The sequence below is a fragment of the Lactuca serriola genome, chromosome 9 (genome assembly GCF_051521515.1).
Source record: "Lactuca serriola cultivar US96UC23 chromosome 9, Lser_US96UC23_V15, whole genome shotgun sequence".
Lineage (NCBI taxonomy): Eukaryota > Viridiplantae > Streptophyta > Magnoliopsida > Asterales > Asteraceae > Lactuca > Lactuca serriola.
The window spans coordinates 13,313,252-13,385,340 of NC_136416.1; the positions used below are offsets into that span (position 1 = coordinate 13,313,252).

A 72,089-nucleotide genomic window follows, 5' to 3' on the forward strand; every position below is an offset into this window, starting at 1 on the left:
TAGTGATAGTTTCACCAGTATCGACACACGACGTGAAGCATACAAAGATGATCAACTCATATATGCGTCACAAGCCAAACAAGTGTTCTACATCAGAGAGCCAAACAATAACCATCGGTGTGTTGTCGAGCATGTTAATCATCGAAGTATTTGGGATCTACCATCGAACGATGACCTTGTTCAAAATGTTGACAATGTCTCACACGAAAATGTAGACGATGCCGATGTACTTCAAAATATCTCTTCATCCGATGCTCCACTTTTTATCGATTTCAGCATGTACTTTCAAAACATTCCTAGAGTCATTGTTGATGTAGAAAGTGCATCTGAAGTTCCTCCGCCAACTGGTAGAGTCAATGATATTTCTAATTGCGAGACTGATTACGATGACATCGATTCTGACTATGATACCGAAGAAGATTCTGATTAGAATAGTTCTTATGTAATGTGTATTTGTAATATGTGTTTTTAATATGAACTTTATTTGGATTTCTAGTTTAAATAGAAATGTTTATTCCTATCTAAATGTTTATTTCTATGTAATATGTATCTATTATAAAAATTGTATTTGTATATCTTATAATTTTCAAGAAATGATGAGAGTGTGGTTGTTGTTTATGTTTACCATGGCTGTTGTCATGGGTCGTGGACATGGGGGAGACGGAGCTGAGGACCCACCTTTCCCAGGTGGTAGAGGTCCTGGCCAGCACGAGCATGACGGTAAGTCTTATCATGAATTTTTATTTACTATTTTTGTTCAATTATCATAAATTAAATGTCGTTTCTAATAATTTTTAATTATATTCGTAGTTGAGGGACGTGCCCGAAGGAAAGTCTGAGGAAAAGCAAAAAATATAAAGCTTGAAAAAGCAATCTTGCAGAACCAGGGGAAACCAATAGCATGCAATATGATAGGGATATCACATTTAATCCCGTAGGAGAGGCGGGAGACATGTTTTCCCGAGAAGTTGGGAAAACAATGTGGCAGATGGTCCCTTTCGACAAATGGAGTTGGAAAAGAGTTTCCCCTGATATAAAGGACACTGTATTACAACATTTAGCGGTAATTATTTATTTAAATATATTTTATAGGTTTAACTATAATTGTTTTTTACTTGGTTAACTTTTTTTTTATTGTAGACAAAGTTTGATCTCAATCAAATGTACCAGGATGCACAAGCTACTCTATTGACAGACAGTTTTCAAGCAGCCTTGTTAAAAGGTTTTCGAGAGCGTAAAGCCGACGCAAAAGAATATTTCAAGATGGTCGGAGGGTATGAAGATATCCCGAGAGCATTGGCAAATCCTCCGGATGGTATGCTTGTTGATAACTGGGAGAAGACAGTTGAGTATTTTCAAACTGACGAACACAAAATTGCTTTAGAAAGGAACAAAAATATCCGTGAAAAGCAAAAAACTGTGAATCGTGGGGGTTCGAGCTCGTATAGCAGTACTTGCTATAAGAAGGTACCGTACGATACATGTAATTATTTATTTAAAATATAATCTAATTTTTAAACTTAAACGGAATCTTAAGAGAGTGGAAACATTTCGCAAAGCTCATACCGATAAGAATGGTGTATTTGTTACTGCTGAATCGGAACAACAATATGTAAGTATTTAATTATAATTTTATCATATATTTAAATGTTTATTTATACTTAATTGTTAGTCACTTTTGGGAGTTACAGAATCGGTTAGTTGAAGAGCTGCTAAAACAAACTCAAGGTGAAAGTGAGTTAACGCCAACTCAAGAAAGAGCTACGTTCGAGAAAGTATTAGGAGAGCGACGTGGCCACATTAGAGGCATTGGCCGCAAACCTTCTGGTCTCCCGACGATTCCACAACCTTCGCAACCATCACAACCATCACAGGTAAAATAGCAATTTACTTTGGCATCGTAAAATGCATGTTGATTTGGTAGTTTTGGTTTTGTGGTGGTTATTTGCTAAAAAGTTTGGTAATTTGGTTTTTGTTTATGTTTGACGATCTAACTTATAAGTTTATATATATTGTTATTAATTATGTAGTTGGAAAATCTTCGTGCAATGCTCGCCGACCCGGCATGTAGGGATGAGCTTTATTCGTTTTTTCAATCCCAAAATAATCAAGGAAACGATGGGAACGGCGATGAGGGTATGTAAGAATGGGTTTTATTTGCATATGTTGTCTCGTTTTGCTACTTGGTAGATTGTAAAAATTTTGTTGTTTTGCTACTCGGATATTATGACTTTTGATATTTAATTGTATTTTGGATGTTTGTTTGTAATTTGCATTGACACTATTATGTTTGATATTTAATATGATGTTTGTTTTGTAATTAGCGTCGACACTATTGGTTTTGATATTTAATCGAATATTGTTATTACCGGTGACACTTTTACCTGCGATATTATCACCGGCAACGAAAATCATTATTTAAAAAAAAATGAAAAAAAATTATCGGCGACGCTTTTACCGGCGACATATGTCATTACCGGCGACGGGCTTATTAGCGGCGACAATGATCATTAGCGGCGACATATCAATAGCGGTGACTATTATCATTAGCGGCGACAAACTGATCAATAGCGACGAGGCAATAGCGGCGAGTCAGTACCGGCGACGCGTCGCCGCTATTAGTATTACCGACGACTTTTGTCCCGGTAATGACTTTTTTCCTTGTAGTGATAAAAAGTTTTACTCTATGGTTGTATGAAAGAAGGCAAAAGAAAAGAGCATCATTTTAAAAAATAATATAAAATAATAAACAAACCTATATGCTAAATAAATTTAAAAGTATACCCATCTGTTAAATAAGTTTTTAAAAGACACTTAGGCCATCCACAATGGGAATTATATGAGGGTTTAATAGATTAAATGTGAATATAATATAGAAGAGAGAGAGTGTAGAGTTTAATGGTCATTGAATGGTGTAATAGAATTGTAATGAAAAGTAATGATTTTTTTAATAATTAAATTGAATGTGTATGTTCTCTTTCCTATTAGGCAATCCATACAACTCTTCATGAGTTTAATGGATTGGAGATGGCCTTAGTTGGTCAAAAACTCCTTGCTTGCTTATAAATAAGGCAACCCTTCTCCAGCAGCAAACAACTTACAACAACAGTAGTACTAAATCTGAAAACATGGTTTCCATTAATTCCAAGCATGCACATGCACTTCTACTCCTTATCTGCATTAATCTTGCATTCTTTTTCTTTACAGTACGCTCACAATCCAACCCCAACGACATATCCATCGGAATCAACAACGAAGGGCTGTTTGTCTACGTCTTCTCAGTTGCTGTCGTCCGAGTCGATATTCCCGCCTCCAACGTCCAAACTACATCACTTCAAAACCTAGCCGGCACTGATCACCGTGATTCTGCTGCTTCCAGTACCTCCAGTTGCTCCGGCGTAATCCCTGACATACGAGCATGCCAGAGCCAAGGTGTGAAGGTGTTTCTTTCTTTAGACGGTAGCTACTCTGTCTCTCAAGGTGCACAACAATTTTCCGAGTACATATGGAACACCTTTCTCGGTGGCCAGTCCAATTCCCGGCCGTTTGGTGACGTTGTTTTTGACGGAATCAATTTTGACATGGAGGCCGGATCAGGAGGCCAGTTTTGGGCTGACGTAGCTACCTCTTTAAAGGTGCACAGCTCATCATCCCAGCTGCAGAAAAAGCTCTACTTATCTGCTGCAGTCCCGTGCCTATTCCCAGCTGATGACGCTCATCTTGGTGGTGCTGGGCTGTTCGACTACGTGTGGGTGCGTTTTTATAACAACCGGCAGTGCGAGTATGGAGCGAATGCTGTTGCTTTATTAGCTGCATGGAACCGCTGGACTACTCAGCTGGTCAACTCCACTCATATTTTCTTGGGTCTGCCCGCAGCTCCCGGAGCTGCCCGCAGTGGCTACATTCCACCGGATGTTCTTACTTCTACTGTTCTTCCATTCATCAAGACTTCTCCCAAGTATGCCGGGGTAATGCTGTGGGACACCTTCTATGATCAACAAACTGGATACAGTGCAGCTATCAAAAACAGTGTTTGATGCATGATATCCCATGCATGCATATATATTCATATATTGATTTATGTGTTCGGGACGTCAAATTATAATATATGATGAATAAGTTCATATATATATATATATCTTCTGGGATATATATATATATATATATATATATATATATATATATATATATATATATATATGGACGATCACATGGTATATGCTTGTAATTGATGCATAAGTACAATATCGAATGTCGTGATTAATTTTCTTTTATGTTGATGACTAAAACATGTAAAATAAAGGAAACTATCTATAAAAAAAACATGAAATAACACAGAAAACGTCAAAAATCAGATCATGAGACTTACCTATATATTTTTACTTTACATATTTAATAGGTTATTATTATATGTTACGTAAAAATAGGCAACCCTTATGATTTTGGACGTTGCATGCCCTTTGAACAATTAAAACAATAAATGGTATATTTTAACAAAAAACTTCATATGTTTGTTGAGGATGGTATATATATCGTGTTCCTATAAAAAACCTGATCAATATGCAGATGTAATAACTATCCACTACAAATACACAAATGCTTTCTGGTTTAAAAAGCCAAATTCCTCCACATGCATTGTGATAATTGATAGTGTCAAACGAATCCAACAATTAAGGGAAGAGTTAGAGGTGGCAAAACAAATCGTTTTTTTTAGATTTGGATCCGGAACCAAGTAGTTAGGTGTTGATTGTGTTGGTTTAACCATATCTCTCAAAACATTTTCTAATTAATCTTGCAAATTGGTAATTTATATTGTTTAGTTCTCATCTCAAATCCGTTTCAAATAAGATGTATGAGAACAAGCTAAATGATGATGGAATGGATGATAAAATTTGTGATTCGAATAAGTTTGCCTAATAATATTGTTTCTATTTGTATTCATTGGTATCAAAAAAAAAAAAAAGTCTATTTATATTCAAATATAATATAAATACGTATTTGATTGGAGTTGAATATAATTGCTGCAAAACCTTTTCTTGTATTTTATAAAACTACGTTCAAAAAAGTTGATAGAAATGGATTTTTTAGTATTAATCTTGTTACCAAATATTCTTTTGCCCTTGTGGAAAGAATGAAGACTCCAACATATATAGCCGCTTATAAGACTGTGTTAAGCCTGTGTGCACCGATGTGAGATACACTAACATCACTAACATAAGTGATGGTGGTCTAAGTGATTTTTCAATCGTGTGAGTCAATTGACGGATTCAGCTTTTGGGATGTTAATAAGATTAGAGTTCTTCAGTACGTAAAAAGGATTCAAATTGCTGTTCTTTATTATTTGGATGGGCAATTAAGGAAGTTCAATATGCCATTTAAAGTTTCGGTCGTTACCAACACATCAAAATTTTTGGAAAACAACCTTGTGTTTTTCAAGGGGTTAATTGTTCAAAAAAGTATATCTTCCAATTTGTGACATTGAAGGTTTTGGAAAATGTCAGCTTAGAGTGACTATTCAGGATAGACGGGTTGGATTCAGTAGGTAATGCGTCATGGATATAAATTAATAAAAAAAGAGATGGGTCAAAGGATTGAGTATTATATAATACTATATGTGAATGCGATATGATAATAGGATAGGTAATGCGTCATGCATATAAATTAATAAAGAAAAAAGATGGACGAAAGGATTGAGTATTATATATATATATATATATATATATATATATATATATATATATATATATATATATATATATATATATATATATAGGGCCGGCCTAAGGGAATGAAAGGTGTGACGTCGCACAGGCCCCCGAAAAAAATAGGGCCTGGTTTGTAGCCAAATTATTAGTTAAGGAATTTATAAATAATTCTTTGTTCAATAGAAAAAACAAAAACTATTTGGTGTAGTTGGCTGAAGCGCTTCACCATTTTTGAAGTAACCGCGAGTTCGATTCCCACTCACAATCAAGCTTTTTAAACACAAACGCCCTTTATAAAAATAAGGTTGTATTAATATAGAACTCTACTCCAACTTACATTTTTCTCCCCTCATTCATTATTCATATTTTACAATCTACCCTTTATAATAAAATGACGTTGAATTAATATAGAACTATGCTTTAACTTACACTTTTCTCCCCTCGTTTATTATTCATGTTTTACAATCTACCCCCAATCTTTCAATTTCATTTATCAAGTCAATTTTTTGAAATTATATTTTAGCCCTTCAACTTTTATAAATTTACATAATATTTAATGTTTGATTAAATGGATTATACTCCAAATCAAACTTTCACCCCTTCATTTATGCATCATGCTTTACCATCTATACTCACTTGTAATTTTGTTTATAGAATCATTTTTTAGAAGTTATATATTCAACATCAACTTTTGTAAATTTGTATTTATCTCTTTTTTATTGATTAAATTACTTTGTAGTTTTCCATCGTGAAAATTTACCCTTTAATTTTACTTTGGTTATATATATATATATATATATATATATATATATATATATGCGGTTTTATATTTATAAAGTAAAAAAACTAGATATCTCAAAGTATTTTATATATATATATATATATATATATATATATATATATATATATATATATTCTAATAAAAGAATAGTTTTAATCTCCTTTTGATATGTGTCATCCTATTAGATCTCCTAATTAATGTATATTTTATTCTTCTTTTGCTATGTGTCACTCTATTAGGATTTCTAATTAATGCATGTCATTTATCAACCTATTACTTCTCAATTTTAAATTTTAAATTTTAAATTTCTCACTCTAATTACATTAAATTAATAACATTAAATAAAAATTAAAATAAAATTAATACAAATTATAATGTGATATAATTTTGCATATTTCTTTAAATTAACGATTATAATTTTATATAACTTAAAAATTTTCTCTTAATTAATAATTTATTTAAAATAATTGATTAATAATTTTGAGTTCTCATTATAAAAGTTTAATTAATTTTGTAAACATGGTTCCCACGGATTATAAACTAGTATATATATATGGGGCCCATTTTTACTCGTCGCACAGGGCCTTCAAAATCATCGGACCGGCCCTATATATATATATATATATATATATATATATATATATATATATATATATATATATATATATATATATATATATATATATATATGAATGTGATCAAACTCAAAAATAGCTGAAACCTTAAGGAGTATTGGCACTTTGTAGAGGATGGGCCTCGCTTCACGCAATGGTGGTCTAAGATCACGTTTTTGCATTAATGGTAGCAATGTGTTTAAATGGTGGAATGTTTAAGATATCCGTTTGCATATGTATTGAACTTTTATTATCAGTCGTAAATTAAAATGCAGAATTAAAAGTATGATTAAAGGCATTTCCAGTTTAAAAAAAAAAGTTAAAATTGGATTAACCGGTTGGGAACTTGGGATAATGGTCAGACTCTCCTTCCGTATCAAAGTTTTGATTCTTATTAACTAGGTGTGAGACCCATGTATGATATGGGTTTATTTAAAAGAAATTAATATAAAATTCAAAATATTTGAGAAATTTGAATTTATAAGAAAAGTGAGAATTGAATTATAAAAATTAAAGTGTTTTTTTTTTGTTTTTTAAATTTAAACAAATAATTTAGATAAATAAATAAAGGAAATTAATGAAACTTTAATTTAGTAATTTTGAAATTAGAAGGAAAGTCCATTAATGAAATTGATATGCATTTATTATTAGATTTAAATAATATTTGACATTTAATAAAATAGAAAAACCATAAAATGACAAGTAGAATAAAAATTAGTTTAAAATTACCATAAAATTACATGTGGCAAATTGAATGAAAATACGACAAGTGGCAAAAAAAAACCTTCGTTTATTAGTTTATTAGAATAGATTTCTCGGTTATTTTGAAATATATATGGTTGTAAAGGAGTTTAAACAAATGAAAGACTATTTCTTTGATTCTGTTATGAATTTCTCTTATCTTTGGATTTTAAATAGATGTCATAAGTATTAGTGTATGTATATTAGCATTTTTTTTTATGTATTGTTAGTTAGCCCATCTCATTTGTATAGCCCATCTAGCCCTTACATTTTTAATATGTATTTGTATATATGGTAAAGTCAATGCGATATGTATCTCAGTATATTTCACTGTCCATCTCATTTCTATAGGCCATGTAGCCAATACGTTGCAATTTGTAGTATATACTAGGATTTTGGCGTAACGTTTTAAAAATATAATACAAAATTTTCATTATTTAATTAAATAAAATAGTATTCCAAAAATATTATCCATACAACTCAAATAAAAATAAGTATCTCAACATCATAATTATCAGAGTGATATCTCAAAAGCGTAATCCATGTGGTGTGTGCAATTCAGTCAACCCGAGCTCTTCCCCTTCGAACCGGAAATACCCAAAACATAAACTGAAAACCGTAAACACAAAGCTTACACTACTAGAAAAAAGGTTTTTCTTGACAGACGAATTACAACGTACAACACTTTTATGAGAGGCATAAAAGTGTGTCATAAAATTTATGCCTTATATCGTAAAATATCAATGATTTACGACAAACAAAAATATATGTCGTATTTTAAAGAGTAAATTAAAATGATTTTTATCCGTTGATACTTAATACTATAAGGAAAAGTTAGTAATAGCAAACAATAATACAATGATGCTATGTGGACAAGTCCGTGAGCACTATATAGTATGAAAAAAAAAACTTGAAGCAAGTTTAAAAGTTGTGAGTTAAATATTAAAACTAATAAACCACTAGGTTAGTGCAAAAAAAATCTAATGACAAAACAATGGAAAAACCCCGAAAACCAATTTGAAAAGGCTCCACTTTGGTGTGAGGAAAAAAAACAAAAAGATAGAGTGTTTAGAAAGAAAAAATTAAAATCATATTTTTGTGAATATTTAAAAAAATAATAATAATAAAAAATAAAAAATAAAAAAACTGAAGAATGATACCTAAGCTTATATATAGAACCCTCCAAATAATGTAGTTTTGATCCATTTATATCCAAACTAATCATGATATCTTTTTTAATGTTATTCCTTAATTAGGTGACTTACTAAATCGATCAAATTTATGTTCTTTTTCTTTACTGTGTCTAAGAACTTAAAGCATTAAAAGTCGTGACCATTTAATCAACCCTATTAAATTCTAAATGAAAACTAATAGAATAAAAGATAAAAGAAGAAAATGTCATAACTCAATCAATCTTTTCACAAAATCATTGGGTGTAGTTTTTCAATTGAAAGAGAAAACGTTTGAGTTATATTCGTTAAAAAATATTGGTTTTTTATTTTCTCTATAATCTTCAGTAATTATTTACAATAAAAATATATATAATTGATCTTTTTCATTCCATAATTGAACTTAATTCAATGATATTCTATTAAAACAAAACTAAGAGAAAATGAAATTGGATTTGTTTCGTTTAAAACTACGTCGTTTAAAAGGTTTTATACCTAAGTTTATGTGTGTGTGTGTGTGTGTGTGTGTGTGTGTGTATATATATATATATATATATATATATATATATATATAAGAAGGAAAATTATGCATGATAATAGCTAGAAAAACACCAACCCAAAACCGATGAGTTCGGTTTCTTGGGTTTTCAGTTTTATCGGATCAGTTTCGGGTTTAAACCCAACCCCCCAAACCAACCTTTGACATTTGAGAAATTGGGGTTTGCTTTATATAAGAGATTGAGTCTGGTCGACTTTCATATGAATAGCGATGTGGGATAAGTTCCAACTTTAAAGAAAGAATTTCTATTGATATGGGTTAAGCCTGCCAAAAGAATATTAAAAATAAATGTTGAAAGCAAGATTCGAACTTGGGTGGTAGGGAGACCGAGTAATATGAGTAAAGCGACCTAACCAACTAGACAGTTCTTATAACGTCTGGTTTGTGGTATGCATTTAATCATAATTTATTCACTTTTGAAGAGCTACTCGACGAGTTGGGAGCCCCAAACTCGTCGAGTAGAAACCAGAATGGCCGCGGGATTTTAAGTCGCCTACTCGACGAGTTGAGAGCCTTGACTCGACGAGTAGGGTTGCCAGAATGAAACCCTAATTTTGGGGTTTTGCACCATATTTAAGCATCCTAATCCCCACTTACTAGCCTCATTTCAAGCCTCCAACTCCCAAACCCTAATCCACGAAACCCTAATACCTTGTAAGAGCTTGTGAGTTGTTTTTGGGTGAAGATTGTGTGTTTTGAAGCTTATAGTAGATGGAGGAGCTTGGAGATTCAGAAGGAAGCTAGTAGATCCAGAAACAACATCTCATCCTCTTCATTTTCTGGTATTCAAGTCTCAAACTTGATTAATAGCTTGTTAGATCTCCTTGTTATCATTTTATGAGGTTTTTGGTTCAAGAAACATGATCTTTGGGACATGGACGTCCTAAGTGGATATACTTTCACCTTGAGGGGCTCACATGGCATAAAGGTGCAAACTTTATGGCCATGGAAACCCCATGCAAGCTATAAGTTGTCATTTAAGGCTTTTAAAGCTCCAAAAGGTCACGCATGGGAGGAAAGTCAGGAACTTTACGTGTTCATGGAGTGCTTAGAGTTTAAATCTCAGTGAATATGCCTTAGTTTAGAGTATGGATGGTTTGTGGGCCTAGATCTAGGTCCTAAAGGGTTATGGTTTGAGCTAAACCCAAGAAATAGAAGTATTAACGGGTTAAGTTGGAAACTTTACCCTTAAAAGGACGTTTTCAGTGTGTATGAGAAACAAGAAGCTTAGATCTGAAGTGTATGGGCTTAATCCGTTAAGATGGCCCAAACAGACAGAGGAACTCATCGAGTTCATAGAGGAACTCGACGAGTTGAGGCGAGTTGTCCCGATGCTGAATATGATAGAACTCGACAAGTCTGGGATGAATCGACGAATAGACTCGCTTAATCGCGACTGTGAGTAGCCAGGGAACTCGGCGAGTCAGGGGGTAACTCGACGAGTTGGATCGTGATTTCAGGGTTTTGATTTATAGAACTCGGCGAGTTGATGGAGCAACCCGGCGAGTTGAGTCAACCCAGAACGTTGACTTTGATCAGAACGTTGACTTTGACAAGGGGTAAATGTAACACCCATAAAAAAATCAAGTCAATTTAAAACTTTTTCAAACATCCAAAAGCCATTAGTTATTACAAAATGTTTTCAAAATAGTTTCATATCAGAATATCCCAGAAAGCATAAGTCCAAAACGCAAGGATGTGTACGGTTACGCCTTTTCCTTGCCGAGACATTTGAAGCACATGAAACAATAAACCGAAACCATAAGCACAAATCTTACTGAGTTCCCCCAAAATACACATACACACAGCAATACACATATAGTCACAAACAGCATACTATGGGTCCGATCAACCATCGGGTTGGAATACCCCAGGCCCTCAACCATCAGGTTGGAATGCTAACATACTATAGGTCCAATCAACCATCGAGTTGGAATGCCCACATACTACGAGTCCAATCATCCTCGGGATGGAATACTCATGGCCCATAACCATTGGGTTGGAATGCCCAGGTCTGTTGGCTCTCGCACAAAGCAAATAAGCCTCAACCACCAATCAAACATGTGCAGATCTAATAGATAATAACACAATAGTCTATAGAAAGACAAACCGATCTGACAGATCATAACAGCATAATAACATCCTATCTACCAGGATACCGATCTAATAAATCATAATAGCATAATATCATCCTATATACCAGGATACTGATCTAACAGATCATACGATACTCGAGCATATAACATATCAAGTTAACAATCCAAAAAGGTCCAACCTTGGTGCCTTAGACCCTTGAGTATAGTGAGGAAAACTGACCTCGAACGGCAGATAAATCCCACAATTGCTACAGCTGCTACGAACTAGCTTCCATAAACTAAACCAAACAACCAAACCATTCTTTAATAATTACCCATGGCAAAACCACCAAGCACTAATCCCATAAATGGTCCAACTAACCAAGCCTGCAATTGGCCCAAACCCGTTGGGCCTAGACAAGGCCTAACTACATTGGGCTCACTAAGGCCCAATTCACCATCCAAGGCCCATTAGGTCAAGCCTAGCAAGGCAAGCCCAACCAGAAGTCCATTACTTTAAAAATCCTTAGTCCATTATGAGCTCAATCCAAAGGATAAGTCCAAGATCAAACTAGCCAACATTCAAAGAGCCCAAAACTTGCACAGGTGATGCTCACGTCGTGAGCACCTTAGGCTCACGTCGTGAGGTCGTGACTTGACCCATAAAACTTCCTAGAATACGTGCTCACGTCATGAGGCTTCATTCCTCACGTCATGAGTTCGGATCTGACAAAAAATGAGTATTAAGCTCCTAATCCATTAAGCCTTAACATGGGACAGTCTAGAGGGTCTTCCTTGACCCCAAGGACCATAAAAATCAAAGCTTTTTAGTCACATATGTCCAATACATGACTTAAACACTAGTTAGGTCAAAATATGGGTATAACATCAAGATTCAAACCTGGAACCCATGAATTAAACACAGAAATATTTTAAATTAACAAAATTTGTAGCAGCACACAACAGGCAACAATTATGAAATCCACCTCCAAAACCAACTACATAAAACAGGACCATAGGCAACATCTCCAAGGGGAAATCGATCACCAAGTTGTAACTTTGACTGTATTTGAATCCAAAAACCATAACTTTGACTTTATTTGAATCCAAAAACCACATCAGATCAAAACTGAAATATAACCTAACAAGTAACAACCACTTTGATGAATAGGGGCTAAAACATAAGGGGTAGGATCAACAAAATCAAGACAAAAAAAATTGATGGAGAGAGGGGCACCAATCGAGGCTAAAATTAATCTGTAACGATCCACAAAAATGCTTACTTTGACCATCGTACTTGAATGCTTGTTTGGGATTGGGATTGTAACGCCCCATTTAATAAATAAACAAATTAATAAATTTATGAATGTGTAGTGATCCAAAAATGAATAAATAATAATAATGTAAGGTGATGGTATCGAGGGTTAATTGTCACGATTTTAGAAGTTGCGGGTTAAAAGTGTAAGTTCCGAATTAGTTTTGTAAGTATTTATGAAGGCAGGGACTAAATGGTAATTTATAGGACTTTATTTGAAGAGATTTTAGAGGCTAAAGGACTGTTTGGTAAATTAGGGATCGAATTTGAAAGGAATTATGGAAGTAGGGTTCAAATGGTAAATATCGGACTAAATTTGAACATAAAAGTGTGATGAGGGGCTGAAGTTGGATATTTTGGATCGAAATGTGGTGGAGCACGGGATATACCCGGTAACCCCCCTTATTCCACTGTTACATTGACAAACCATCACTCATCCCTAACCCTACTATGAAGCATCAGCGGCCTCCACCTTATTTCCCCACCCCAGCGTCGCCATTCCCTTCGTTGACTCGCCACCATCACTACTCTTCTTCCGACGACGACCAACGCTGCTAGGGAGGTCTCCGAGGCTGGAGCACCTATCGTATCCATTCCATCACGTTTTGTTGAAGGCGTCGCAGCCATGCGACCTCGCTGTGACGCAAGTGCTCTCCGACAGCCGCTTGTCATCTTGAGGTTGCTGTGTGGGCTGCGGTTTAAGTCGCCACCAATGATCGATGGTTTGTTCGTGGCTCGCGAGGTGGTTTCACCTAGGTGGAAGGTCCAGTCGAGATGGGGTTGTGAAGAACCACCATGGTGGCCAGCCATGGTGGCTGTCGTCGTCAACGCCACCGCAGACGCCGCTGTTGTCGCTAGCACTGCCGTTTCCGGCGCCGTCTCGTGGTTGGTTTGTAACGACCCGGCTCCGGTATGATAATTCCTTGGTATTTATTTTGAAGTTTTGCAAGAGGGACTCGGCGAGTTCATAGCCTGACTCGCCGAGTAGGGTCGGGATTTCGAGCACGTGATTAGCTGGCGACTCGGCGAGTCCATATTCTGGACTCGGCGAGTCCATCCGTCTGGGAGAAACCCTAAATCCCCGGGTTGCCCACTATTTAAGCCACCTTATAGCCCCCAATCTCGCCTCCTTCACCCTCTAAAGCTGTGAGAAAACCCTAATTCGATCTTGAGTGTTTTTTTTTAGTGATCTTGTGTGCATTTGTGAAGGCTTGAAGAAGGAGAAGAAGAAAGGAGCAAGGAGAAGGATTTCAGAGCAGATATTCAAGGGAAAGCAAGAGCTCTTTGAGGTATTCTTCAGTTTTCCCTCTCTTTATGCCTTAAAACCCTTTCTAGATCTTGTTAATGCCTTTCTCAAAGCTTTATGTTGATATGGAAGCTCTCTTATGCCGAGATAACCTTAGATCTGTTCCTTTAGGAGTTTTAGAGCCCAGATCTATTGCCTTTATGGAGCTATTTTGCATATTAACCCTAGATCTACCCCTTTTAAGCATCTTTTAGCCTTTATTCCCTTGTTCATGCGTTTGTACACGTAAAGTTGGAAACTTTACGTGGTAAATCATCTTATTGGACTCAGATCTACCATTTGTATGTATTGGATTCGAACAGAATCGAGTGTAGAATAGTTGCATGGCGGTGACTCGGCGAGTCTAGTCGAGAGTCCCCGATTTCTTCCTTTTGAGCGGTGTCGAGTGGGACCAGTGAGTAGTGGAGTGGACTCAGCGAGTTTGAGGGTAGACTCAGTAATGGAGGGACTCGGCGAGTTGTTCATACAACTCGGCGAGTCCAAGGCAATCTCCTTAAACTCAAGAACAACTCGTCGAGTTGTTCATAGGAATCGGCGAGTCGGATGAAGATTTTCTGAGTTCTTGGATCGGGAGAGTACTCGTCGAGTCGATGCCATACTCGACGAGTTGCAGCGAGCAGGGTCAAGGAGTGAGATTAGGGACTCGGCGAGTTGGCGGCCCAACTCGGCGAGTCAGGTCAACTATGGGTTGACTTTGGCTGAGAGTTGACCTTGACCAATAGTTGACTTTGACCAAGGGTAAAAGAGTCATTTTACCCAGTGCAGTGTTTAGCATTTGATTGAGTGTACTTATGGACTTGCAGCCAGGGAGATACCGGAGCAGCAACAGTTAGCCCTCAGAGCTATTCACTCGGCAGCCAGTTCACGAGGTGAGTTCCCTTCAGTAGGAACGGGTCTACGGCCACAATGCCGGCCCGTTTAATTATCAGTAGTCCCGGACTTTGGTCTGATGCAGTAGCTAGAGTGCTTGATGTCTTTGTGATTCAAGCATGTTTGTGTTATGTGTTCCGGACTCTGTTCCGATGCAGTATGCAGTTTATGTGTTTATAATAGTTGTTATGTTTTATGCTATGCCATGATCAGTCAGTTCCGGACTTCGGTCCGATGCAGTTAGTTCCGGACTTCGGTCCGATGCAGTTAGTTCCGGACTTCGGTCCGATGCAGTCAGTTCCGGACTCTGGTCCGATGCAGGGGACAAGGTCCCAGTCAGTTCCGGACTTCGGTCCGATGCAGCTAGTTCCAGACTTTGGTCTGATGCAGTGGGCAAGGCCCAGTATGTGCTTATGTGTATTGTATGGTATGTGGTAGTTTGGGGGAGCTCACTAAGCTTCATGCTTACAGTTTTAGTTTTGGTTTCAGGTACTTCCGCTAGCAGAGGGAAGAGCTCGGGATGATGGCATCACACACACCACAGCTTCAGCTTTTATCCTGGGAGTTGATTTAGTTTTTGATTTTTTATATGACATGGATATGATACAGTTTCCGCACAGTGTTGTTTTTATTATGTTGGGATACATCTCGTATGTTTTTTTTATATATGACACACAGATTATGGTTTTTGGTTATATTGAAAAATAAAATTTTTGGGTCGTTTCAAGTTGGTATCAGAGCCCTGGTTTGAGGGATTCAGATACACCTCCGGGTGCATCTGAACTCAAACTAAGGGAAATATAGAAAGATTTTTTTTAAAAGGAAAATGTTTTCTAAAGAATTTTGAAAGCACTTAGAAAGAAAGAAATTTTATTTTAAACGAGATAAGGGTGTGGTGCATGCGATCAGCCGAGCTCAAGTAAGTACTGCCAAATTACCAATACAAGTTTTATTATTATGATTAATTGTTCCAGCTTCAGTAGAACAGCATGCTAGTATAGGACTAAGGATCTAGGAGGATGCCTTATGTGCCTGCTTTATGTGTTACAGTTTTATGAGAATTGCATGCTAGTATTAAGTAAACAGCAGTAGGATAGCCTGTTTAGGTTATGCCTGGTAGCGCGAGCTTAGCATTGTATGCTAGAGTAGCTTCTCGTTATAAGAATAGTTTTGCCTGAGTATGTTTCCCTTATCCGAATGCTGCTTGCTTTGTGCTTTGTGGGACTCTGAGTGGTGGGAGTTAGCCATTAGGTGAATACGCCACATCACATGTGATCAGGGTTGAATAATCTCAGAGTGTTAGATTTGGCCCTATTGCGCAGCTCTTGTTTGAGTCCAACCGTTATAGGGACGAGTCTTTTACTTGAAGGATTATCTGAGCCTCGTCACATGTGATGATGTTCAGGTGGTGGCTAATTAGCATTATAAGGAGACCTTCAGCAGCTGAGGACTAGTTGAGTTGAGTCTGAGGTTTCCCTAGGGCAAGCCTAGGATGAGAGTAGCAGAGATCAGTAGTAGTAAAAGTGACTTGGTAGAGTCAAGGCAGTTCTTGAAGAAAGTACGGATAAATGTGGAAGGTAGTATGGGCCCGTACTGCTGAAAGCAGAGGATCCATACTCGAATCAAGAAAGGCCGAGACAAGACCAGGAAGCTAGTTGTAGTAATTAATGATCCCTTGAGATATTTTGGTTTTCTGATGTAGCTGTGATATGTTTCAGAATGGTGGTTTTGCGTTCGAGACCAGCAGCCGGCAGTGGTGGTGCCGGGGAGGGATCAGGTTCAGGCTCGGGGGGTGAGGGCATCGATGAGCAAACCCGAGAGTTTCTTTCTTCGGAGATTACGCGCATCATTATTGAGCAGACTCCTGTGATCTTCGGTTCGATCAAGGAGGGGATTCTAGAGCTGATGGATGAGAGATTGGGCACCTTCCGTGCCGAGGTGGCGGCCATGATGGGGTCGCGCACCCTTACTTTCAGGGAGTTCAGGGCATGTGGAGCTCCGGACTATCATGGGGCGCGAGACCCCATAGCGAGCACCAGATGGTTGGCGGATGTGGCCAACGCTTTCCGCACTAGCAGATGTCCCGAGGGGGACAAGGTCAGACTGGCGTCCTGTCTTCTGAAGGACAGGGCACGGGATTGGTGGGAGGAGGTCGGACATGCCATTGGGGATGATGCAGCATTGGACGCCATGACCTGGGCTGATTTCTCTACCAGGTTCAGGGCGGAGTTTGCACCGGTCATTGAGGTGCAACAGCTAGCTAGGGAGTTTCAGGACCTCACCCAGACTACAGAGACAGTGGCAGAGATCACCGCCAAGTTCAGGGAGAGGGCTCTTCTTGTTCCTCAGTACGTGGCTGATGAGGAAATGAAGAAGGCCCATTATCATGAGATGTTGCGGAGCGATATCCGTCAGTTTGTGAGCCGTTCCAGCTGTAAAACGCTGGAAGATATGATTGCTAGGGCTCGGGAGAGGGAGATTGATCTTGAGATGGAAAAGAAGAGGAAACCGGAGGCGGTTTCAGGTACAGGCGGTTCGGGCAAAAAGCCCAAGGTTTCGGATCACAGATCTAGGAGTCAGCAGAGCCACGGTCGATGTGGCAAGTGTGGGAGATTGCACGAGGGAGCGTGCAAGGCAGGGAGTTCCGGCTGCTACAAGTGCGGTCGGATTGGGCATTTGAGTAAGGATTGCACGGTCCTTACTACTGCCGTCGCAGCATCAGATCTGATTTGCTTTCAGTGCAATCAGAAGGGACATAAAAAGTCTCAGTGTCCGAGTTTAGCTGCAGCGGGGAAGGTGGCTGCACCTGCCCCTGCTACCTTGAGGATTACAGATGGCCGGCAGGTCCGAGCCGAGACGCCGGTGGCGAAGAGCAGGGCGTTTCAGATGACAGCAGAGGAGGCGCGGGCGACTCCTGATGTGGTGACGGGTATGTATCATCCCTTTATCTCTTTATTATTATTGATTGAATATTGCTTATGATTGTATGTTTTATTCAGGGTCGTTCTCTGTGAACGGCATTTCTGCTTTGGTATTATTCGATTCGGGGGCTACCCGATCATTCGTATCACTTGCGCTTAGCAAGAGATTTAGTAGAGCTCCAGGGGAGCTGGATGGTCCATTAGAGGTTGAGATAGCAGATGATAGGACCGTGAGGGTCGACAGAGTGCATAGAGCGTGTTCTCTTCAGTTATTTGACGAGCAGTTTTCAGTGGATCTGGTACCTATTCCTCTGCGAGGGAATAAGGTTATTGTGGGCATGGATTGGCTAAGCCCCAATGGGGCGGTGATTAATTGTGAGCTTCAGCTAGTGAGGGTTCGCACTCCCAGTGGGGGAGAGTTAGTGATTCAGGGCGAGAGGCCACAGCGAGGACCGACCTTTTGTTCCGCCGCAAGGGCGAGGCGCTATGTTCAGCAGGGTTGCGCCGGTTTTGTAGTTTACGTTTTGGATGCCCGGGAGAAGGGCAAGACGACAGTTGATGATGTTCCCATTGTTCGAGACTACCCGGACGTGCTTCCCGAGGATTTGCCGGGGATACCTCCTGAGAGGCAGGTCGAGTTCAGGATCGACCTAATTCCTGGTGCGGCTCCGATAGCCAAAGCACCGTATCGACTAGCTCCCCCTGAGATGCAGGAGTTATCTACACAGCTGCAGGAGCTGTTAGACAAGGGTTTCATTCGGCCGAGCAGTTCACCTTGGGGAGCGCCGATCCTGTTTGTGAGGAAGAAGGATGGGTCGCATCGTATGTGTATAGATTATCGGGAGTTGAATAAGGTAACGGTGAAGAACCGTTACCCACTTCCGAGGATAGATGATTTGTTTGATCAGCTTCAGGGAGCGTCTTGGTTCTCCAAGATCGATCTACGCTCCGGTTATCATCAGATGCGGGTTAGAGATGAGGATGTACAGAAGACTGCTTTCAGGACCAGGTATGGTCATTATGAGTTTGTGGTGATGCCATTTGGGCTCACCAATGCTCCAGCCGCGTTCATAGATCTCATGAACCGCGTGTGTAGGCCGATGCTGGATCGGTCAGTGATAGTGTTCATAGATGATATCTTGGTATATTCCAAGACGCAGGAGCAGCACGAGGAGCACCTGCAGGAGGTGCTGGAGGCTTTGAGGAGGGAGAGACTTTCCGCAAAGTTCTCCAAATGTGAGTTCTGGTTGCGCGAGGTGCAGTTCCTTGGTTACCTCGTCAACCAGAAGGGTATTTTGGTAGATCCGGCCAAGATTGAGGCCGTGATGCAGTGGGAGGTCCCGAAGTCTCCATCTGAGATTCGGAGCTTCCTAGGGTTGGCAGGGTATTATCGGAGATTTATTCAGGATTTCTCCAAGATAGCAGTGCCGCTCACCCGACTGACCAGGAAGTCAGTGGTATTTCGTTGGGGTCCTGAGCAGCAGTCAGCGTTCGAGACCCTCAGGCAGAGATTGTGCGAGGCTCTGATCCTTACCTTGCCAAAGGGAGTAGAGGACTTCGTAGTCTATTGTGATGCCTCGATCACAGGTATGGGAGCAGTTTTGATGCAGCGAGGCCATGTGATAGCTTATGCCTCGAGACAGTTGAAGCCTCACGAGGATAATTATCCTACCCATGATTTGGAGCTGGGGGCAGTTGTGTTTGCCCTCAAGATTTGGAGGCATTACCTCTATGGGGTCCGTTGTACTATTTACACGGATCACAAGAGTTTGGGGTACCTTATGGATCAGCCGAGTCTGGACATGAGGCAGAGGAGGTGGTTGGATGTGCTAAAGGATTACGATTGTGAGATTCTTTACCATCCAGGAAAGGCCAACGTGGTGGCCGACGCCCTAAGCCGCAAAGTGTCAACGGCCCCTATCAGAGATCTATGTTTGAGGATGACAGTGATCACTCCGTTGTTGGAGCGGATCAAGGAGGCTCAGGTGGAGGGCCTCAAGGAGGAGAGGCAGAAGTGTGAGAGGATCGTGGGCCGAGTAGCCTCGTTTGATTATGATAGTCGTGGTTTGCTGACGCTTCACGGGAGAGTGTGGGTACCGTACTGGGGTGGAGTACGGCATGTGTTGATGGATGAGGCTCATAAGTCTCAGTTTTCTATCCACCCAGGGGCGACGAAGATGTATCGAGATCTTCGACATGATTATTGGTGGCCCTGCATGAAGCGGGACGTCGCCTGGTACGTCGAGAGATGCCTGACCCGCCGGAAGGTCAAGGCGGAGCACCAGAGACCTCACGGCAGGATGCAGCCGTTAGACATTCCCGTGTGGAAATGGGAGGACATCACCATGGATTTTGTCACCAAGCTTCCCAGGACCGCACGAGGAGTGGATTCGATATGGGTAGTAGTGGATCGGTTGACGAAGAGTGATCATTTTATCCCAATCCAGGAGAGTATATCGGCGGAGAAGTTAGCCGATATCTATGTGTGAGAGATTGTGGCACGTCATGGAGTGCCGGTATCGGTGGTGTCAGACCGAGATGTCCGTTTCACATCCAGATTCTGGAAGCGGTTCCACGACGAGATGGGTACTCGTCTCCATTTCAGCACCGCTTTCCACCCTCAGACAGACGGGCAGAGCGAGAGGACGATTCAGACTCTCGAGGACATGCTTAGGGCATGTGTCCTAGATTTCGGTGGTTGTTGGGATACGTACCTTCCGTTAGCGGAATTCTCGTATAACAACAGTTATCATGCGAGCATTGATCGACCTCCCTTTGAGATGCTGTATGGGAGGAAGTGTAGGACCCCGATTTGTTGGGGCGAGGTCGGTCAGCGGGTCATCGGGAGCACGGAAGTGGTGCTCAAGACGACTGAGTTGATCCAGCAGGTCCGTAGTAGACTGCAGACTGCTCAGAGTCGGCAGAAGAGCTACGCCGATAGGAGGCGTTCGGACTTGGAGTTCCAGGTGGGGGATATGGTCCTTCTGATGGTCTCACCTTGGAAGGGTGTCATCAGGTTCCGGAAGAGGGGCAAGTTGGGCCCCAGATTTATTGGTCCTTTCAGGGTTTTGGCCCGGGTGGGTCGGGTTGCTTATCGGTTAGATCTTCCGGAGGAGCTTAGTCAGATCCACAACACTTTCCATGTGTCTCAGTTGAGGAAGTGTTTGGTGGATGAGTCAGCAGTCGTTCCCCTTGAGGATATTCAGGTGGATAGCAGCCTGAATTATATTGAGAGACCGGTCGCGATTCTGGACCGAAAGACCAAGACCTTGAGGAACAAGGAAATCCAGTTAGTGAAGGTGCAGTGGCAGCACCGGAAGGGGTCTGAGTGGACGTGGGAGGCTGAGGAGGAGATGAGGGAGCACTACCCAGAGATATTTGCAGATTCAGCCGTAGCAGACTTCGAGGACGAAGTCTGAGATAAGTGGGGGAGAATTGTAACGACCCGTCTCCGGTATGATAATTCCTTGGTATTTATTTTGAAGTTTTACAAGAGGGACTCGGCGAGTTCATAGCCTGACTCGCCGAGTAGGGTCGGGATTTCGAGCACGTGATTAGCTGGCGACTCGGCGAGTCCATCCGTCTGGGAGAAACCCTAAATCCCTGGGTTGCCCACTATTTAAGCCACCTTATAGCCCCCAATCTCGCCTCCTTCACCCTCTAAAGCTGTGAGAAAACCCTAATTCGATCTTGAGTGTTTTTTTTAGTGATCTTGTGTGCATTTGTGAAGGCTTGAAGAAGGAGAAGAAGAAAGGAGCAAGGAGAAGGATTTCAGAGCAGGGATTCAAGGGAAAGCAAGAGCTCTTTGAGGTATTCTTCAGTTTTCCCTCTCTTTATGCCTTAAAACCCTTTCTAGATCTTGTTAATGCCTTTCTCAAAGCTTTATGTTGATATGGAAGCTCTCTTATGCCGAGATAACCTTAGATCTGTTCCTTTAGGAGTTTTAGAGCCCAGATCTATTGCCTTTATGGAGCTATTTTGCATATTAACCCTAGATCTACCCCTTTTAAGCATCTTTTAGCCTTTATTCCCTTGTTCATACGTTTGTACACGTAAAGTTGGAAACTTTACGTGGTAAATCAGCTTATTGGACTCAGATCTACCATTTGTATGTATTGGATTCGAAAAGAATCGAGTGTAGAATAGTTGCATGGCGGTGACTCGGCGAGTCGGAAGAACGACTCGGCAAGTCTAGTCGAGAGTCCCCGATTTCTTCCTTTTGAGCGGTGTCGAGTGGGACCAGTGAGTAGTGGAGTGGACTCAGCGAGTTTGAGGGTAGACTCAGTAATGGAGGGACTCGGCGAGTTGTTCATACAACTCGGCGAGTCCAAGGCAATCTCCTTAAACTCAAGAACAACTCGTCGAGTTGTTCATAGGACTCGGCAAGTCGGATGAAGATTTTCTGAGTTCTTGGATCGGGAGAGTACTCGTCGAGTCGATGCCATACTCGACGAGTAGCAGCGAGCAGGGTCAAGGAGTGAGATTAGGGACTCGGCGAGTTGGCGGCCCAACTCGGCGAGTCAGGTCAACTGTGGGTTGACTTTGGCTGAGAGTTGACCTTGACCAATAGTTGACTTTGACCAAGGGTAAAAGAGTCATTTTACCCAGTGTAGTGTTTAGCATTTGATTGAGTGTACTTATGGACTTGCAGCCGGGGAGATACCGGAGCAGCAGCAGTTAGCCCTCAGAGCTATTCACTCGACAGCCAGTTCACGAGGTGAGTTCCCTTCAGTAGGAACGGGTCTACGGCCACAATGCCGGCCCGTTTAATTATCAGTAGTCCCGGACTTTGGTCTGATGCAGTAGCTAGAGTGCTTGATGTCTTTGTGATTCAAGAATGTTTGTGTTATGTGTTCCGGACTCTGTTCCGATGCAGTATGCAGTTTATGTGTTTATAATAGTTGTTATGTTTTATGCTATGCCATGATCAGTCAGTTCCGGACTTCGGTCCGATGCAGTTAGTTCTGGACTTCGGTCCGATGCAGTCAGTTCCGGACTCTGGTCCGATGCAGGGGACAAGGTCCCAGTCAGTTCCGGACTTCGGTCCGATGCAGCTAGTTCCAGACTTCGGTCTGATGCAGTGGGCAAGGCCCAGTATGTGCTTATGTGTATTGTATGGTATGTGGTAGTTTGGGGGAGCTTACTAAGCTTCATGCTTACAGTTTTAGTTTTGGTTTCAGGTACTTCCGCTAGCAGAGGGAAGAGCTCGGGATGATGGCATCGCACACACCACAGCTTCAGCTTTTATCCTGGGAGTTGATTTAGTTTTTGATTTTTTATATGACATGGATATGATATAGTTTCCGCACAGTGTTGTTTTTATTATGTTGGGATACATCTCGTATGTTTTTTTTTATATATGACACGCAGATTATGGTTTTTGGTTATATTGAAAAATAAAATTTTTGGGTCGTATTTTTGGGTCGTTTCATGGTTCACCGGGAGCTGCTGCCAAACGTCGCCGCCACTGCCACCCCAAGACCATCGCTATTACCACCTTGAGCCACCGGGTGGGTGGCTTGGATGTAGTATGCAATTTGAAGTTTATGCGTGTGTGCTTTGTCTAGCCGGAAAGTCGAGAAGAGCCGCCACCACCACCATGAGGTGGTGGCTACCGCCACGTGCCACCGCCGGGCACCACTAGGTTGGTTGTGTGTGTTATGTTAGTTAGTGTTTGTGTGTTTATTTTTGGTTTAAGGCATTGTAATTGTAATTACCAAAAGAATAATGAAAAGAAACTCAAACCACCACCGTATGGTGGTGGCCGCCGTCGTTGATCACCACTACCCGATGTGGTAGTGGGTGGTGCCCCACTAGCAAAACCCTAATGGACCTAGCAAAACCCTAATGGGCTTAAAGATTAGTTTTGGACCTATTAGGCTTTGTTTGGGTGGGAAACCCTAATTAGGGTTTAGAAAACCCTAATTCTTAATATGTGGGCCTTGGAGTTGTTGAGTCCTACTTTTGGGCTATTGGGATTGGATTGTGTATTAAGCCCAATTACTATATATCATTTATCTAGTAGAGTAAATGACTTAATGGATTGAGTCCTTAATGTGTTAAGTGAGAAACACTTAACCCTAATCGTCATTTTATGTGGCCTTATGTTGGGCCTTTCTAATGGACTTTGGTGATTAGGCTATTGTTGGGCTTTCCTAGAACAAGTAATTGGACCACAATAATTGGATGGGCTTTAGGGTAAGGCCTATGTGAAAGACTTGGGCCTAATTTGGAAAATTGGGCCATTGATGGGCCATAGTTTGGGCCTTGATGAGCATGAGATATTGGACCATCAGAATGTCAAGTATTGGACCAAGAATAGATGGTTGGGCCTTAAGGCAAGACCATGTAGAGACTTGGGCCCAATTAGGGAAATTGGGCCATAGATGGGCCTTGGTTCATTATTGTTGGGCCTTGGGCTTGAATCAAGCTAAGATAGGGGTAAAGTAGTCTTTTACCCCAAGCATGGACTTATGAGTATATGTGATACAACCCAATTATTAATTGGCTGTTATTTTGATGTTGACAAATTCAGGAATCTGTCATCCAACAGTTAGGGTTTTGTCAGTAGGACTTCAGCAGTGTGAGGTGAGTTTCCCTTCAGTAGGAACGGGTATAAGGCACCAATGCTGGCCCAATTATGTAGTATTCTGGGGCGATCCCGAGAAGTATTTAGGTATGCTTGATGTTTTCGTGATTCATGCATGTTTATGTTATGTGTTATATATTCCGGACTTTAGTCCGATGTCGGGCAAGCCCGATGCAATATATGTGATTATGTTATATGTTTATATTTATGTTATGTTCAGTTTATACCGGACTTCGGTCCGATGCCAAGCGGGACCTGATGTAGTGGGCGGGGCCTAAGTTATTCCGGACTTCAGTCTGATGCCGGGCAGGGCCCGATGTAGTAGGCGGGGCCCAAGTTATGTCGGACTTCGGTCCGATGCCGGGCGGGGCCCGATGCAATGGGCAAGGCCCAGTATGTGTTATATGTGTTATTGTATGGTAGGTAGTAGTTTGGGGGAGCTTACTAAGGTTCGTGCTTACAGTTTTCAGTTTTGGTTTCAAGTACTTCTATTAGCAAAAGGAAGGGCTCCGGATGATCGCATGGCACACACCACGACTTTCGGTCTTGGATTGATTGAGACTCTGATATTTTATCATTTGGTTTTGATACAGTATTTGATATGTGATGCGACATGGACCTCCGGCGAGTCTTCGGGTCTTCTGCTACTGCGGAGATCTGCTAGTCACAATCATAGAGATGCGTTAGAGTCGCCCTAGGGACTGTGCCCCGGGAGCGGACTCCGACGATCAAGTTAGATCAACTGATAGATCTGAGATGGTCCTCCATAGCTGGAGAGAACCATCTTGGTGCTGGTGGTGGTGTATGGTGGCTGACGGCGGTGGGTGGCGGCTGAGCCACCCGGCCGGAGTATAGTGGCGGCTGAGCCATAGGGGAAGATCCCTCTCCATGCAGGAGGTACTGTTCATTATATATGGGACAATTAGGTCAAGGGGAATTAGGTCAGGCCTTAGGCCAGGCCAATTCAGGCCCAGCTAGCAAGAAGCTAGGCGAGGCCGCCCGGAGGCACCGAGCGGGACTGGCGGGCGCGCCCCAAGCAACGCTGGCGGGCGCGCACCAGGAAATACTGGCAAGGAGCGCCAGGCCGGGTCGGCAGGAGAGTCCCCAGCATGGCTAGCAAGGGAGCACCAGGCAAGGCTGGCAGGAGCGCGCTAGGCCAAGCTAACGCGTTAGAGTGGTCTAGGCCATGCTAACGGACCATATATCATCAAGTCCCCCTAGTCTGGTGTTATTGGTGCATGGCCAATGACATCAGACTGGACTAAGTCATATAAACTAGCAGGAGAGTCCCCAGCAGGGATGGCAAGGGAGCGTCAGGCGAGGCTGGCGCGCCGGAGCTGTCTAGGCCATGCTAGTGGACCATATATCATCAAGTCCCCCCAATCTGGTGTTATTGGTACATGGCCAATGACATCGGACTAGACTAAATCATATAAACCAGTAGGAGAGTCCCCAGCAAGGCTGGCAAGGGAGTCCCCAGCAAGGCTGGCATGGGAATGCCAGGCAGGGCTGGCAGGAGCGCGCCAGGACAGGCTAGCGTGCTAGATCAGTCTGGGCCATGCTAATGGACCATATTTCATCAAGTCCTCCTATTCTGGTGTTATTGGTACGCGGCCAATGACATCGGAATGGAACTAGTCATATAAATTGTGCGTCGTAAAGTCCCCCTAGTCTGATGTGATTGGGTTGCTGACAATCGGATCGGACTAGATAAAGCACCAATACATTAAATAATAGAGAGAATAACCGAAACTCACCCACAAACGTCGTGGGTTGTGCGATGAGCCAAACATTGCTTATGCAGCTTGAGCTGGCTTGGTACTCCTTCACTGAGAGGAGTGTGATCCGTCGGTGCGATGCAATGAAATTGTTGTTGGCAGTGTTATGCGGAGCAAAGCTGCTAATAATGTTATTACGGAGCGGGGCTGGTGTATGACATCTCTGTCGTGGCGTTTCTATCGTATTGGGGGAATGTCATTGACAATTATCTTCATGAGCATTTATAACCATTATGAAGGTGTTTCTTGCTCGAGCTATTCCTAGCTAGGTTCCCCCCAGTCTGATGTGGGTAGCGTAGGTAGCCGTATCAAACTATGGAGCATAGGCAAGGTTTTTATGAGAATACCCAGTGAGGTTGTTTGCTATCATAATAGACAACCAGATTAGGAAACGCCTTATTGATCGTCCGAGCATATGAAAACCATGTTGATTATAAGAGAAGAGACACCAAATGTGGTGCTAAGCATGACATAAACTTACGATGTGCGACTTACGATGCGTGACTTATGTTGCGCGACTTAGAAGAATAGTCTGGGCTTAGCAGCCAGCAGTCATGGAGATGTCACGCGGGAAAGCATCGCGTGGAACAGATCGAGCTTGGTTGCCAACGATTGTAAATAAATCACGCGGGAAAGCATCGCGTGGATTCATATAGGCAAAGGTTGCGAGCCTTTGAGCCTCGTTGGCGGAGCATGCTGTTAATGGAGTTGAGCTGAGAAGTCAGGCGACTCAAGGCAAGGGTGTTGAACCTCGCATGCAGAGCTTGCCGCTATAATGGAGTCGGGCTGGGAAGCCAGGTATCTCGAGGTGAGGGTACTGAACCTTGCATGCGGAGCTTGCCGCTATAATGGAGTCGGGTTGGGAAGCCAGGCGACTCAAGGCGAGGGTATTGAACCTCTCATGCGGAGCTTGCCGCTATAATGGAGTCGGGGCTGAGAAGCCAGGCGACTCGAGGCGAGGGTACTGAACCTCGCATGCGGAGCTTGTCGCTATAATGGAGCCAGGCTGAGAAGCCAAGCGACTCGAGGCGAGGGTACTGAACCTCGCATGCGGAGCTTTTCGCTATAATGGAGTTGGGCTGAGAAGCCAGGTGACTCGAGGCGAGGGTACTGAACCTCGCATGCGGAGCTTGCCGCTATAATGGAGTCGGGCTGGGAAGCCAGGCGACTTGAGGCGAGGGTACTGAACCTCGCATGTGGAGCTTCCCGCTATAATGGAGTCAGGCTGAGAAGCCAAGCGACTCAAGGCGAGGGTGCTGAACCTCGCATGTGGGGCATGCCGCTATAATGGAGTCGGGCTGAGAAGCCAAGCGACTCAAGGCGAGGGTGTTGAACCTCGCATGCGGGGCATGCCGCTATAATGGAGTTGGGCTAAGAAGCCAAGCGACTCGAGGCGAGGGTATTGAACCTCGAACGACTGGGCGTCACCCTATAATATATGTGTCTAACTCGTATGACCAGTCTGGATTAAAGAGGAATGGTACCGGATGCTTTGCTGCCTCGCTAGTCGTACTAATAATTGAGGCCTCGGTGTCTTGGCTGTTTGCGGAGAGCTATGTGGTAGTGCTACTTAGAGCTTGATAGTGTAGCTATTGTTAAGAGGTGCGTAATGAGATTGTTGTCAGGAACTGGTCAGCAAGGCCATTGAGGCCCAGGCAGCGAGCTGCTAACGATAGGTGAGCAACACGACTATTGAGAGTTGGGCAACAAGACTATCGAGAGTTGGACCACGATGCTGCTCTTTCAACCCGGAATACTAATGTCGTCTCGGGAATGCACTATCGTGCATAGTATCAATTCTTCATGTACTTTAGCTCTCCCCCTTCAGAATAAAAAGCACTTCTGCATAGTGTCACTAATCCTCCCCCCCTATTTTCTTTTTATTATAGGAGGCGGAGAGAGAGAACGTTGGATGCATAGAAGGCCGACAAGATCTAGGTAGCGCTACCGCTGAGAGTTGGGCAAGGCAACTACTGGGAGGCAGACAATGTAGCTGCTAGTGTCCAGGATTTGCGGCTGTTGGGTTGGTTTGTATGGTTGCTTATGGTCGGGCTGCATGACTGCTGAAGGCTGAGCCGTGAGACTAGCGAGGGTCGGTCAACATGAATGGTGAGGGGTGAGTAACGAGACTGCCTGCAGTTGGTCACCTCGATTGCTGATAGTCGAGCAACGCGGTTGCTGAGGGTTGTTTCGAAATACTTCACGGGTAGTAGGAGCTACTACTCTTTCCCTTCCCCCTTTTTTTAGAAGATGTCAAGTGGTCTGGGCCGCAACGCCTATTCTGAAAACGTTTTTGTTGAGCGGAGCCTTCAACACGTGAGCGTTGAGCGGTTACTCTTTGTTTTGTAAAGTTGGTGGGCTATATGTGTTTTGTAGATGAAATAGCCCATAAAATTGCCTATGAAAAGCCCAAGGCGAATTTGGTGTGCTCCATTTGGAAGAGATTCATAATTCAAATTATGATGAGCCTCCTTGCCAATTATAGGCCCAATGCTAATTTCTTATTGTCATCTTGCGTATGGGCCATTATATGCCTCTTATCAGTTTTGGGCCATGGGGTTTGCATCAGTTCTAGTTTACGAGCAACTTCAAAGACGCCAATGGAAGGGTAAACGTCAACTAGAGATACTGGAGATATTCTTCTTCTTCACTTTCGTTCATTTTTTTTGTTCCTCGCCTGGGATCATCGATAGTTGTTGTCGGAGGCTTCTTAGCTGGGTCATAAGCAATTGGCGGTACTCGGGGTTGATTGCTCCGATGGGGGAATTGTTCCGATTCGTCGAGTGATGGTAATGGTCGACAACGGTGGCTATCAATCGGAGGTTCGCAAGAGCGTCGTAGAAGAGATCTACAAGTGGTGACCGGCGATGATGATTCAGGAGAGCAGGGGTCGTAATTACTGTTGGTGCTGTTAAGGCTAACCATAAATTGCAGGCGATGCGGACCAGGTTCTCATCGTCGGAGGGTGCGGTGGTTAATTGGGCACAAGGGTCGTTGATCGATTGTCCTTGGATTCCGGATGTTGGGCAGCGACCACGGCTTGTTGGGTCGTCGGGATGGACCGATCATGGTTTGATTTCTATTGCTCGCTGCTGGCTGGTGGCGCTTTGGGTCCGGTTTCTGTTGGTTATAGCTGGAGTCGGAGGTCACTGTAGTTGTAGGGTCTTTGAACCGGAATAGACTAAGCGGTTCTCAAGCGGCTTGGAGCTGTTTAGCGGCGAGAATGACGATGCTTTAGTTGTTGTCACGGGGGGTTACGAGTTGTGTTGCAGTTCGAATCGGAGATGACCGGAGATTACGACTGGGCTTTATTCGCTGGTGATGTAGTCGTGACGGACATCTGACGGTGTCGCGACTATGGTGGAGCGATTAGCAGCGACTAGTGGTGTTCAGTGGTGGCGATGTTGTTGTTGCCCTGAAGATGTTGTTGTTGTTCTGAGAGTAACCAGGTCAAAAGGAATGTCCGGTTGGGGGTCTAACGGTCCCATTAGGGATGATTTGGTGGTTACTTTCCAGAAATCCCCGGCTGTGCAAGGAGGTCGATACTTCACTTTGTCGGCCTCGTTGCTTTGCTAGGTCACATGTGTTGCAGGTTGGTGGCACTTTGGCTTCATGTACCGGTGACGATAGTAGGGAACGAGGAAGCTGGAGGCGGCGATGAAGACCATTGATGGAGCTATCGCGTTGCTGTTGGAATGCTCAGTGGCCGGAGGTTGCTGACCGGTGAAGTTGAGTCGGGGTTTGGGGAAGTCTTTGACTGCCCGAGAAATTACGTTGACCGGGTGGGGCCCGTTACTTTTGTTTTTCTGCTCATTGAGGATTGGACCAAGTAGGCCCCACACGGTTTTGATTTTTGTTGACAACATTGTTTGTGCGTTGTGCACCCTCACCCACTTCCTTTTTTTTCAAATTTTATTGTTCACACTAGACAGACAAAGTATGAGTTGTAAAGGTTTTTCTCCTTGTCTACACACTAGCTTTTGTCTGCATCTTTTTTTTTTCTTAAAACGTACCATCACGGTAATTCTCACTCTAAATGGGTTTAGGGTATATGTATTTTTAAGGATAGATAATTTTGGTGAGAGGAATAAACAGGTTTTGTTGTAGTGAATATGAGTTGTTTGCTTTTGTATCTATCTTTTTTTACAGATCAGTTCTCCTTGTTTCTTGTAGAACTCCTTTCTACTCCTTTTTTTAAACCATTAACTAAAATGGTAAAACCATAGGGTAAAAGTAACTTTATCAACTTTTGAAAATATCCAGGGATTACAGCACAATGAAAAATGAGTCTTCTGGAATTAAGAAGATAAAAAATTAATAGAAACTTATTTCTTCTTTCAAATTTGCAAACAACTTGAATAACACTTGAGAATCCTAAACCAAATAGGATTTTTTGAAAAATATATGAACTGAAAGTTGGTTAAGACCCATCAGAGCTTCTCATCCCTTCTCTTTTTCTTTATGAGGGTTTTGTAAAATGTACAAGCCATATGGCTGAATGTACAAATAAATGTTTCAAAAATTGAAGTTCTATACATAAATAAAAGATCGTTCTTCTCTTTTTTTTTTTAAAAAAAACATATACACTAAAAATGAAGTAGAAACTTCTCTTCTTTTCAGATTTCTTAGAAAAAACACCAAAATAAAAACGAAAATGGGTTAAGAACTCATGAGAAATTCCTTCTTCACTACTTGCTGAAGAACCCATCAAAATATAGATGAAAATTAGATCTTATGAAGTCTTTTAAAACATGAGTGTTGCTCAAATGATCTAAAACGAAACATATCTAGATATCTGAGCAAGAAATTCAACAAATCAAGAGATCTAAATAAAAATCTCATAAAAATATATTTTCTCTTCATCCTACTCAACAAAACCCTGAAATATGAACCAAAAACAAATCCAAGAAGATTTGCGCACACTTGCGGAGTGTTTGATTGAAGGAAATCATATAGATCCATAGATGTGAACTAAAAAACATGATAGATATACAGATCTAAGAGATTGTGAAGCAAATTTGATCCGATCTTGTCAAGAAACACACAGATCTGAACAAATGATACTAGAAATTAACAGATCTGAGGAAGCCTGAGATGAAAACACATCAGATCTGAGGAAGAACGAGCTTGAAACTGACCGAGGCTTTTGCTACTTGCTCGAATCCGAGATGGCGCCAAATGATGCGACATGGACCTCCGGCGAGTCTTCGGGTCTTCTGCTACTGCGGAGATCTGCTAGTCACAATTAGAGAGATGCGTTAGAGTCATCCTAGGGACTGTGCCCTGGGAGCGGACTTCGACGATCAAGTTAGATCAAGTGGTAGATCTGAGATAGTCCTCCATAGCTGGAGAGAACCATCTTGGTGCTGGTGGTGGTGTATGGTGGCTGACGGCGGCGGGTTGCGGTTGAGCCACCCGGCCGGAGTATAGTGGCGGCTGAGCCATGGGGGAAAATCCCTCTCTATGGAGGAGGTACTGTTCATTATATAGGGGACAATTAGGTTAAGGGGAATTAGGTCGGGCCTTGGGCCAGCCCAATTCAGGCCCAGCTAGCAAGGAGTTGGGTGAGGCCGCCTGGAGGCGTCGAGCGGGACTGGCGGGCGCACACCAGGAAAGACTGGCAAGGAGCGCTAGGCAAGGGAGCGCCAGGCCGGGTCGGCAGGAGAGTCCCTAGCATGGCTGGCAAAAGAGCACCAGGCAAGGCTGGCAGGAGGGCGCCAGGCCAGGCTGGTGCTCTAGAGTGGTCTAGGCCATGCTAATGAACCATATATCATCAATATGAGATTTTGAGATACATGACACTTGGTTTTCTTATTGATCATGGATGATTATAGTTTTTGATAATGTTTTTCAAACGAAATTTTTGGCTTGTATTTTTGGGATGTTTCAGGGATTGAACCAGAATAATCGAGTTTTAGAGGAAAATTTACCAAGAGTTGTGTTGTCGATGAGGCTTCCGATGGCGACAACGGTGCTTGTGAAAGAGTCGGCCGGCTGATTCTAGAGCAAAGATGGAGTGGGTGAGGGAACGATGTGTGTATTGAAAGAGAAAAGGGAAAGTGGGGCTTAAATATCAAGGGAAACATGCAGAAGATGTCGGAGGCGATGCAGCTGGATCCGGAGACGAAGGCGCCACAGGCGAAGCCGATGGCGGCGGCAACAGAGGGGATCAAAGTTGCAACAGATTGGAGTGGAGGAGAGGCGTCGCTGATGGTTGGGTGGGAAAATGAGGTTGTGTCGTGAAATAGAAGAGAATACGTCGTGTGCAAAACAGGAAACACGTGTGTCCTTATTTTTTCAGATACAATCACATGTCTAAGAAATTAAGAGGTTTTTTTTTTTGTAATTTAAGAGGCAAAAAATAAGATGCTATCAAACACCATACATCTGAACTTTTAAGAGATTGCCTCTTAATTTTTCAATTAAGGTCATCTTCAATGCATTGAACACTTCAGAGTTCAATGGATTGTCACATCAACATTCTACTAACTATACCACTTAACATATTAAGCTCTATACTCCATTAAACTCTTAAGAATTTAATGAATTGCCACATCATCATTTCAATTTTTTTATATAAACAATATTAATAAATAAAACTAAAATATTACATTAATTAGAAATTTAAAGTTACAATTATTAAATATTAATTAAAGATTACAATTTAGAATTTAAAAGTTACAAATAAGATGTTATTTTTTTAAAATATTTTTAGGATTTATATATTTTTTATTGTTTAGAATAAAAAAAATTATAAATTAACTTAATAAATTAAATTATTGAATATAAATAAAATCAAGTATAAAACAAAAAATAATAATATATAGTTTGTTTTTTAAAAAAAATTAAGTAAATTAACTTTCAATATAATAATATATAGTTTGTACTAAATTGAGAATGAAAAAAAAATCTCATATCACCCCATTCATTCAACTCCATCCACAATGTTAAATATTATCCATTCAATGCCACCTCATCATTTTTATCCCCTCCATGAAACCCCTACTGGGACGGCCTAAGAGGTAAATAAACAGCCCCTAAATCTAATAGTTTTGTTTGATGGCAATTCAGTGTGTCGTTCTAAGTGTTGTCCAATCTATTCTTCGGTAAATTCAGAAATTAAATTCATGTCTAATTAAGTTATCGGTTGTTGTTTTGATTAGTTTTTATAACAATAATCAACTCATTGTATCAATGAGTATTAATAATTTTATTTATATATAAAATGTTCATATTTAGTGGCTATATGCAACAGTTTGCACATGTACTAGGAAATATGCCGTTGTGCAACTTGTATGCTAAGCGCTAAAAATGTCGTCGTTACATAGTTGAGGGTGAAAATGTGATTGTATGCTAAACTAAAGGACAAGGGCCAAACTTGTCATTGGTGGTATAGTTCAGGACAAAAGGTTATGAATTGAAATAATAAAAACCTAAATTGTCAAGAATGGGATTCGAACCCATGCCCTTTCGGACCAGTACCTGAAACTGGCGCCTTAGACCAACTCGGCCATCTTGACTCGTTGATAATTTTATCAAATAATTAATATAATATAAAAGTAAAAAAAGTAAACAGATTTTTTTTGCTGATAATTGAAAATTTTATATTTAGTTGTTACAGATAGATTTTATTGAAGAAGCTTCGACAGGCCAATAAAGTTTTTTGACTTTTTGCTATATTTTGTGAATTTTATATGGCATCCACTAATGGTGTCGGTTGTTATTATCTAGCACCATAGATATAGCTAGAACAGAATGGTTTATATACACATAAATACATAAATTCTACTGTATTAGACAGGGATGAACATTTGAACAGAATCGATTATAGACTTTGGACCGGACCTGTTGAGGCTTATCAAGTCCAAGTTCAGATCCACATCCGGCTCACAATTTTTGGACATAAAAATGAACATTTGGATCGGATCAAACCGAGTTTTGGACCGAACATATTTTGCAGAAATTTATGGACTTTTAACCGGATATGTTGAGGCTTATCATGTCTGATTTCCGATCCGATCCGAATGTTCAGATGCTCACCTCTAGTATTAGATGAGATAGTGGATACATGACAAGATTAAGATATACACTAACGGTGTAATAAAATATAGAAAAATATATATTAGTCTATTGAATATAATTACCAAAATTAATATTTTAAAGAACTTTTTAGTTACGAGTTGTTTAAGGCATTAAGCACTACAATATTGTTTTTCTTGATAATATTCCAATCAAAATTTATTGTCCTGTCAACATTACAAAATAATTAATTATAGTATTAGTAGCTATTCATATACTTCTTGATAAGAAATACATTATTGTTTTTTTTATAAGATTCTAATCCTAATTTTTTGTTATATCAACATCACAAAATATTTATAGTATTAGTAGCTATTCATATACTTCTTTTATTTCTATAAAAAGACGCATTATATTTAACTAGTTAAAAATCAATTAATTTTATTCAGGGTATTTATATCTACGTTATGAAAGTGATTATATATGGTTACCAAAGCTAAAAGTCATAAAATGAGACTTGAGTATATGATTATGTGGTTATTTATATGATTCTTTATGATGAAAATAATTAGTTTTATAATAGTTACAATAAAATTATCAACAAAAATAAAAATTATTATTTCTTATTTGTCTATTGTTTTACCATAATTTTTTAAAAATTCAGCCGTATTTTTTTTATATATATCATCTTCAAGTTTTTTTTATTTTTTTTTTTTTTTTATTTTTTTATTTATATATCGTCTTAATGTTATTTATTGGAATTATGACTAACAAATCTTAAAAAATATATATATTAAGAAATTACTTATAAAAAATTATTATTGAAATATCTGAGTTTCCACTAAACTTCAAGCACTAAAGCTAATGCATTATGTTTACAAGATGTTAAAACTTTTTACCCTTAACAAACTCCGACTGTTCACGAATAATAATAGGATCGATCGTATTTGTTGTCCGAATCGCTAAAACCTTCTCAACAATAAGACTTATGGGATGATAATCAGAATTTCACTTTCAAAAACACCCCAAAAAACTGATTTATAAACAAAATTTCATTTAAAAAAATGAAAAAATCGAACCAGGCGAAACCGATTTTTATATAACTATAAAAAATAATAATAACAACCGAACCGGTTTAAAACCGGTGTTGGTGCACCACTAAGACCCGGTTGGTGAAAAAGCCCAATAATATGATTTACAATTATACGGCCCGTTAACGAGCGCCATTTTGTTTCCCTTGGCTTCAATTGTTTTGCTGCCGGTCGCCGGTGAGGTGTTGCAACTGCGAGGAAGAAAGCCATGGCGTTATTGATGGAGAAGGGTGCTGAACCTCAAACGGAGAGTGAATTAGCAGACCTTGATGCTATCTCTGCTCTCAAGGAGTCCGCTGCACTTGAACTCAAAGTAATCTCTCTCTACTTACTACTTATATATAATCACAACATGTTTACCTCGATAATTCAGAATCTGGTTTCTTATACCCCTAGTTTATTGACTCGATAAATGAATAGTCTTATGTATTCGTTGATCTTAAAGTTGTATTGCTGTACTGTATTTCTATATGTTAATATAGATATTAGTGTGTCATGCTTAACCACAATAATCTGGAATAAATTAAAAAAATAAAAAAAAGTAGAAATCGGAGGCCGCTACTCTTGAACTCAGTAAATCTCTGTCTCCATTTCTCTGGTTATTTGAATACAACAAGTTTAGCTCCGGCATCTGCTTTCTTATTATCCTGGTTAACGAACTTGATTGTTTGGGTAATTGTATGTTTGGATTGATCTTAAAGCTGTAACGAGAAGAAAATAACCCTCGGTGCTTTATGAGATCAAACAATATTGGTTTAGGTTTTCAGTTTTTCATCCCAGAAGTTTATTCTAGTAAGGTAGTTATAATGTTTTAGATGCTAACTCTAATTACTCTTGATCAAATATGAAGTGAAAACACAGCAACTGATTTGATAACTAAGAGGAAAACAAATTGGTTGTAACTTTTTTGATTGGGAATGCAGGAAGAAGGTAACAAGTATGTGAAGATGGGAAAGAAGCATTATTCAGAGGCTATCAACTGCTATACAAGGGCTATAAATCAGAAAGCTTTAAGTGACATGGAGACCTCAATGATATTTTCTAATAGGGCACATGTAAACTTACAACTTGGAAATTATGGGCGTGCTCTTTCAGATTCAGAGGAAGCCATCAAGCTCTCCCCAACAAATGTCAAGGTCTCCTTCCTCTTTCTACTTGTATTTGTATACAGTTCAATCTGACATTAATAGGATGATGATCTTATTCAAGTGTCTTCTTCTGTATTTGTCGTTAGGCTTTTTACAGAGCAGCAAAAGCATCATTATCTTTGAATAAGTTGGTTGAAGCACGAAGGTTTTGTGTAAAAGGACTGGATGAGAATCCAGATAATGTAGAACTAAAGAAGCTATGTGAGGTGATTGATTCACAAATATCACAACGCCAACAACACGAGGCCCAAGTTTCCAAAGCTTTGACAGCAGCTAAGGTCTTGATTGATGTTTTCATATAATTAAAAAGTACAATCTTGTGAAGGCTCTCTAACATGAGTTTATTATGTATGTGTAGGATCTAGTGTCCGCAATTGAAGAGAGAGGATTGAAGATTGGAAAGGCAATGTTCCAAGAATTAACAGGATTGAAAAAGCCGATATTAGATAAAGATCGTATACTTCACTGGCCTGTTCTTCTTCTTTATGCAGAGGTTATGTCTAGCGACTTCATTGAGGACTTCTGTGAGACTGATATGTTTTCACCTCACCTTGACCTCATATCCTTTTTCTTATAGCTGCTATAACAAAACAAAACAATTTTCACCAAATAATAAATTAAATAATTCTGTTAAGTGGAATCCTTAGCGCTTGAAAACATGTTCTCAGATAGTGGTGCACCATTGCCATGGGATAAAGAGAATGCTTACACTCGTGATGCCATTGAGTTGTACTATGAGGTTAGATCTATTCTTGTATGATTAGGGCATTATGTCTTTATCTTGTCCTGTGTACTATGATTTTGTTGTTTAACATTTTTTTTCAATCTTTTGTTTGGTTTGGTGGGCAGGCGGGATCAGGGGTAGGTCTGTCCAAGAAGGAAATTATTAGCAATTTCTTACAGGGTACAGTTGCTTCCCATCTTGAGACATTTGGTGATGATGATGAAACAGATGCAGTTAAACCTTCACCTTCAGTTGGTATGTTATTTATTTATTTTGACTGAAAAATATAATCACAACTGTTTTGTGTTTGAATGAACTTTTCTTTTGTAATTATTTTTCAACTTTAGGGGGAGAAGGTGGTTCGAAATGGGTGAAAGTGAACGAAAGAAGAACCCTTCATTCGGTTCTCAAAGAAGACAAATTTGTTATCCCTGGGATTCCTGGTTTGTCACCATCAAAAACCCAACTTCTTTTTTTTTGTGTTCTTCCATATTTTATTTTTAATTTTTTTTTTTTTGGTATTGGTGGGTGCAGTGTTTTTTGCTGTTTCAAAAAGATCAAAGAGCTTCTACAAAAAATTCAAATCTGGGAATTGGTCCCTTCCATCCTGAACCAAGTCAAGTCACATTTAATGAAAAAACAAAATCAGACCCCGCCCTCGTTATAAAATATTTTTGTATTCATGTTTAATGCCAATGTTCTAAAAGTTTGGGTGGTTCAACAAGTTTTATTTATTGTTAAATGAGTGATTATCTGGAGTCATAATTAATCTCATATCATTAACAATAAAATTAAATACAGTTGCTAATTTATTATTTCTGTTATACTGATTTGATAAAGTCACAGTTTCTTTTTTTTTTTTTGGAAACGGCAAATAGTATATTAAAACTCCGATGTACTTGCTTGATGAGGGACAGAAACAGTTTCTTCTTTCATATTGTTATAAGTTGAGAATATTATATACTCAAACAACTTATTTGATTTTAGGTGATTGGCTCTATATAAATATTTTGTAGGGGTAGGCTTTTAGGTAGTTGTCACTTATTTTGTACCCTCTCTATCTACAGTAAATGCTTGTGGCAGACAAACTGACAACTACTACTAGGGAGGGAACCAACCAAATGTTGAAATACCTACAATATGTGGGAAAGGGAAACTAACAAATTTACCTTGACAAACAAGGAAAGCATAAAAATCCAGTCAAGTCAGTTGTATAGTATAGTATACAAGTATGAAAGAAAGAAAGAAGAGAAGAAAAGAAACACCATACATACAATAATACAATACATGAGGAAGAAAGAAATCTCTAGGATCAGTACAACTTACTTTACTTAGGGCTACCATAATTTACAACCAAACCAAACCTACCGAGTCAAGCGTGTAGCCACTGCTCAGATCAGATGTCTCTTGTTAACGAACATAATAGACTACATATAGTACACACACATGGTCATGGTCATGGTCATGGTCATGGTCATGGTCAAACATACAACAAAACGGTCAAAAGTAAGTGTGGGAGAGAGAGAGAAAAAAAAAAAAAAAAAAAAAAAAAAAAAGGAGCAGGGGACCACAGGAACTGCTAGCTTCATCTGCATCTTCAACAGTTAGGACTAGGAGAGCTGGTGCAACTAAGTTCCTGTAACATCAACATCGATGTCATTTCCGATAACAATCACCACATTTTTCTCTTTATTTTTTTTAAATGATGATAACATTTCTTTTCTTTGGTACATTTACATACCTTATGTAGGCTAGATGTGACATCAAATACTAAGCATTTAAAGCCTCATCCACCCTGAAACATAAACAAATCTTATCTTGTTCAATAAATGAATATATCCTTTGTATTATTTAAAGTCATCAATACATCTCCCTCCCACAGGTGTACTGTGCTGAAGTAAGTATATAAATATATAAATAATATTAACCCTCGGACCTCAACTCAATAATAATGACAAAATAAGTAAGGTAAGATGGTGGACTTAATATTCAAGTAACAACCTGCATGCATGTAGTGTAGTATTATTGTTGTATGTCAACCATGTGTGCTTCTACCGACTGATCAGGTCTGCTACTAATTTTCATCCCATCACCTCCATTAAATTGAAGGATTCTAAGCTTCCCTTCCTGCCAACACATTACACACACACCCCATTATGCATGTCAACCAAATGTTCAAAGAAAAAAAAATACAGAAAATCACAACCTACTTTCATCATTCTATGCAATGAACTAATAACTTTTTACAATTATTATAACAATAGTTGAGTGGCTAAATCAATAAAATGGTGGGAAAAATGTCTATTTTAAACGCTCAAATAGAATATAATGGTCTAATCACTAGAGAGAGAGAGAGACCTTTGTGCCATAGACAATACCACCCCCAGAGAAAGGGTGAAAGCAAGCCACATTCACCTCGTCTTCTGCACTGGGAAGCACACTCACCACTTCCATATCTGAAACTCTATATACCTACAACATTCAAAACCTCAATCTTTTTTTTTTTTTTTTCAACACAGTTGTCATATACATTTACAAAAATACTGAAACCCTATTATTTACCTCCAAAACTGTGTAAATGGATAAAGATGCATCTCCATTGATATCAATGCTTTTCAGAAGAGAGCTATGACGCCTCCCATAAGCAAGCAAGATGTGCTCAGAAGTTGGTGAAAACTGCACCATCAAATCATCAATCAACATTGTAATTGTAAATACTAAATACTAAATATATATATATATATATATATATATATATATATATATATATATATATATATATATGTTATCTTCGCAAAAACTCACCTGGATTGATGTCAAACAATGGGCAGCTCTGATTGGCCTTGAGATAAGTACCAAACCAAACCTACACAAGTACAATCAATAATTGTGAGTCAGATTACATATATATTTTTTTTAATGATAACAATACAAAAATGGAAATGGAAGGAATTAACATTTAAAGGCATAGTCCTCTCTTACGTTGCCTCCTCAAGTGAATATATTCTGAGTTCATAGATGACTTGGCGTGCAGAGATAGGATGGCGTGTAGGAGATGTTCCGGGCCCCCTACCCTCTTGATGATGAAGTTGTGATTGTACCCCAGAAATTGAATCACCTTCAAACTGAGGAAGCACACATGCAACACAAGCAGCTAGATATCTCCCACATGCTGAAAAATGAGCACCCATTTCACTGCAACAGCATACAATACAAACATCAACTCCCATCAAGCTCCTTATTTTTATTTTTTAAAATGTTACCTGCAAAGAACAGCATGCGGGATTGTTAGGCGACATCGTTCAGGCTTGAGAGAGGCACATGGATTGTTTGAATCATGAGACCAGATTCTTAGCTTTACGGTGCAAGGCAACTCAGCAGCAGCTGTGGCAGTAAGTGATGCAGACAGTTGAGACTGTATTCTACCAATCATAGGGACAGGCTGTCCTACTCCTTCGTTTGTTATCGACTCATTCACTGCCACTGGACCACCATTTTGATTCATGTTGTATAAAGCTTCTGGATTAGGGTTTGCCCCTGATCTCAGAGGGAAACCCGATGACGTGGCAGTTGCAGCTTGGTTATGACCTATCAACCATCCTTGCATGAAGGGTAACTCCCAACGTACACGCTCTCTCAACAGCGGAACACCTTCAACATCAGAAATATCCATGTTTTGGACTTGGTTATTATTTACACTATTATCATTATGGCTGCTGCTGCTGCTGGTGTGTATAAAAGAAGAAGAAGAAGAAGAATCCATCGGTTGTTGCTGTGTTACTGTTGCATTTGCATTTGCATGGAACAGATGTTGATCAGAAAAGGATTGTGGCCTTCTTGAATCGAGTCTTGTGGTTGAAGGAGAGGAGAAGAGAGGCAAGGGCATTAATGGTAATTCTGCTGCTAAACTTAAACGGTCTATGCGATGCATATTGCCCATATATACAGCAGGAGGGGGATAATGCAGATAACCTAGAGATGTTGCTGGTGCCATTGAAGAATCTGAGGAGTCAAGATCGTTCACCTGGAAACCATTTAAAACAAGGGAAAGGCTATAGCAATGTACTTTCATTTTTTTATTATTAGGACATTCTGTCTACTAACTCAATTATAGTAATGATGAAATTGTTATAACTGGGTAGCTTTTTGAAAGCACAACCATAGTTGCTATTAACCCTAATTACAAACCCATGTAAAAAATGTTACCTCAGCAGTTAACAAAAGTTGAGCAGAATGTGGATGGAAATGCACAGCCCGTAGAGAACGCCTTGTCCTTAATACTATAGCAGGCGAGGAGGTCTCTCCTCTGCTGCTGTACTGCCATAAATACAGCTGAAATTGAAAAACTCCCATCAATATTATGCCTCTTAAATTTACAAAACAACAAAATAGTTAAACATCAAAACCTTTGTACAGACACTACCTTATGCCCTGCAGCAACTGCAAGCACTTCTCCTTCTGAATGGAATGCAATGGAAGCAATAGGCCGGTCTGCAATAAACAAAGATACACAGACATAAGATATATATATATATATATATATATATATATATATATATATATATATAACAAGCCTGATTTTGTGTGCTATATTTAATCTTATATGCGACTATGCATCAGTATATCCTAAATGGTAAACCTCTTATATTTTTTATATTTGCTTGATCTATTAGGAGGGAGGTCCATCAATATCTCAAGGGAAACAAAATGTTTAGTAATTACAGAAATCGCGGGATCCTATGCATTCTGATGTGTTTGCATTCCATAAGCGAACTTCATGGTCTAAGCTTCCACTCGCGAGTATCTCTGGACGCAATGGGTGGAATCTAACCTGTAAAAAACAAAAAAGAATTAAATTAATTAGGTCACAATTTCAAAGAACAAGTTAGCAGAAAATGACTGTAAAAACTAAAAAGGAGTTGATTAATTTGTTATCTTACCACCCAAGGTGTTCTTCGATGTCCACTCAAAACTTTTAGACATTTCCCAGTTTGGCAGTCGATTATTTTTACAGTATGATCACCGCTGTCAACCCCAAAATGAACAACTTCAATTAATATAACAAAAAAAAAAGATGCTAGAAACAAATTACAATTACAAAGACAGTTAACAACGTACTGAGTAGATGCAAGAATTTTCCCATCTGAACTAAATGCTGCTGCAATAGTCGACCTTGGTGAAGGCATTAATGAACAATACTTGGCTGATAAACACTGCAAGGACTCAGCCTCCACCCTATAAAAACAGTTGGTTATTAAAAATGATAGATCTGCACTTTGACTTTTTTTAGTTGACATCAAAAAGACATACCATGAATGAAGTTCGCGCCTTGAATCCCTTGCACTTTCACTGTTGGGCTTAACAAATGACTGGTGGTGATGCTCAGAAGTTCCACTCCCCTGCCTTCTTGGCAAATACTTTTTTATTCTTGGAGCTATCTCTCTCTTGGCCAACATTTCGAGCACATTCCTACTACTGAGAACATATACCTGTTAGATGTCTAATATCCAAAAAATTCCACCACTAACAAATCTTGCACAATGCTATCTTTAAACATCAATACACAGTTCATTTGTTTTAAAGTTAGAACACAAGATATGCAAATCTAGAAGAAGTAAGAACATATATAGAAAAACATCATGCAAAAGTTATGAGAAATAAAAGAAGCCTGCAACTGGCTGATTTGACAGAGAAACTAAACAAATTCATCTGAAACTATACCATCAAACAACCCAACCATGGAACAAGGAAAAGATAGCAGGGATCACAGTTTACTTAGATCAAAATAGGAACAACTAAGATAGGATGTAGGTTATACTTTTTCAGATTTCAGAATATGATAGTCTAATCTGTATTATGCATCACTGATGGACATCAATATTCCAAATAATAAAACTACTAATCACATATAACACCAGTGATCCAAGACATGATCATGCGGCTACTTGGAGTTTTGGATGTGAGCTTAAACTGACAGTAAATCTGTAACCAATCTCAAGTGTGCTGATTATTTAGGGAAAAATCAGATTTGAATAATCAGGTGAATTTCTAAAAGTAGCAATATTTACTTTGAAATCGCACATCCAAACATTCCTTGAAAAGATCTAGCTGGATTTCTAAGAATTACATACACCAACTGGCAATAATTCCCTACCTTTCCTAGTTGCAAAAGTTGAAAGCAAACCAGACGACCAGATTACATCAATATATCCTACTGTCAACTATTCCATTAAAATATCAAAATTCAGCATCAATCAATTTAGATTCTTAAAAATTTCACATCAAGAAACGAAAACTGAATTCAATTAATATATAATCACGAGGAGAAATATAATTCGAACTCACTTGTGATGGATTGGTGAAGGTGAGGATGATAGATCATCTAGGTATGAATTTGTCTTCATGATATCCATTCATATAAATCTAACTTGAAGATGTCTTCTTTAAGAAGTAGACACAGGGAGCAGAGAAATCGAATACATAGAAACCCTGGTTTTAACAGTCGATCTCCCTTGGTTACTCTATGATTGGATTTAAGAATCGAAATTTAGATTGAGAAACCCTAGCGAGCGAGCGAGAGAGGTAAATCCGGACGATGTCTGAATGATATGCAACAAACAAACAAAGGGGACAAATCTTTCTTCTCTCTCTCTCTCTCTCTCTCTCTCTCTCTCTCTCTCTCTCTCGCTCACTCTAACATTCAACAAGACTCGACTTATTATTTATATATACACAAACTCGCAAACACACTGTATAAATGGAAACGGGTCGGGTTCGGGCCGGTTTGTGGGATTCCATCCTATAAATCGATCGTCCCTAAAAAGGTAAAAAATAGATAATAAATGTCGCAATATCTTCAAACCAACAAATATACTTACATGATTAAATAAATAATGATGCCTCAACATCATCAAGTATCAACCATCAACCAACTAAAACCACAATAGCAAAGAAGCATGCTATTACAAAAAAGTTAAAGAATATAATCCAAACATCCCAATTAATGTAACTAAGCTTCGACCTATATTTCGTTCAAAAGAATATAGTAGTTACTAAGCTTCAAATACCATTGTAGATGTTCATCTTTAATTGCTAAATCTTACAACCTTTCTTTCTAAATGAGTCATAGTCCTTCGAAAATGAATGTACCCAACAGTTTTTTTTTTTTTTGCTTTGTTTCATCGTCTCATATATATTGGTGCGGCCAAGAGAGAATTAATCGCCAAGGGCAATGCCTGATTTGTGCATATGTGTTCATTGCGTCACCTTGATCCAAAGATACAACCAAGGAACATGAAAACACACACATACATACACTGGTGGTGTTATTAAATGTTGTCGCTTAAGATTCTTATATTTATTGGATATTAAAAATTATAGAATTATGATTATCATTTAAGATTTCTATTTTATAGAACTTTAATTTTTCCATTTTTTTTAATTTATCATTAACGGTTTCAGGTTCACAATTGTCAAAGAAAGAGATCATAAATTGTTGGAGATAAGAACTACGTAGAGGTACATGATATTCTTAAATCTCACACATTTTCAAACAACGATGTGCTTATCTTTTAGTTGTTATAACTCGAGAGGGCAAAATATAAATTCATATAAAAACATTTTCATGATAAAATATCGTTTATCTTATATGTGCCTTCAATTGTTTGGTATACCTTCTCTTATGTGAGTGAATGAGTGTTTGACTTTTTATATGAGAGTGAACGGTACATATAGTAACACTCTAACATAGATCATGAATTCATGTTCAAAAGGACGTTCATGCTAGTAAAATTATCATTTTGTGCTTGATTGCACGGTCTACAACAAATATGATTCGTAAGATAAAGTTGAAACATTTTTATAGCATCACTGAATGCACTTAAGTAATTAATTCTTTTGATACAAGCCAAATTACTATCTTTTTGTGCTTGATTGCACAGCCTAGATTCATAAAATAAGTTGAAATATTTTTATAGCATCATTGAATGCACTTAAGTAATTACTTTTTTTAATACAAGCAAACCTTCGTGATTGTATATAAAAAATGAATAATTCATTTTTATGTAAAATTAAAAAGCTTAGTTGAAAATAAAACGAGTCAAACAATTTGAAGGTCTAGTGTACAACCTCTTTAATATGACAACATCAAGAAAGTCTATCAACCAAAATCCATATTTATCAGTTTAGTATAACAGTAACTAAATTCAAATATCGGTTTTGGTTCTGTGAACACAAAAACCAGAAATTCCAAATTAATGTCTAACTACAAAACGTATAGAAGATACAGCAAGCAAGAAACAAACAGGTAGCAAAAATGACTATTTTACATGAAGAACACAAGAACCAAAATAAGTCAAAAAACACATTCAGAAAAGAAAAAGATGTTGTGACTTGATAATAATTACAAGTTATGATTACATATTTCATATGAGCCCCTTCAGATGCATCTTTTGTGATGGATTTGGTCCCCATATGCGAATGGTTTGATCATCACTAGCTGATGCTAGCATTTGATGTCTCCTAGGATTCCAGCTCACACAGTTTACAGTCATTGAATGACCAGAAAGCACCTCAATTGGATCAGAACCACTTTGATTCCAGATATACACCTGCTCTCACAATTATCAGAGAATAAGCTTAAGGATATAATGAGTTGATGAAAGTTAGGGATAGTTAGGTAATTTCACAGGTATATATATACCTGTGAATTTTCGCTGCCACTGGCAATAAAGGTGCTATTGACCCCACCAAAGCAAGAACGAATGACATATTTATGTTGCCTGTGGCCCTTATATCTCAAAGGCTTTTCCCATAAGCCTTCAACATCCCACATATGAATCTCTTGGCTATTAAGATTAACAATCAAATGCTTGCTGTCACCAGAAACCGAAAGAGATGTAATCGGATGTTCTTCAGAGATAACTCTTTCAGCATTTGTAGCCACGTTTAGTATCCGAATATCTTTATCTGAAAAAATAGTAATCAGATATTCACCATTTGGAGTAACAGCAATATCTAACACCTTTGGCATCCGTGTTCCTCTCCATGCTTTAATCTCATTGCCTTCACAATCCCACATGCAGATGCCTTTTTTAGGGTCTGAACTCCCACACACGAGTCTCTTTGAGTCTGGAAACCAAGCACACGAGCTAACAAGGAAGCTGTTATCACCAAATGTGTGCTTACATGTACCTGTTTCCACATCCCAAAGCCTAAGGACTTCTGAGTTCCCACATGTCAACACCATTGTGTCATCGGGGCTCCAGATTACAAAAGAAACCGGGTTTTGATGACTGGATAATCTATGTTTCAAAACTAACTTCCCATCTTCTTGTATCTGTACCAAAACTTTCAAGAATATGATTCGGAAAAAAAAAAAATCATGCTTTTTCTATGGATTGTAACTTTGTAAGAAGTAAACATAACATGTTACATGGACATATAAAGTTATGCATATAATAACAGCACCCATCTCCAAAATGATCATTAAATTTAGATTTCCCTAAATATAAGTCAAGTTCCCTCAAGACATATGTATATATATGTCTTACCTGAAATGGCAGTTGGAGACACTCAAGCCACTATGAGACTAAGTGCCCAACTCCCCTGTTGTGCATAGTTAAGAAGGTTAACTTCCCTGAACAATGGAACAGACAAGTGTTATGGATTTTAAAATCAGTCTCCTAATTCTGGTGCATGAAGAAAGAATCTACTTATGCATTCGTATCTTATCCCATTTGATTACACTGCTTTAATATGTAACGTATGATTCAACAAATATTCTAAGAATAGAATCTCTAGAATATCGATTTTTTTAAGGACATAATAGTTACCTTCCATATAATTGCTGTACAATCACTTGATGAAGATGCTAAATAATCCCCATTGTTAGAGAACTGAACAAACCAAACTTCATTCTTGTGGTCAGACAAAATCTGCAACAATTTTTCAAAGAGATTCCATTAAAAGATCAGCATGAACTATTTACAATTTGAACTAACACACCTGAATGGTTTCTGTAGGGATCTGATCCCTACCACAAGAATGATCCTTATAGATTGATACTGGATCCAGAGAATTGTGGTAGATGCATGAATCAATTTGGGAACCAACCACCCTTTCAACCAGATGTTCCAATCTTCTATCAGGTACAGTGATTGGTGGTGGAAGCAATTTCTCCAATTCATTTACTAGATTCCTTCTCAGTTCTTGAAAAACATCACAATCATCATGGACTTTATCTAAACCAAGCTCCCCAAGTGAAAACAAACTAAAAGCAAGCTTGTGAACTTTCTCTCTTCCCACTTGCAATTTGGAGATTTGTTTACGCAAAAGGGACAAAGCTAAAGAATCATCCCCTCGGCCCAAACACTCCAACAAACACTGTTGGGAAACAAGAAACAAAGCTGTGTCTCTTTGTTCATCTGTCATGTTCTTGATCCCATAAAGGCTATCAATACAGCCCTCCCAATCAGCACCAATTATTGAAGATTCAAGCAACTTAAATTCCGCCGATTTGTATGAAATACCAGATTCTGATTCCAAACAACCTGCAGATTTCTCATAACCTAAAGAATAAAGACACTGGATAAGAATCCTTACGAACTCATCCCTTTTAACTAACCCTTTTGAGCCAACCATTGTCGCTAAATTCTCCATGAATCAATAAGTCCTTTTCTATGCTCCAAGATTCTCATACCTTTCACTTGCCATTTACCAGAATATGCAGCAACCCAACTGTCGTCATGGCACTGATAATTAAAGCAAAACAAAAACGAACATCAACTTTATGACGATTACACAAAGATTAGAATTTCTATATCTGGCTAGATGCAAGTTGTATGTAGGTTTTATACATGTGGAATCCTACTATCCTAGACTCTCATCAAACCAACAATGCCACAAACACATATACGTTTATTAGCCTCGACATCCAAAGTTTTTTTTCGACGTTGACAATCAACAGGGAGAATTTCAACCCAATAGAGTACTGAAGATTGAGATAGACAGCTTAAGATGATTATTGCTCGTTGACTTTAAATTCCTTATCGAGTAAATTAATTCTACTTGAATTAAAACAAGTTGGGAACCAATACTGAAAACAAACAACCGAGAAATTGAGAAATACACCGATTAAGAAACGAAACGAAGAGACACGAAATAGAATTAATCAATTAAATTGAAGTACCTCGTGGTCGACTGGATTATGTTAGACGTGCGAACTTACAGATTCCACTGAATTCGATCAAATCAATGGCTTTAATAGTTGATTGGATGAGATTAGTAAAACCCTAAGTGACAGTGGTGATTAATAGTGAAGAAAATCCGGTGGGGGAAGGTGAGATCGGTGCAGTTTTCAGTCGCCGGGGTGAGAGACGGAAAGAGGGGCTATCACTTATCAGATGCGTTTTTATTTTTATTTAATTTTATTTTATTTGGATAATTTTACTGGTAGTTGGTAGAGATGCAAGGGGACCAACATGTCCCCAAGCTCCTTTTAAAAAAAGTGATTATAACTTTGTTGGAGTATGAATGTATGGTTTAAAATAGATTTAACGTTAAATTATATAAGCCAAAAAACACGTTTTTTATTTTTAAAAAGGGATAATGACTTGAAAGGGTAACAAACTTTTGACTTTTGTCACATTTAGTCATTAAACTTTTTTTCGTTATCTATTTGCCATTGAACTATTGAAACTGTTCACATTTTACCCTTATGACCGGCTGTTGCCGGTCATAAGGATAAAATGTGAACAGTTTCAATAGTTCAATGGCAAATAGATAACGAAAAAAAGTTTAGTGACTAAATATGAACAAAATCGAAAGTTCGTTTCCCTCTAAAAAGTTCAATGACTAAATGTGAACAAACCTCCTCTTGTATTATGTTTTAGCAAATTATTTATTTTTGTTAAATTGTAACAACATTTGTTGATGAAGAAATCTATGAAATAATAAAAAAACAAAACAAAACCCTGAAAATATATTTAAAAAAAAAACAAAAAACCAAAACCAAAATAAAAAACCAATGGTTTGACATTTTCCAAAATAAAAAATCAAAATTTCCAATCTGATTTTGGTTTTACAAAAAAATGAATCATTCTCACTGATGTGAATTATGACCATTGGTTTGGCATGCGAAATTTGTGACATCTCATGAATATGTAGTTACAACATCGTTTGAACTCGTAATTCATAGTAAGGGGTTAGAGTATCATCGCATGAATACGTAGTTACAACATCGTCTGAACTCGTAATTCATCACCTACAGGTTATGGGCCTGCTGGTGTTTCCACTGGGTTGTCTAGAATAGTCCGTGGTCGCCATCTATACTCTGGTAGATGACTACATCGCCACATTGCTGGTTAAGGTTATGGTATCTCCTTTCATCCTACATCACATATTCATCGTCATCTGTTTACCTAATTATCACCACCTTTCTATCATCACCTATCTCTCATCATTTTATTTCATCACACACCAACTATTTCATCTATCCATGTTTCATCCGCAATATATTTGTAGATATAAACTAAATATACCGTTTAAATCTTTTAAAACATGTATAAAATCGTTCATCCAGCATAGACAGCAAGTATTCAAATAATATGCACACATAGCACGTAATTTATATAAAATACTTCATATCTATGTGTAAGATGAAAGTAACTATATATACCATAAAAACCCATAAATGCTTCCTAACTTCGAACCCCAAGGTTTACTCTACTAAAGCTTCATATTCTCGGCTCTCTGAACCTAGAAGGGTCCAGATCTATCACACCAAAAAGCTCAAGATAGCTCTTCCTCTCACTCTACACACTCAAGCTCGTTAGGGTTCTCACTTATGGGAATGGTAGTCGCAATTGAAGGCCATAAGTGCCTTTAAATATGGCTCGGGCCCAAAGATTTAGGGTTTCTACTAACAGCGCGGACTCGTCGAGTCGCCTCACCGACTCGTCGAGTCCATTCATTATTCCGAGTCATCAGTCGCGACCTTACTCGACGAGTTGAGGCGTCAACTTGTCGAGTCTCTCTTCTTAACTCAAAAGAAAAATACTTAAATGATGATACCTGGAAATCCGGATGTTACATTTTGTTTTTTTATTTCATAGATTTCTTCATCAACAAATGTTGCTACAATTAAACAAAAATAAATAAATTTGCTAAAACATAATACAATAGGAAGTTTGTTCACATTTAGTCATTGAACTTTTTAAAGGGAAACGAACTTTCGATTTTGTTCACATTTAGTCATTAAACTTTTTTTCATTATCTATTGGCCACTAAACTATTGAAACTGTTCACATTTTACCCTTATGACCGGTAACAGCCGGTCATAAGGGTAAAATGTGAACAGTTTCAATAGTTTAGTGGCAAATAGACAACGAAAAAAAAGTTTAGTGACTAAATGTGACAAAAGTCGAAAGTTCGTTACCCTTTCAAGTCATTATCTCTTTTAAAAATTAAGTCGGACCGTTGATGTATTATGGTTTTTTCACTCGGTAAGTCTTTGAAGACATTAAATGACTATTTTATACTTAGTAATTTCTTTTTAATATTTTTATTATTTGTCTATCATTTTTTAGAATTAAAAAAATAAAATTAAATAAAATAAATATCCACCCCCTCAACCACACGTTCAACTCTGTTCTTTCCCTTCCGTTTCCCATTTTCCTTCTGCCTCTTTGGAAACCAAGTCGTTGGACCACCACCGACTTCAGTGGGATTGACAAATTTTCTACCAATATCTGCAAACATCACAGACTTTTGACACGGTGCGGTCGGGTATGGGTGTCATTTTCTGGAAAGGTCCGACAGATAGTATTGGAGGAGGCTCATAAGTTCAGGTTCTCGATTCACCCTGGAGCCACAAAGATGTATCGAGACTTGAGACTTAGTTACTGGTGGTCATGCATGAAGCGAGAGATTGCATGGTACGTGGAAAGATGTTTGACATGTCGGATGGTTAAAGTTGAGCACCAGAGGTCGCATGGCAAGTTGCAACCCTTAGAGGTTCCCACGTGGAAATAGGATTTGGGTTATCGTTGGCCAGTTGACCAAGAGTGTCCACTTTCTTACCATTCGGAAGAGTTCTTCAGTCGAGAAATTAGCTGACATGTATGTGCGCGAGATTGTCGCTCACCACGGTGTACCAGTCTCTATTGTATATGATCGCGATATGCAATTTACTTCTCGGTTTTGCCATAAGTTTCATGATGAGTTGGGTACGAGACTGCTTTTCAGCACCGCTTATCACCCTCAGACCGATAGATAGGGTGAGTGGACCGTTCAGACACTCGAGGATATATTAAGGGCTTGCGTCATCAATTTTGGTGGGAGTTAGGACTCCTACCCTCCCCTAGTTGAGTTTTCTTACAACAACAATTATCATTCTAGTATTGGTGCACCGCCTTTCGAGCTTCTCTATAAAAGGAAATGTCGTACACTAGCACTGTTTTGAAAACCGGACCGGACCGGCCGGTTCAACCGGGAACCGGCCACATTACCGGTTTTTTAGACCCCAATAACCGCTAGGGGACCAAACCGTTTAAAACCGGCGGTTTTCTATGAACCGCGGTCAAACCGCTATGGTCTAACCGGACTGAAAACCGGTTTTATAAATTTTAACTTTGGGCTAGCCCATTCAACAGCAACCCAAACGGTTGGATAATGCTTCGATGTTTGACATATCATTATATAGAGCATTAAGATGGCAAACGTTTCTTGTCCGAGCCGATGTGGGATTCCACCAAGCTCAGATTTGAAAGGATATGAGCATAACCTTCCTTTTTGTAGAAGATGAAATTCATACAAGTTTTATCATGCCGACGATGTAGGATAGTAAGAATTGATGGCAAAATAATATAGCACTTGTCAAAGACAAGATTCGAACTTTGAATAATGGAAATAAAATGCAAAGCAACTTAACCATCTTTACAAGAAGCTGCTTGAGATACATCACGCATAAATTTATTTATGATACCTTAATATAAGAATCAACGATATATCAACATCAATATTTTATTGTTTACACTATTTTATATATATACATGTATATATATATATATATATATATATATATATATATATATATATATATATATATATATGGCCAGTTCTACCGGTTTTTAGAGACGGTTCGACCAGTCGAACCACTTGAACCATCGAACCGGTAAGACGGCCGGTTCGGAGTCCGGTCCGGTTTTCAAAACATTGTACACTAGTTTATTGGGGAGAGGTCAGCCACAAGTTCATGGGTAGGATCAAGGTGGTCCTTCAGACTACAGAGTTTATCCAACAGATCAGGCAGAGATTGCAAACAGCCTAGAGCCAACATAACAGTTATACCGACCGACGACGATTCGAGATAGAGTTCTAAGTCAGGGATATGGTTTCATTGAAGGTATCACCCCTGGAAGGGTGTTATACGCTTCAGGAAGAGGGGCAAGTTAGGGCCCCAATTTATTTGGATTGTTCTGAGTAGTGGCCAGGGTAGGCAAGGTAGTTTATCGACTGGATCTGTTTGGGGAGCTTAGTCAAATCCACAACACCTTCCATGTTTCTCAGCTTCAGAAGTGTATGGTTGAAGATTTTGTGGTGGTTCCCATAGACGACATTCAATTCGATGAGCGCCTGAATTATGTGGAAAGGTCGGGGTGGCTATTTTGGATATGAAGACAAAGGTCTTGCGCAACAAGATGGTACCTTTAGTCAAGGTCCATTAGCATCATCGGAAGGGTTCCGAATGGACTTGGGAACCTGAGGAGAAAATGCGAGAGCATTACCCAATATTTATTCGCAGCACCGAACTTCGATGACGAAGTCTGATTCAAGTGGAGGATAATGTTGGAAGAGTGTCCAATGTCATTAACTATTGGTAATATTTCTAATAATAACATGGTCCTTTTGGGTTGCCCTCAAGACCCACATTGAGTAGAATAAATAAAGTAGAAATTGGTTTATTAATTATTATGGTTAATAATTAATTAGAAACTAATTGTAAATATATTTTGGGAACTAATTAACAGTTTAATTAATCAAAGGGTTGAATATTCAATTAATCAATAGTTGTTGATCATAAATATTCCAGAACCCTTATGGAATTATGGTTGGATGAAAATCATTCCATCCCACATGGGAGAAATAGTGAATTTCATTGTTAGCCTCTTATCCTACATGGGAAGGAGTACAAGACCTAGGAAGGGATCCAATGCTATAAATAGGTCCTTATGGATTTCATTCTTCTTTGCACCTTGGATTAAAGTTCCGCTAACCCTTATTCCTCCCTCTCTTAGGGACAATTTCTAACCCTCTTAGGGTTTGTGAATTGACCATTCTCCTAAATATTTTTATTCCACTCTTTGGTGTCATTGGGTGTAATACCATTAAAGGGATTCTGGTTTGGGTCCTCTCGTCCAAGCAACTTCATGGAGGACGAGATCTCAAGCATGGAGATCAACGGCTACATAAGAGGTATGTTTTTTTCTTTGTATTTTTGCTTTCTAGGGTAGACGTAATTAACATGAAACCATAGATCCATAGGTTGCATGTACACTTAGGTATATCGTAGTTTTGATTTTTCTTCTACCTAGTTTAGAGTGTATTTGATGCATAGAAAACCCAACAGAGAATTTTAACACCTGATCTTTGCAGGTTAATTTCCTTTCTTTATTTGTTGAGTGTAAGCATTGAGTTTTGATCTACACAGGTCATAGATAGCCATCTATGCATTGCGTAGAGGGAAACTTTGAGATGGATCTTCAATGATCTACATAGGGCGTACATCTTATGTATGCAAGGTGTACGTGGCCTGTGTCCAAACCCTAATTTCGGGGTTTTGAGCCTTATTTAAGGACCTTAACCTTCATGAAACCTTTTCATTTTCAGCATCTATTTCCCCAAACGTCTCCCTCGAAACCCTAACCCCATTTTGGTACATTGTGAGCTTAAAGAGTGTTCATTAGGTGCTTTTGAATAAATAAGAAGTTGGAGGAGTTGGTTGGAAGCTTGAATCAACCTTAGATTTGGAAGTTACTCTCCTTCATTCATCTCAATAAGATATAAAGTTTGTACCTTTATGCTTCCATTGTTAGATCTGGTTTAGATGTTGAAGTTATGCCTTTTTTTCCCATTATTTTAGTCCATTTGAGTATGAACGACTCTAGACTTTGTTGAGTGCGTTTCCATAAGTATTTAAGGGTATTAAGTCACAAAAATGGTGTCTTTGCCATATCCAACCATCCATGCATGAGTTTGAGATCCTTAGAAGTTGTTATAAGATTAGGGTTTTGTTTTTGAGCCTTGATAAGCCATGCAAGTGCATAAAGTTTGGAACTTTATTGTAACGCCTCAACTCTTAGGTATTAATTTTCAGCTTTATTCTTTCATATTGAAAAGTCTACTCGACAAGTTGGAGGCCCTGACTCGTCGAGTAGGAACGCGTTTGGACCGTAAACTTAAGTAACTAACTCGTCGAGTCGGAATACACGACTCGACGAGTTGGAGCTGGAGGATGAAACCCTAATTTATGGGGTTTTGCACCCTATTTAAAGGGGTCATTAGCCTCCCTTATAGCCCCTTGTGAGTCCAGGAACCCTAAATCGTCGTTTTCTCTCCATACTTGTGTGTTTTAAGCATTGGAAGGTGGATCTTAGTGAGAGGAACTTGAAGATCAGGAAGTTTGAGGCAAGGAACGTGTGTAGATCTAAAGTCTACCCCATTTTAGCATCATTTGAAGGTATCAAGTCGTTACCTTGATCTTCTTCTAGCTAGATCCTTCTATATTTGAGTTTTAGGGCCATTTTGGTGTGTTGGTACTTCATTTCAAGCGATGAACCAAGATCTGAGGTTGCAACTTCAGATATAGACTCATCTTGGTCCTTATAATCATAAAGTCTCAGTCTTTAGCATTCAAGGTAAAGAAGCTCCAACCTTGACCATCTATCTCTTAGATCTCTAGTTAGGGTTCATTTCTACCCTTTCTAAGCTTTAGTAGAGCCATGTTCGGGATTTTGTGATTCTAAAGGGGTATGACTTCAGATCTGGAACCATTGAGGATTCCCATGGCATAAAGATGCCAACTTTATTTCCATAAGAGCCCAGTGCATCTTGTAGACTCCATTTTAGGGCCATTTGAGCCAAATACCCCATGCATGAACGTTGAGTTTGTAACTTTACGTGTATTGTGGACACTGGGAGGTTAGATCTATGTTTTGGATGAATGGAACTCAACTGAAAACAATTATATGGACATGAACTTTGGGGGACTCGGCGAGTCGTCCATAAGACTCGACGGGTCAGGATATGGTTCCCCAACCTTTTCTGTTTTTGATCGAACTGATTGAGTCTAGAAGAGGACTCAACAAGATGGATGTGAATATGGACTTGAAGATTATGGAACTCGGCGTTCAAGACAAGTCCCAACTGCATGAAGACGAACTCGACGAGTTCATAAGGAACCTGGCGAGTCTAGGACTAAATGTGTCTTCTTGTATAAATGAGGACTCGACGAGTTCAAGGATGAGCTCGGCGAGTCAGTTGTAGAAAGTCCCGACTTTATACGAAAGAGAAATCCGCGAGTGGATGCAAGACTCGGGGAGTAGGGTCGAGGTATTAGCGTTTTGAGGATTTGGGGACTCGGCGAGTTGTTGGGTCAACTCGGCGAGTTGAGTCAACCAAACGTTAACTTTGACCCATAGTTGACTTTGACCAAGGTGTTGACATTGACTTTGGCTTTGACCTGAGTAACCCTTGTAAGGGTTAAGAGTATGTAATGGTAAATGAAAGAAGGTTGTTATGTCTACGAGTTGAGAGGAGTTGATCCCGGCATCGTGGACAGTTCAGTTACTGCACGACATTGAAGTGAGTTACCTTCCAATAGAAGTGGGTCTAAGGCCACAATGTCGGCCCACTAGTAGAGTTGTTTGGTAGATGATTGTCTTTGTGATAATCATCTAGGTTGCTACTACCGGATATGTTTATGTGTGAGCATGATATGATGTTATGTGATAGTAGGTAGTATGGGGAATAGTCCCCGAGTACGGTCGTAAAGACCGAAGGGTAGGTTGGGCACCCCAGATATGCCTGACAGTATGTTTGTTATGTTGTTATGTGGTAGTGGTAGGGTGTGAAATAGTCTCCGTAGCCGGTTGAGATAAACCGTAGGGTAGGTCAAGCACCTCAGAACTGCTTGACATGGGAAGGTCAGGCACCCCATAATTGCCTGGCAGGGTAGGTCAAGCACTGTAGAATTGCTTGACATGGGTAGGTCAGGCACCCCAAATTTTCCTGGCAGGGCAGGTCGGGCACCCCAGAATTACTCGGCAGTTGTTTTTTATATGGTATGTGGTATGACGGGGGAACTCATTAAGATTTGTGCTTACGATTTTCAGTTTTGGTTCCAGATGCCTATTCGTCGAAGGGGAATGATCTGGCACGGTAGCAACGAATCGCACACACATGATTTCCGCATTTTGAGATCCATGGGATTGTACAATGACATTATTACTATTAATGATATGATTTTTGAGACATATGATTATGGTTTTATGGAATAATATGATATCGATGATGTTTTTCAGTAAACTATTTTATAAGTGACTAAATTAAAAACGAAATTTTTGGCATTGAAAATTGGGATGTTACATAAAGGCTTCCTCATGCCCGGGTTGCAGCCCACGAACCCTAAATCACAGACGATCTGAAACAGGACGTTACATGTGGTCTTACCTCATACCCTATCTCCCACGACCTACCAATCCTCGATTCTGAATGCGATGTGTCCCTTCCACAGCCTTGTGAACAAACCCATCTTGGCCTAAAACATCTGAAGGAATCCATGAGTGAGTCACAGATTCACTGAAATCTTGCCGCTGAACCGAGATCGGTGAATGCTACGGCCACCCCATAGTCTTACAACTTGTTGGGTTTTATTCTAAAACTTAGTTTCAAAAGCTACAAATAATGGAAAATGGAAGTCTTGAGTTTTATAAAATAACATAAACATTTTATCACCCACCAAGGATCATCTTCCAAGTGAAAGAAAGATTTAAAACACAACCATAGAAGGAAGAAGTGGTAACAACCTTTGAAGCACTTTGAGTCCTCTAAGGGAGGCTTAGAAGTTGATGGAGTGAGGATGAACCCTTGAGACACCAACAAAGTACCAACTTGATGTAATGCTAGTTACAACTCTTAAGCTTTAAGTCATAAACAAGTTTATGACTTAAAGAGAGGATGGAAGCAACTTATATCTTCAAAGTGCAAGACTTTAGATAGAAGATGAAGAAGGGAAGAGATGCTCACAATTTTAAGCAAGAATGGTGCAAGAAGAAAGGTTGCAAGAGTATATCCTTTATATAGCCATAAAGAGGAGTCAATACCCATTAGATCTTGCAAGCATGTCCCTATGTCATGATTGTGTTTCTTCTAGCTTGCATTCTTTTTATTAAACAAATGCGAAAGGCCATAACCTACACTAGTCTACACTAGTTTCAGCCATGCCTCTTAAAAGAAGAGAAAATGTTTAAATTTTATAAACACAAAGTTTATAAAATATTAACTTTTTCTTTAGGTAAAAGACAAAAGACTCGACTAGTCCAAATGTTGTACATGACTTATTAATTCATAAATTATGAAATGATGTGTTACTTGTATTGTAAAATAAGTATTTCCTTTAAATAAATATTTTCCCAATTTATTATAAGAGTTTATGAATATTTATTAAAATCAAGTTCTAATAAATAATCAATTGTATCAAGTTATTGTTAGTGTGACCTTTAGGATCATATGTTATTTAGCAATATCATTTTAACATGACTCTTGAGCATACTAGATCTTTCAATCTCCCACTTGCGCAAGACTCATATCAAATTGATATAGACATTGGTGAACGTCTAGCAACATTTTACTGCCCCAATAACATATGATTTAGTGCCATTCCATCAACACCCAATTCCCAAAAGCCATAAGGCTACAATTGGTGAGTAAGGTAAGTTTACCAATTATCCATTTGCTATAGACATCATGTTGAATATGAGATATGGATCGCAATCAATCTCATGTCAGTGTTCAACTTTACATGAGGCCTTAGATGTCTAACTTTCAATGAATAAGAGGAACAAATCCCATATTGACTACGTACGCCTCTTGCATGGTTTACATCACACCTGATGATAGCTTTTATAAATGCCTAATAAAAGAACGGTTTTTTACTACATCAAAGCATAACGTTCCCCATACTCAAGTCCCAAATATGTATCTCAGGTATTGAGGATATATACAAATATTAACTTTTATCAAGTATCATTCATGACAACGATCCATGAAGTGATCTTGAACGGGTCACTCCAATACTTATTATCTAGTAAGTATCTATGAAACTAGTTACAACACTTTGTCAACCATCCTATTTCATATTAGTCTTATTTCATTATTTCTCCCACAATAACAACTGACTATGGAGTTTTAGAGTGAATAAATTTTTACTCAAGGATTAAACATGATAATAAAGAACACAACAAATATTTAATGAAAAGATCATATGTCATATATATCATAGTCATTACAATAAATGATGTTATATAATGTTCCAATATTCAATACTAATACATAGATCAAATCCAATCACTATAATAGCAAAGTCCTATTCCTAGAGCATGTCCTTCAAACTCTGCTTGAGGAAGAGGCTTCGTGAAAGGGTCTGCCAAATTTTGATCGGTGTAAACTTTGTGAATACTAATTTCAACTTCTTCAACTTTATACCAGATGAAGTTGAATCTGCGGCTAATATGCTTGGTCTTCTTGTGAGCTCGAGGTTCTTTTGCCAAAGCAATAACACCCTCATTATCACAAAAAACGTCCAGGGGGTCCTAAATGGTAGGGACTACCCTTAGATCCCTAATGAGTTTCTTCATTCAAGCAACCTCTTGTGCAGCTTAAGAAGCAGCAATGTATTATGACTCCATAGTGGATTGTGCAACAACACTTTGCTTGGAGCTTTTCCAAGATATCGCGCCCCCATTGATAATGAACACATAACCTGATTGCGATTTCCAATCATCTCGGTTAGTTGTGAAGGAAGCATCAGTGTAGCACTTCACACTTAAGCTTTCTTCCATGCCTCCATAGACGAAGAACAAATCCTTAGTTCTTCATAAGTACTTTAGGATGTTATTCGCAACTCTCCAATGACTCTCCCCTGGATTTTGTTGGAACTTGCTTACCATGCTCATAGCATAAGCAAGATCATGTCGTGTACAATTCATGGCATACATGATTGATCCAATTGTATAAGCACATGGAATATCTTTCATCTTATCTAGCTCAGCCTTTGTGCTAGGACATTGAGATGAACTTAGTATAATGTCATGTGCCATAGGTACAAATCCTCTCTTAGAGTTTTCCATATTAAACCGCTTCAATATTTTCTCAATATATGTACCTTGGCTTAGACCTATTAATCGTTTTGATCTATCTCTATAGATTTTGATTCCAAGAATGTATTGTGCCCCACCTAAGTCCTTCATTGAGAAACACTTTCCAAGCCAAGTCTTTACACATTGTAAAGTTGGAATGTGATTTCCCATGATCAATATGTCATCTACATATAGGACTAGGAATGTCACCGAGCTCCCACTAGTTCTCATGTAAACTCAAGATTCATCTTTATTTCTAATAAAATCATACTTTATGATTTCATCATCAAAACGATGATTCCAGTTACGAGATGCTTGCTTTAACCCATAAATGCATCTCTTGAGTTTACACACTTTATTAGGATGTTTTTGGTCGACAAAACCTTTAGGTTGATCCATATAGACATCTTCTTCCAAGTGTCCATTCAAAAAAGCAGTTTTGACATCCATTTGCCATATCACATAGTCATAATATGCAGCTACGGCAAATAGTAACCTAATTGATTTAATCATAGCGACTGGTGAAAAAGTTTCATCATAATCAACCCCGTGAGTTTGAGTGAATCCTTTAGCAACCAATCTTGCTTTGAATGTGTGTAAGTTTCCATCCATGTCAATCTTCTTCTTGAAGACCCACTTACTTCTAACAGTCTTGCCTTTGGGAGGAAGATCAACCAAGTCCCAGACTTGATTTTCTCTCATGGATTGCATCTCAGTGTTCATGGCTTCAAGCCATTTTGTAGATTTGGGATCTTTCATTGCATACTGGTAGCTGACCGGCTCATTAGCATTCATCATTACGAAGCACTCATCAATGAGAAATCCATATCTCTCAGGTTCATGACGAATTCTACCAGATCTGCGAACGCCTTGTGTTTCAGTAGGTTGAAATACAATGATATCTTCATCTTCAACAACCTCTTGTTCGGTACTAGTGTCAACTGAAGATGCATCGGGTTGAGGTTCTTGATCTTCTTCAAGTTCCACATGCCTGCCACTTGCCTCATCCATCAGAAAGTTGCTTTCTAAGAATTCAACTTTTCGTGAAATAAAGATCTTATTCTCACTAAGGATGTAGAAGTAATATCCTAAACAATCTTTAGGATATCCTACAAAGATGCATTTGGCAAATCTAGGCTCAAGTTTGTTGGAAGTCTCTTGTCTAACATAAGCTTCGCATCCCCAAACTTTCATATAAGATAAGGATGGAGGTTTTCCATACCACATCTCATAAGGTGTTTTCTCTACCTTTTTAGTTGGTGCCATATTCAAGATACGGGTTGCGGTGAGTAAAGCATAACTCCAAAATGATAAAGGAAGAGTACTTCGACTCATCATAGATCGAACCATATCATGTAAGGTTCGATTTCTCCTCTCAAAAACACCATTAAATTGTGGTATTCTAGTTAGAGCGAGTTGTGAGATCATCCCACGACTCCTTAGATGGTCTTGGAGCACTTGGCTCAAGTACTCACCCTCTCTATCCGAACGAAGGATTTTGATTGTTTTGTCGGGTTGATTTTCAACTTCACTTTGAAACAATTTAAACTTTTCAAATGCTTCATGTTTATGTGTAATATCCCGTTTAAAATAGAATAATTAAATAATAAACCTGGAATCATGAGAAGTAATTTTATTATTATTTTTTTATATTATTATTGTCCAAAAATCAAATAATAATTAGTGGGGTGTTGGTTTCGGGGTGCCAAATGATATAATTTTGATTTCCGAGGATTAAAGTGTAATTTTGGGACTTAATATGTAAGGATTTATGGAAGTGGGGACTAAAAAGTAAATTATGGACCTAAGATGAGAAGATTTTGTAGAGTGAGGGGCTGTTGGGTAAATTACGGATTTGATTTGAAAAAGATTCTTGAAGCCAGGGTAGAAATGGTAATTTATGGACTTTAATTGAAAGAAAGAGGAGAAGGAAGGACTAATAGTGTCAATATGGGGCATAGTTTGTATGGAACAGGTATATAACGTTAACCCTAACCCTAGTATGCTCCAGCCGTCACCACCCTCTCCACCCTTGTCCCTCCAACCGCCATTACCCCCCTTCTTCCTCCGATCTCCGACGTCGCAGCTCCCTCTTCTGTCAAAATCGCATCCACAGCTATCGGCGACAACGAGGACTACCGGGAAGCAAAGCTCTGCGTGTTGCTACCACTGTTTTCCTGTTAGATTGCCCTACAGGCGTCGTCGCCACCTCCCCGTTGTACCCTCCTTTTTCTGCTTCGTTTTCTCTCGTCACCTCCGCTTCGAGTGGCGGACCAGTTTACTCCAGCTAGCGTATGCCGCCGTGAGTGAGTGACTACGTGATGAATGCTTCATGTGCGTGTGTAGCTGTCGTGAATACTCAATCTCTCTCTCCCTCTCTCTCTCTTCTCTCCATACTTTCTGGATGTCACAAATTCCGACCGCTACCGTCAGCCGTCGTTGTGCCACTGTTGATGCCTCCGTACGCCACCGTGAGGTAGTGGCTGCCACCATATACCACCGTCGGCCACCATAAGGTGGTTGTGTGCGTGTTGTATTAGTGTGTGTGTGTTCTTTGGGGTTTAGCATTGTACGTTGTAACACAAAAATAAAATAATGAAAAGAAAAACTCAAACCACCATCGTAGGGTGGTTAGCTGCCGCCTCCTGCCGCCGTGTTGGGTGCCGGTGTGCCTCGTTTGCATTTTGGAATCGTTTGGGACGTTTGGACAATGGGCCTAATAAACCCTAATGGGCCCACTGAATCCCTAATTGACCTAAAAGCCCAAACATGTGACTAATGGGTCTAATGAACCCTAATTGATCAAAAGACCTAGCTATTCGGTCTGTTGGGCTAAGATGGGGTTGGAAACCCTAATTAGGGTTTAGAAAACTTTAATATTGGATTTATGGGCTTAGACTTAGCGGTACCCACATTTGGGCCATTGGAATGGGAGTTGTGTGTAAAGCCCGATCACACCATATGATTTATTTAGAAGAGTGATGGACTTAATGGATTAAGTCCTTAATGGGTTAAGTGAGAAACACTTAACCTTAGTTGTCATTTTATGTGAAACTCTAATTTTGGGAATTCGATCGGTACCCACACTTGAATCATTCACTAAACTTAATATATTGATTAATAATCATTTACAATCAACCTAAAGCAATATTGGACTTGATGGATTAAGTCCTTAATGGGTTAAGTAGGAACACTTAACCTTAATCATCATTTCATGTAAGAAGCCCTAATTTTTAATTGGGCCTTGATTTGGGCCTTTCTATTGGATTTGGGTAATTAGGTTATTAATGGGCCATCCAAGAACAAGCAAATGGACTAGAATAATTTAATGGGCATTAAGGTGAGGTCCATATGAGGGTTTGGGGCCAATTTGGAAAATTAGGTCGTAGATGGGCCATATTTTGGGCCTTGATGATTATATGATATTGGGCCATTGGAAATGCCAAATGTTTGGACTGGACTAAGTAGTTGGGCCTTTGATTATGACCATGTAAAGATTTGGGCCTAATTTGGAAAATTGGGCCATATGTTGGGATTTGGCCCATACTTGACTTTCGGGCCTTTAGAGTGTGAGTTGGACCTTGGACTTGGAACCCAATTATTAATTGGGTGTTGTTTGATGTTGGCAGTTCGGGAATCTGTCAACCAGCAGTTGGAGTTTCATTCGCGGGACTTCAGCAGTTCCAGGTGAGTTATCCTCAATATACCAATGGGTCTAAGGCACCAAGGTCGGCCCTTTATATATTTGTATATAGATTATGGCATGATATGTTTATTGATTACATCCAGTTAGTTAGGATGGTGATATGCTTATGCTTAGTGACCTGGTTAGGTCAGCGTCTTGGTTATAGAATGATGCTATGTTAGTGACCGGTTAGGTCTGTATCCCAGTTATTAGGATGTTGCTATGATTAGTGATATGTTAGATCTTTTTAACTGTTATATGATATGAGCTAGCATATGATACTTATGTGCACATGTTTGCTTGGTTGTGGGTTGGGTTGAGGTGGTCCTGCTTTGTGCTGTAGGCCAACATACCCGACGAGCGGTCCAGATAGGCTGTAGGCCCTACGAGGCGATACAATCATGCCGAAGGATCGGGAGTGGTCCGGATAGGTTGTAGGCCCTACGAGACGGTCTAGTCATTTCGAAGGCTCGGGAGCGGTCCAGATAGGCTGTAGGCCCTGCGAGGCGGTCCAGTCAGGATGAAGGCTCACTATACATGTTGTTCTGTATTTGTTATATGATATGTTTATATTTGTATGGCATTTGTATTTTGGGGAAACTCACTAAGCTTTGTGCTTACGGTTTCAGATTATTGTTTCAGGTGCTTCAGATGTCTCGGCAGGGCGAAGGCGTGACGATACACATCCTCGTGTTTTAGACTTATGGTTTATAGGATACTCTGATATTAAACTATTTTGAAAACATTTTGTAATAATTAATGGTTTATGGATCTTTGAAAAAGTTTTAAATTGGCTTGATTTTTATGGGTGTTACGTTATGTTTCATCAAATACACATAACCAAAACGATTGAAGTCATCAGTGAAGGTGATATAATATCTCTCACCATATATTGACATTGTTTTGAAAGGTCCACATACATCAGTGTGTATGATGCCTAATAAAACACTTTCCCTTTCACTTGTTCCAAAGAAAGAGGATTTTTTTATCTTGCCACATAAACAAGATTCATATATGTCAAATGACTCAATGTCATTTGCCCCCAAAAGTCCACTCTTTTGGAGTTGAGATATGCGCTTCTTGTTTATATGACCAAGGCGACAATGCCATAGATATGTTTGGTTCAAATCTGGTTTGGGCCTTTTGGTGTTAACATGATAAATTGACTTATTGAAACGACCCAAAAATACGACCCAAAAATACGACCCAAAAATTTCATTTTTCAACATAACCAAAAACCGTAATCTGAGTGTCATATCATAAAACTATACATGATGTATCTCAAAATAATAATAAAACACTATGCGGGAAAACTGTATCATATCCATGTCATATAAAAATCAAGAAATAAATCAACTCCCAGGATAAAAGCTGAAGCTGTGGTGTGTGCGATGCCATCATCCCGAGCTCTTCCCTCTGCTGGCGGAAGTACCTGAAACCCAAAACTGAAACCGTAAGAACGAAGCTTAGTGAGCTCCCCCAAATTACCACATACCCTACAGTAACATATCAAGCACATACTGGGGCCTTTCCCCCTCCATCGGACCGAAGTCCGAAGCTGACTGGGACCTTGTCCCCTACATCGAACCGAAGTCCGAAGCTGACATCGGACCGAAGTCCGAAGCTGACTGGGACCTTGTCCCCTACATCGAACCGAAGTCCGAAGCTGACATCGGACCGACAACTCGCCGAGTCCTTATTCTCACTCCTCGACCCTACTCGCTGCTACTCGTCAAGTATGGCATCGACTCGACGAGTACTCATTCGATCCAAGAACTCAGACAATCTTCATCCGACTCGCCGAGTCATATGAACAACTCGACGAGTTGTTCTTGAGCTTAAGAAGATTGCCTTGGACTCGCCGAGTTGTATGAACAACTCGCCGAGTCCCTCCATTACTGAGTCTACCCTCAAACTCGCTGAGTCCACTCCACTACTCACTGGTCCCACTCGACACCGCTCAAAAGGAAGAAATCGGGGACTTGCGACTCGACTCGCCGAGTCGTTCTTCCGACTCGCCGAGTCACCGCCATGCAACTATTCTACACTCGATTCTGCTCGAATCCAATACATACAATTGATAGATCTGAGTCCAATAAGTTGATTTACCACGTAAAGTTTCCAACTTTACGTGTACAAACGCATGAACAAGGGAATAAAGGCTAAAAGATGCTTAAAAGGGGTAGATCTAAGGTTAATATGCAGAATAGCTCCATAAAGGCAATAGATATGGGCTCTACAACCCCTAAATGAACAGATCTAAGGTTATCTCGGCATAAGAGAGCTTCCATATCAACATAAAGCTTTGAGAAAGGCATTAACAAGATCTAGAAAGGGTTTTAAGGCATAAAAGAGAAGGAAACTGAAGAATACCTCAAAGAGCTCTTGCTTTCCCTTGAATCTCTGCTCTACAATCCTTCTCCTTGCTCCTTTCTTCTTCTCCTTCTTCAAGCCTTCACAATAGCACACAAAATCACTTAGAGTCACTCAAGAACGAATTAAGGTTTTCTCACAGCTTTTGAGGGTGAAGGAGGCGAGATTGGGGGCTGCAAGGTGGCTTAAATAGCAGGCAAACCCGGGGATTTAGGGTTTCTCCCAGACGGACAGACTCGCCGAGTCGCCAGCTAACACGTGCTCGAAATCCCGACCCTACTCGGCGAGTCAGGCTATGAACTCGCCGAGTCCCTCTTGCAAAACTTCCAAAATAAATACCAAGGAAATATCATACCGGAGACGAGTCGTTACAATTCTCCCCCACTTATCTCAGACTTCGCCCTCGAAGTCTGCTACGGCTGAATCTGCAAATATCTCTGGGTAGTGCTCCCTCATCTCCTCCTCAGCCTCCCACGTCCACTCAGACCCCTTCCGGTGCTGCCACTGCACCTTCACTAACTGAACTTCCTTGTTCCTCAAGGTCTTGGTCTTCCGGTCCATAATCGCGACCGGCCTCTCAATATAATTCAGGCTGCTATCAACCTGAATATCCTCTAGGGGAACGACTGCTGACTCATCCACCAAACACTTCCTCAACTGAGACACATGGAAAGTGTTGTGGATCTGACTAAGCTCCTCAGGAAGATCTAACCGATAAGCAACCCGACCCACCCGGGCCAAAACCCTGAAAGGACCAATAAATCTGGGGCCCAACTTGCCCCTCTTCCGGAACCTGATGACACCCTTCCAAGGTGAGACCATCAGAAGGACCATATCCCCCACCTGGAACTCCAAGTCCGAACGCCTCCTATCGGCGTAGCTCTTCTGCCGACTCTGAGCAGTCTGCAGTCTACTACGGACCTGCTGGATCAACTCAGTCGTCTTGAGCACCACTTCCGTGCTCCCGATGACCCGCTGACCGACCTCGCCCCAACAAATCGGGGTCCTACACTTCCTCCCATACAGCATCTCAAAGGGAGGTCGATCAATGCTCGCATGATAACTGTTGTTATACGAAAATTCCGCCAACGGAAGATACGTATCCCAACTGCCACCGAAATCAAGAACACATGCCCTAAGCATGTCCTCGAGAGTCTGAATCGTCCTCTCGCTCTGCCCGTCTGTCTGAGGGTGGAAAGCGGTGCTGAAATGGAGACGAGTACCCATCTCGTTGTGAAACCGCTTCCAAAATCTGGATGTGAAACGGACATCTCGGTCTGACACCACCGATACCGGCACTCCATGACGTGCCACAATCTCTCGTACATAGATATCGGCTAACTTCTCCGCCGATATACTCTCCTGGATCGGGATAAAATGAGCACTCTTCGTCAACCGATCCACTACTACCCATATCGAATCCACTCCACGTGCGGTCCTGGGGAGCTTGGTGACAAAATCCATGGTGATGTCCTCCCATTTCCACACGGGAATGTCTAGCGGCTGCATCTTGCCGTGAGGCCTCTGGTGCTCCGCCTTGACCTTCCGGCAGGTCAGGCATCTCTCAACATACCAGGCGACGTCCCGCTTCATGCAGGGCCACCAATAATCAGGTCGAAGATCTCGATACATCTTCGTCTCCCCTGGGTGGATAGAAAACCGAGACTTATGAGCCTCATCCATCAACACTTGCCATATTCCACCCCAGTACGGTACCCACACTCTCCCGTGAAGCGTCAGCAAACCACAACTATCATAATCAAACGAGGCTACTCGGCCCACGATCCTCTCACACTTCTGTCTCTCCTCCTTGAGGCCCTCCACTTGAGCCTCCTTGATCCGCTCCAACAACGGAGTGATCACTGTCATCCTCAAACATAGATCTCTGATAGGGGCCGCCGACACTTTGCGGCTCAAGGCATCGGCCACCACGTTGGCCTTCCCTGGATGGTAAAGGATCTCACAGTCGTAATCCTTTAGCACATCCAACCATCTCCTCTGCCTCATGTTCAGACTCGGCTGATCCATAAGGTACCTCAAACTCTTGTGATCCGTGTAGATAGTACAACGGACCCCATAAAGATAATGCCTCCAAATCTTGAGGGCAAACACAACTGCCCCCAGCTCCAAATCATGGGTAGGATAATTAGCCTCGTGAGGCTTCAACTGTCTCGAGGCATAAGCTATCACATGGCCTCGCTGCATCAAAACTGCCCCCATACTTGTGATCGAGGCATCACAATAGACTACGAAGTCCTCTACTCCCTCTGGCAAGGTAAGGATCGGAGCCTCGCACAATCTCTGCCTGAGAGTTTCGAACGCTGACTGCTGCTCAGGCCCCCAACGAAATACCACCGACTTCTTGGTCAGTCGGGTGAGCGGCACTGCTATCTTGGAGAAATCCTGAATAAATCTCCGATAATACCCTGCCAACCCTAGGAAGCTCCGAATCTCAGATGGAGACTTCGGGACCTCCCACTGCATCACGGCCTCTATCTTGGCCGGATCTACCAAAATGCCCTTCTGGTTGACGAGGTGACCAAGGAACTGCACCTCGCGCAACCAGAACTCACATTTGGAGAACTTTGTGAAAAGTCTCTCCCTCCTCAAAGCCTCCAGCACCTCCCGCAGGTGCTCCTCGTGCTGCTCCTGTGTCTTGGAATATACCAAGATATCATCTATGAACACTATCACTGACCGATCCAACATCGGCCTACACACGCGGTTCATGAGATCCATGAACGCGGCTGGAGCATTGGTGAGCCCAAATGGCATCACCACAAACTCATAATGACCATACCTGGTCCGGAAAGCAGTCTTCTGTACATCCTCATCTCTAACCCGCATCTGATGATAACCGGAGCGTAGATCAATCTTTGAGAACCAAGACGCTCCCTGAAGCTGATCAAATAAATCATCTATCCTTGGAAGTGGGTAACGGTTCTTCACCGTTACCTTATTCAACTCCCGATAATCAATACACATACGATGCGACCCGTCCTTCTTCCTCACAAACAGGATCGGCGCTCTCCAAGGCGAACTGCTCGGCCGAATGAAACCCTTATCTAACAGCTCCTGCAGCTGTGTAGACAACTCCTGCATCTCAGGGGGAGTTAGTCGATACGGTGCCTTGGCTATCGGAGCCGCACCAGGAATGAGGTCGATCCTGAACTCAACCTGTCTCTCAGGAGGTATCCCCGGCAAATCCTCGGGAAACACATCCGGGTAGTCTCGAACAATAGGAACATCATCAACTATCGTCTTGCCCTTCTCCCGGGCATCCAAGACGTAAGCTACAAAACCGGCGCAACCCTGCTGAACATAGCGCCTCGCCCTTGCGGCGGAACAAAAGGTCGGTCCACGTTGTGGCCTCTCGCCCTGAATCACTAACTCTCCCCCACTTGGAGTGCGGACCCTCACTAGATAGAGCTCACAATCAATCACCGCCCCATTGGGGCTTAGCCAATCCATGCCCACAATAACCTTATTCCCTCGCAGGGGAATAGGTACCAGGTCCACTGAAAACTGCTCATCAAACAACTGAAGGGAACACGCTCTATGCACTCTGTCGACCCTCACGGTCCTATCAGCTGCTATCTCAACCTCTAATGGACAATCCAGCTCCCCTGGAGCTCTACTAAATCTCTTGCTAAGCGCAAGCGATACGAAAGATCGGGTAGCCCCCGAATCGAATAATACCATAGCAAAAATGTCGTTCACAGAGAACAACCCCGTCACCACATCAGGAGTCGCTCGCGCCTCCTCTGCTGTCATCTGAAACGCCCTGCTCTTCGCCACTGGCGTCTCGGCTCGGCCCTGCCGGCCATCTGTAATCCTCAAGGTAGCAGGGGCAGGTGCAACCACCTTCCCTGTTGCGGCTAAGCTCGGACACTGGGACTTTTTATGTCCCCTCTGATTGCACTGAAAGCAAATCAGATCTGATGCTGCAACAGTAGTAGCTGGAGCCGTACAATCCCTACTCAAATGTCCAATCCGACCGCACTTGAAGCATCCGGAACTCCCTGCCTTGCACGCCCCCTCGTGCATCTTCCCACACCTACCACATCGACCGTGCCTCGGCTGTCCCTTGGACCTGTGATCTAAAACCCTGGGCTTTTTGCCCGAACCGCCTGAACCCGAAACCGCCTCCGGTTTCCTCTTCTTCTCCATCTCGAGATCAATCTCCCTCTCCCGAGCCCTAGCAATCATATCTTCCAGCGTTTTACAGCTGGATCGGCTCACAAACTGGCAGATATCGCTCCGCAACATCTCATGATAACGGGCCTTCTTCATTTCCTCATCAGCCACGTACTGAGGAACGAGAAGAGCCCTCTCCCTGAACTTGGCGGTGATCTCCGCCACTATCTCTGTAGTCTGGGTGAGGTCCTGAAACTCCCTAGCCAACTGCTGCACCTCAATGACCGGTGCAAACTCTGCCCTGAACCTGGTAGAGAAATCAGCCCAGGTCATGGCGTCCAATGCTGCATCATCCCCAATGGCATGTCCGACCTCCTCCCACCAATCCCGTGCCCTGTCCTTCAGAAGACAGGACGCCAGTCTGACCTTGTCCCCCTCGGGACATCTGCTAGTGCGGAAAGCATTGGCCACATCCGCCAACCATCTGGTACTCGCTATGGGGTCTCGCGCCCCATGATAGTCCGGAGCTCCACATGCCCTGAACTCCCTGAAAGTAAGGGTGCGCGATCCCATCATGGCCGCCACCTCGGCACGGAAGGTGCCCAATCTCTCATCCATCAGCTCTAGAATCCCCTCCTTGATCGAACCGAAGATCACAGGAGTCTGCTCTAAAATGATACGAGTAATCTCTGAAGAAAGAAACTCTCTGGTCTGCTCATCCATGTGCTCGCTCCCCGAGCCTGATCCTGATCCCTCCCCGGCACCTCCACTGCCGGCTGCTGTCCTCGGACGCAAAACCACCATACTGAAACACATCATAGCAATATCAGAAAACTGAAATATCTCAAGGGATCATTGATACTACTACTAGCTTCCTGGCCTTGTCTCGGCCTTCCTTGATTCGAGTACGGATCCTCTGCTTTCAGTAGTACGGGCCCATACTACCTTCCACATCTATCCGTACTTTCCTCAAGAATCGCCTTGACTCCACCAAGTCACTTCTACTACTGCTGATCTCTGCTACTCTCATCCTAGGCTTGCCCTAGGGAAACCTCAGACTCAACACAACTAGTCCTCAACTGCTGAAGGCCTCCTTATAATGCTAATTAGCCACCACCTGAACACCATCACATGTGACGAGGCTCAGATAATCCTTCAAGTAAAATACTCGTCCCTATAACGGTTGGACTCAAACAAGAGCTGCGCAATAGGGCCAAATCCAGCACTCTGAGATTATTCAACCCTGGTCACATGTGATGTGGCGTATTCACCTAATGGCTAACTCCCACCACTCAGAGTCCCACAAAGCACAAAGCAAGCAGCATTCGGATAAGGGAAACATACTCAGGCAAAATTATTCTCATAACGAGAAGCTACTCTAGCATACAATGCTAAGCTCGCGCTACCAGGCATAACCTAAACAGGCTATCCTACTGCTGTTTACTTAATACTAGCATGCAATTCTCATAAAACTGTAACACATCAAGCAGGCACATAAGGCATCCTCCTAGATCCTTAGTCCTATACTAGCATGCTGTTCTACTGAAACTGAAACTGAACAAATAACTTGTATGGGTAATTTGGGAGTACTTACTTGAGCTCGGCTGATCGCATGCACCACACCCTTATCTCATTTAAAAAATTTCTTTCTTTCTAAGTGCTTTCAGAATTCTTTTAGAAAACATTTTCCTTTTAAAAAAATCTTTTTATTTCCCTTAGTTTGAGTTCAGATATACCCGGAAGTGTATCCGAATCCCTCAAACCAGGGCTCTGATACCAATTTGAAACGACCCAAAAATACGACCCAAAAATTTCATTTTTCAACATAACCAAAAACCGTAATCTGAGTGTCATATCATAAAACTATACATGATGTATCTCAAAATAATAATAAAACACTGTGCGGGAAAACTGTATCATATCCATGTCATATAAAAATCAAGAAATAAATCAACTCCCAGGATAAAAGCTGAAGCTGTGGTGTGTGCGATGCCATCATCCCGAGCTCTTCCCTCTGCTGGCGGAAGTACCTGAAACCCAAAACTGAAACCGTAAGCACGAAGCTTAGTGAGCT

At 40.4% G+C, this 72,089-nt stretch overlaps 4 protein-coding genes and 1 non-coding gene across 5 annotated transcripts; 2 read left to right on the forward strand and 3 right to left on the reverse strand.

Annotated features, from left to right (window-relative positions):
• The first annotated feature begins 3,112 nt into the window (after positions 1–3,112).
• On the forward strand, positions 3,113–4,127 carry LOC145074006 (acidic endochitinase SE2-like). The gene has a single exon (XM_079020452.1). The coding sequence runs from the start codon at positions 3,129–3,131 to the stop codon at positions 4,035–4,037; it is 909 nt and encodes a 302-aa protein (XP_078876578.1). The 5' UTR covers positions 3,113–3,128; the 3' UTR covers positions 4,038–4,127.
• A 29,735-nt stretch (positions 4,128–33,862) lies between these two features.
• Positions 33,863–33,943, reverse strand: TRNAL-CAG (transfer RNA leucine (anticodon CAG)). The gene has a single exon. It is a non-coding gene; the product is annotated as a tRNA-Leu (tRNA).
• Positions 33,944–35,666: 1,723 nt separating this feature from the next.
• Positions 35,667–38,220, forward strand: TPR2 (Tetratricopeptide repeat (TPR)-like superfamily protein). The gene is made up of 8 exons (XM_079021540.1): positions 35,667–35,846; positions 36,457–36,669; positions 36,768–36,959; positions 37,040–37,239; positions 37,339–37,420; positions 37,531–37,660; positions 37,753–37,848; positions 37,940–38,220. The coding sequence occupies exons 1-8, from the start codon at positions 35,742–35,744 to the stop codon at positions 38,014–38,016; spliced, it is 1,095 nt and encodes a 364-aa protein (XP_078877666.1). The 5' UTR covers positions 35,667–35,741; the 3' UTR covers positions 38,017–38,220.
• A 435-nt stretch (positions 38,221–38,655) lies between these two features.
• Positions 38,656–44,103, reverse strand: LOC145075237 (uncharacterized). The gene is made up of 15 exons (XM_079021539.1): positions 43,751–44,103; positions 42,716–42,880; positions 42,524–42,640; positions 42,346–42,430; positions 42,128–42,236; positions 41,829–41,896; positions 41,612–41,737; positions 40,669–41,429; positions 40,388–40,600; positions 40,211–40,271; positions 39,968–40,081; positions 39,764–39,877; positions 39,407–39,532; positions 39,147–39,200; positions 38,656–39,041 (listed from the first exon to the last, which is right to left on the reverse strand). The coding sequence occupies exons 1-13, from the start codon at positions 43,816–43,818 to the stop codon at positions 39,428–39,430; spliced, it is 2,106 nt and encodes a 701-aa protein (XP_078877665.1). The 5' UTR covers positions 43,819–44,103; the 3' UTR covers positions 38,656–39,041; positions 39,147–39,200; positions 39,407–39,427.
• A 1,608-nt stretch (positions 44,104–45,711) lies between these two features.
• LOC145073727 (transducin family protein / WD-40 repeat family protein) lies at positions 45,712–48,826 on the reverse strand. The gene is made up of 5 exons (XM_079020236.1): positions 48,594–48,826; positions 47,411–48,156; positions 47,239–47,340; positions 46,107–46,742; positions 45,712–46,014 (listed from the first exon to the last, which is right to left on the reverse strand). Exons 2-5 carry the CDS (start codon positions 48,062–48,064, stop codon positions 45,829–45,831), a joined length of 1,578 nt encoding a protein of 525 aa, XP_078876362.1. The 5' UTR covers positions 48,065–48,156; positions 48,594–48,826; the 3' UTR covers positions 45,712–45,828.
• Positions 48,827–72,089: the final 23,263 nt, after the last annotated feature.

Coding starts and splice junctions, on each gene's coding strand:
- LOC145074006 (XM_079020452.1), top strand. CDS start 3,129: ATGGTTTCCATTAATTCCAAGCATGCACATGCACTTCTACTCCTTATC.
- TPR2 (XM_079021540.1), top strand. CDS start 35,742: ATGGCGTTATTGATGGAGAAGGGTGCTGAACCTCAAACGGAGAGTGAA. Junction 37,240..37,338: donor TTTTCACCTCACCTTGACCT/CATATCCTTTTT, acceptor AGCGCTTGAAAA/CATGTTCTCAGATAGTGGTG. Junction 37,421..37,530: donor CCATTGAGTTGTACTATGAG/GTTAGATCTATT, acceptor TTTGGTGGGCAG/GCGGGATCAGGGGTAGGTCT.
- LOC145075237 (XM_079021539.1), bottom strand. CDS start 43,818: ATGGATATCATGAAGACAAATTCATACCTAGATGATCTATCATCCTCA. Junction 42,881..43,750: donor CCTTCACCAATCCATCACAA/GTGAGTTCGAAT, acceptor ATATGTTCTCAG/TAGTAGGAATGTGCTCGAAA. Junction 41,430..41,611: donor AACTTTTGTTAACTGCTGAG/GTAACATTTTTT, acceptor AATGGTTTCCAG/GTGAACGATCTTGACTCCTC.
- LOC145073727 (XM_079020236.1), bottom strand. CDS start 48,064: ATGGAGAATTTAGCGACAATGGTTGGCTCAAAAGGGTTAGTTAAAAGG. Junction 47,341..47,410: donor TCCCTACAGAAACCATTCAG/GTGTGTTAGTTC, acceptor AAATTGTTGCAG/ATTTTGTCTGACCACAAGAA. Junction 46,015..46,106: donor GTGGCAGCGAAAATTCACAG/GTATATATATAC, acceptor TTGTGAGAGCAG/GTGTATATCTGGAATCAAAG.